The 72,089-nt window shown below is 40.5% G+C and overlaps 1 protein-coding gene and 2 pseudogenes across 1 annotated transcript; all 3 read left to right on the plus strand.

Annotated features, from left to right (window-relative positions):
• The first annotated feature begins 19,363 nt into the window (after positions 1–19,363).
• On the plus strand, positions 19,364–20,341 carry LOC116894332 (annotated as a pseudogene).
• A 7,397-nt stretch (positions 20,342–27,738) lies between these two features.
• Positions 27,739–28,725, plus strand: LOC116894333 (mas-related G-protein coupled receptor member B8). The gene has a single exon (XM_032896026.1). The coding sequence runs from the start codon at positions 27,739–27,741 to the stop codon at positions 28,723–28,725; it is 987 nt and encodes a 328-aa protein (XP_032751917.1).
• A 7,433-nt stretch (positions 28,726–36,158) lies between these two features.
• On the plus strand, positions 36,159–37,143 carry LOC116894334 (annotated as a pseudogene).
• The last annotated feature ends 34,946 nt before the right edge of the window (positions 37,144–72,089 follow it).

Below are 72,089 nucleotides of genomic sequence, written 5' to 3' on the forward strand. Positions count from 1 at the left end.
AGATTATTTTCTTTGCCCTTCTGAGTCGGACTGAAGCATACAAACTTGGGCCTTCCTTATTCTTGGGTTTCATATGGTCCATGAGTTGTATTGGTTACTCTGAGTTTTGTAGGCTACTATGCACTTAATAATGAGTACATACCATGTGTTTTCTTTTGTGACTGAGTTATCTCCCTCAGGATGATACTTTCAAGTTTCATCCATCTGTCAGAATTTGAATGATTGACTGAAATATTTAACAAAAAATGATCCACTGAAATCTAGCTGGAGATGCCTAATATCCTTCAGCTTAGTGTTGATGTAAGGATTTTAAGGCTCAGGGAAATCACAATGCTAGAGTCAATATGCTGTGTAAAACCTAATGCTTCACAAAGGAAAGTCCCAGAGTACATGTCCTTCATAAATCCTATAAACATAAAATGTTGAGAGGGGCAACATCACATTAGAAAAGTTTTGTTCTATCCCTTTGCCTTGTGCCAAACCTTAGGGTTGGAGATTCTCCTGCTCAATTGGATGAATTAAATGCAATAGGTTTAAATAATCCCAATTTAGCAAGTTCCAGGTGGCAGCACTGAATCACCAAAGACAAGGGAATCATAGTTATTATAATTTGCAGTGTAGATTAAAAAAAAATGGTTCCTCCACTCCTCCATTGTTGGTGGGATTGCAGACTGGTACAACCATTCTGGAAATCAGTCTGGAGGTTCCTCAGAAAATTGGATATTGAACTCCCTGAGGATCCAGCTATACCTCTCTTGGGCATATACCCAAAAGATGCCCCAACATATAAAAAAGACACGTGCTCCACTATGTTCATCGCAGCCTTATTTATAATAGCCAGAAGCTGGAAAAGAACCCAGATGCCCTTCAACAGAGGAATGGATACAGAAAATGTGGTACATCTACACAATGGAATACTACTCAGCTATCAAAAATAATGACTTTATGAAATTCATAGGCAAATGGTTGGAACTGGAAAATATCATCCTGAGTGAGGTAACCAATCACAGAAAAACACACATGGTATGCACTCATTGATAAGTGGCTATTAGCCCAAATGCTTGAATTACCCTAGATGCCTAGAACAAATGAAACTCAAGACGGATGATCAAAATGTGAATGCTTCACTCCTTCTTTAAAGGGAACAAGAATACCCTTGGCAGGGAATAGAGCGGCAAAGATTTAAACAGACACAGAAGGAACACCCATTCAGAGCCTGCCCCACATGTGGCCCATACATATACAGCCATCCAATTAGACAAGATGGATGAAGCAAAGAAGTGCAGGCCGACAGGAGCGGATGTAGATCGCTCCTGAGAGACACAGCCAGAATACAGCAAATACAGAGCAATGCCAGCAGCAAACCACTGAACTGAGAACAGGACCCCGTTGAAGGAATCAGAAAAAGAACTCGAAGAGCTTGAAGGGGCTCGAGACCCCTTATGAACAACAATGCCAAGCAACCAGAGCTTCCAGGGACTAAGCCACTACCTAAAGACTATACATGGACTGACCCTGGACTCTGACCTCATAGGTAACAATGAATATCCTAGTAAGATCACCAGTGGAAGGGAAGCCCTTTGTCCATAAGACTGAACCCCAGTGAACGTGATTGTTGGGGGAGGGCGGCAATGGGGGAGAGGATGGGTGGGGAACACCCATAAAGAAGGGGAGGGGAGGGACTAGGGGAAGTTTGCCCGAAACCGGGAAAGGGAATAACATTGAAATGTAAATAAGAAATACTCAAGTTAATAAAAAAAAAGGTTCCTCATGAGCAAACCCATAATGATCACGACAGATGTGAATTTTATAATGTCATAATTTGTATGGACCTTTGGTAATGGTTAACTAATCAATCATGATTTTTCTAGGAAAGAAATGGATAAGAAGACTACAGAACTTCTATTCTATCTGTAAAAGTAAGCAGAAAATTTTTCAAAAAAATGAAAGTAAGACTACCTTCTGGTTTGTACCTGTGTGGGAGCAGAGCCTCTGCTCTGGATCCCCACCCACTAAGCACACACTCAAATCACGGTTCTATTCCCCTGCTGTTCTGCATTATCCAGGATCACAGGTGAGACTCCAAATACCACCCCAATACCTGGCTTAACACCGACTCCCACAGCCCCGAGACACAGACAACCCACCAAGCCAGAGACCAGAGTCCCCTCTAGTTTGCACATATACCAGGAGCACAGCCTCTGCTCTGAATCCCCACCCACTTAGCATACGCCATAGAACACCACAGGTGTTCTAACATATCCAGGATCAGAGTTGTAGCTCCACCCCCCAGGGGTTCTGACATGTCCAGGATCAGAGAATCACAGAATTAAAGGATCACAGGGGTGCCAAGCTCCAGTTAGAGACAACAAATCCAGTTAATACCAGGGATAACCAGATGATGAGAAGCAAACATAAGAATATAAGCAATAGAAACCAATACTACTTGACAACAAAACAATCCAGTTCTCCCACCACAGCAGGCCTTGGATACGAAAACAAACCAGAAAAGCAAGATTTGGATTTAAAATCACATCTCATGAAGATGATAGAGGACTTTAAGAAGGACATAAATAACTCACTTAAAAAAATACAGGACAACACAGGTAAACAAGTAGAAGCCCTTAAAGAGGAAACACATAAAGAAATACACATGAGGAAATATGCATAAAGAAAAAAACTCAAAGAAATACAGGACAACAAATACAGGTGAAGGAATTGAATAACACTATTCAGGATCTAAAAATGGAAATAAAACCAGTAAAGAAAATACAAAGAGAGACAATCCTGGAGATGGAAAACCTACGAAAGACAGCAGCAGTCACAGATGCAAGGATACCAACAGAATACAAAAGATAGAAGAGAGAAAGTCAGGTGTAGAAGATACCATAGAAAGTATCAACACAACAGTCAAAGAAAATACAAAAAAAAGAAAAAGCTCCTAACTCAAAACATTCAAGATATCCTAGACACAGAGAAGGGACAGAAACTAAAAATAATAGGTATAGAAGACAGGGAAGCTTCTGAATTAAAGGGCAAGCAAATATCTTCAACAAATTTATAGAAGAAAACATTTCTAACCAAAAGAAAGAGATGCAAATAAACATACAAGATACCTACCAAACTCCAAACAGATAGAAGCAGAAAAAAATTCTTCCTGTCACATAATAATTAGAACACCAAATGCACAAAACAAAGAAAGAATATTAAAAGTAGTAAGGGGAAAAGCTCAAGTAACATATAAAGGGAGACCTCCCACAGTTATTCCAGAGTTCTCAAAGAGACGATAAAAGTCAGATAATCTTGGGCAGATGTCAGACAGACCCTAGGAGAATAAAACTGCCTGCCCAGGATACTATATCCAGAAAAACTCTCAGTTAATATAGATAAAGAAACAAAGGGATTTCAAGACAAAAATCAAATGTAAACAATATCTTTTCACTAATCCAGTCCTACAGGGGATAATAAAAAGAACACAAGGAGGGAAACTACACCCAAAAAAAAGCAAGAAATTAATTTTCTCACAAGAAACACAAAAGAAGAGAAACACATACAATTCCAACTACCACAACAACAACAAAACAGGAAGTAACAATCATTGCTCCTTAAAATCTCTCAATATCAAATGATTCAGTTCCCCAATAACAAGACATAGACTAACAGACTAGATGTGTAAACAGGACCCAGTGTTTTGCTGCATACAGAAAACACACCTCAATGACAAAGACAGACTTCCTCAAAGGAAAAGCCAAGGGATAAAATTTCCACACAAATGGTAACAAGAAACAAGCTGGAGTAGCCATTCTAATAACCAATAAAAGAGACAAAAGTTATCAAAAAAGATGAAGAAGGACACTACATACCCCCCAAATGAAAAATCCACCAAAAGGGACTCTTAATTCTGAAATCTATGCCCCAAATGCAAGTGTACTTACATTTTTAAAAGAAACATTACTAAGGTTGAAAACACATATTGAACCTCACACAAAAATAGTAGGATATTTCAACACCACATTCTCACTAATGGGCAGATCATGGAAACAGGAACTAAACAGAGACACAGTGAAACCAACAGAAGTTATGAATCAAATTAGTTTAACTGATATCTACAGAACATTTTACCCTAAAACAAAACAACATATCTTTTTGTCAGCACCTCATTGTATTTTCTCAATAAATGATTATATAATCAGACACAAAACATGCTTAAACACATACAAGGAAAGTATTCTTTCAGCCCACCAAGGCCTAAGCCTGGTCTTCAATAACAACAAAAACCACAAAAAGTCCACATACACATGGAAGACAAACTACATGATAACTTGGTCAGGGAAGAAATGAAGATAGAAAGAAAAGAATTTTAAGAATTTAAGGAAAGTGGAGAAGCAACATATTCAAACTTATAAGACACAATAAAGGCAGTGCTAAGTGGAAAACTCATAGCCCTGAGTGCCTCCGTAAAGAAATTGGAAAGATTTTACCCTGGCAGCTTAACAGCACATCTGAATGCTCTAGAACAAATGGAAGCAAATACACCCAAGAAGAGTAGATGGAAAAAATAATAAAACTCAGGGCTGAAGTCAACCAAGTAGAAACAGTGAGAAATATCCAATGAATCAACAAAACCAAGAGATGGTCTTTGAGAAAATCAGTAAGATAAATAAACTAGTTAGTTAAACTAACTAGAGCTCACAGAAAGAGTGTCCAAATTTACAAAATTAGGAAGGAAAATGGAGACATAACAGAAACTGAGGAAATTCAGAAAATAGTGACATCACAGTACAAGAGTCTATATTCAACAAACTTGTAAAACTTAGATGAAATGAATGAGTTAAATCAGTGTCAGAGAACCGTCTAACCATACCACTAAGGAAATAGAATTCATTAGAAGTCTCTGAAAAAAAAAAGCTTAGTTTCAGTTGGTTTTAGTGCAGAATACCTGACCCACACCAAGATCCAATAAAGACAGAGAACTTCAGAACAATTTTCCTTATGAATGTTGATGCCAAAGTACTCAATAAATTTCATGCAAACCAAATGCATGAGCACATCAAAACTATCATTCGCTGTAGTCAAATAGGCTTCATTTTAGTGATGCACAGGTGGTTCAATATACAGAAATGCATCGATGTAATCCACTATGTAATCAAATTTAAAGAAAAAAATACACATGATCACCTCATTAGATGCTGAAAAGTCTTTGACAAAAATAGAACACACATTCCTGTTAAAAGAATTGGAGAGATCAGGAATTCAAGGTCCAAACCTAAACATGATAAAAAGTAAGATACAGCAAACCAATAACTAACATCAAACTTAATGAAGGGAAACTCGAAGCAATCTGAATAAAATCAGGGACAAGACAGGGCTGCCCAATATCTCCCTACCTATCAATGCAGTACTCAAAATTCTAACCAGAGCAATTAGATAAGAAAAGGACATCAAAGGGATAGAATTTCAGAAGGAGGAAGTCAAAATATCACTATTTGTACATGATATGATCATATACACAAGTGACCCCAAAAATTCTACCAGAGACTGGCTACAGCTGATAAACAACTTCAGCAAAGTGCATGGATATAAAATTAACTGTAACACGTCAGGAGCCTTACTTTACTCAAAGGATAAATAGCCTGAGTGAGAAATTAGGGGAAAACATCCTTCAAAATAGTCACAAATAATATAAAATACCTTGGGGCAAATCTAACAAAGCAAATGAAAGATCTGTATGACAAGAACTTCAAATCCCTCAAGAAAGAAATTAAAGAAGACTGCAGAAGATAAAAAGATCTTCCATGATCATAGATTGGCAAAATTAATATAGCGAAAATGGCCTTCATGCCTAAAGAAATCTACAGATTCAAAGCGATCCCCATCAAAATTCCAAATCAATGATTCATAGAGGTAGAATGAGCAATTCTCAATTTCATTTGGAATAACAAAAACAAACAAACAAACAAACAGGATGGGGAAAAGTATTTGGAATGATAAAAGACATTCTAGGGAAAACACCATCCCCCACATCAAGTTATACGATAGAGCAATAATAATAAAAACTTTATGGTATTGGTATGGAGTCAGGCAGGTAGATCAGTGGAATAGAATGGAAGACCAGAAATGAACCCAAGAGTCTATGGTCACTTGATCTTTGACAAAGATCAAAGTTCCAGTTGGAACAACAACCTCCACACACAACCAGATACATTGAATGTAATAAAAGAGAAAGTGGAGAAGAGCCTCAAACACATGGGCCCAAAGGATATTTTCCTGAAAGAGTAGCGATAGCATATGCTCGAGGATCAGCAATCAACAAGTTGGACCTCATAAAATTGTAAAGCTTCTGTAAGGCAAAGTACACTGTCAATATGACAAAATATAATCCCACAGAAAAGGCCTTTACCAACTCTTCATCTGACAGTGGGTTAACATCCTGTTTTAAGACCCCATAGAGGCCTTACCTCAGGAGCTCAACCAACAGAGCACAGATTGACAAAGTGACTGCTGCAATAGCATGAGGGTTTAACGTGGGGTTGCTCATCCATGCAGGGAGAGGCAACCCTGAACACAAAATCACACAACTTTTATTCGTTACACAGGGCAGACTTCAGCAACAGGGTTAGCTGACTTTTTCTCATTGATGGTACACAGGACAAAGGATCTGGTCAGGTATTGGCTGGCCTGCTCAAGGGGCTGTTCTTGGCTCAATTAGATACTTTCCTCATCCAGCCCTACACCTGGCCTTGGTGAATCACTATGAAAGGGCTAAGTTGGCATGTCCCTTGCGGGGGGGGGGGGTGAGGTGGTTGGTCGGGCAGGGTCAGGATGACATCTTGCAGCTGTTCTCAGAACTTACCACAGGGAGGGGTAGGGGGATCTTTCTGAGAACAGTTGTTATTGTTTTGTCTTAATTAGCTTAGTCAGAATCTTAATCAACAAAACTTATTTCATATCACTGGGCATCCTGAGTCAGGTGTATCTCTCAGAAAGGTCACAAGTTTGTCATAGGAATCCTGACCACCAGATGTATTTTTCAAAACCCTGGGGGGGTTTTGTTTGTTTGTTTGTTTGTTTTTAAGAGCTTTACATTATATATATTTTTCATCTTTATTAACTTGGGTATTTCTTATTTACATTTTGATTGTTTTTCCCTTTCCCGGTTTCTAGGCCAACATCACCCTAACCCCTCCTGCTCCCCTTCTCTATGGGTGTTCCCCTCCCCATCCTCCCCCCATTACTGCCCTCCCCGCAACAATCACGTTCACTGGGGGTTCAGTTTTGGCAGGACCAAGGGCTTCCCCTTCTACTGGTGCTCTTACTAGGCTATTCATTGCTACCTCTGAGTTTGGAGTCCAGGGTCAGTCTATGTATAGTCTTTGGGTAGTGGCTTAGTCCCTGAAAGCTCTGGTTGGTTGGCATTGTTGTTCATATGGGGTCTCGAGCCCCTCCAAGCTCTTTCAGTCCTTTCTAAGATTCCTTCAACGGGGGTCCTGTTCTCATTTCAGTGAAAATCTTGTTTTTATAACTTTGTTTCTCATATCTATGAAACTTTGAAACTTTATTTCTTCAATCCAAAATATGCAAAGAACTCAAGAAGGTAGACTCCAGAGAATCACATGGAGTCCAGAACTACATAGAGAATGCTCAACTGAGTTATCTCATAATATTTGAGAAGTACTTAATGAAATGTTCAATGTCTTTACTCATTAGGGAAATGCAAATCAAAATGACCCTGAGTTTCCACCTCACACCAATCAGAATGGCTAAGATCAGTAACACAAAGACAGCAAATGCTGGCAAGGATGTGAAAAGACAGCAACACTCTTCCATTGCTGGTGAGACTGTAAGCTAGTAATACCACTTTGCAAATCAATCTGGCAGTTCCTCAGAAAATTGGAAATAGTTTTACCATAGAACCCAGTTATATGATTCCTGGTCATATACTCAAAGGTGATCCAATATAGAACAAGGACACATGCTCTACTATGTTTATAGCAGCCTTAATTATAATAGCAGGAAGCTGGGAAGAACCCACATGTCCTTCAACAGAGGAATGGATACAAATATATGGTACATCTACAGAATGGAGTACTACTCAGCTATTAAAAACAATGACATCATGAAATTTTTAGGTAAATGAACAGAACTTGGAAATAACATCCTGAGTGAGGTAACCCAATCACAAAAGAACACATATGGTATGCACTCACTGACATACCCAAGATCCAAACCAAAGTGTGGATGCTTCAAACCTTCTTAGAAGGGGCAACAAACATACTCACAGGAGGAAATATGGAGACAAACATACTCACAGGAGGAAATAAGTGCAGAGCAGAGAATGAAAGGCCATCCAGGGACTGCCCCACATGGGGATGTATCTCATATACAGCCAGCAAACCTAGACAATATTGAGGATGCCAAGAAGTGCATGCAGACAGGAGCCAGATGTATCTCTCTGCTGAAGGTTCTGACAGAGCCTTAAAAATGCAGAGGTTGATGGTCACAGTCAACCATTGAACTGAGAACTGGGTCATCAAGTGAGGAGTTAGAGAAAAGAATGAAGGAGGTGAAGGGGTTTGCATATCCAGAAGAACACAGTATCAACCAACAAGATACCCCAGAGCTCCCAGAAACAAAACCACTATCGAAGAGAACATAGAATTTGACCTATAGTTGCATCCACATATGTAGCAGAGGACGGACCTGTCGGGCATCAGTGGAAGGAGAATTCCTGGGGTCTGTCAAGGTTTGATGTCCCAGTGTAGGGGATTGTCAGGGTGGGGATTTGGGAGGGAGTGGGTGGGAGGGTGGGTGAGGGAGCACCCTCATAGAAGCAGGGGTTGGGCCTGGGATAGTGGGTTTCCAGAGGTGAACCAGGTAATGGAATAACATTTAATCTGTAAATAAAAAAATAATTAAAGAAAGAGAAATTAAGCATCTTCAATAAATGGTGCTTGTCTATTGGGCCTAAGCTTTTCATGCCCAGAATGCCTCAAGATCTCCAAGTCAACAAACATCCAGTCAAAAGCCTGTGCCTTCCAGCCTCAAGATCTGGATCATTTTACCTTCATGGCCATGTCTTTCTTTAGGTTAGGGAAATTTTCTTCCGTGATTTTTGTTGAAGAGGTTTTCTGGCCCTTCGAACTGGGATTCTTCACCCTCTTTTATTACAATTATTCTTAGGTGTGTTCTGTTCATCCAAATATCCTGGATATTTTGGTTAGGACCTTTTATAATTGGCATTTTCTTTTACCTATATATCCATACCTTCTATGATATTCTTTCTTCTATCTCTTCTGTTGCTAAAACCCGCATTTGTACTTCTTGTTCTCTTTCTTAGGTTTTCCATCTCCAGGGCTGCCTACTTTTGTCGTTTATTTACTGTTTCTATTTCTATTTTGAGGTCTTAGATCTTTTTATTCAAATCCTTCACCTGTTTGATTGTATTTTCCTGTACTTCTTTAAGAGATTTACTCATGTCCTGTTTAAGGACCTCCATGTGTTCTACTGTATATCTTTAAGGGAATTATTTGTGTCTTAATTAAAGGTCTTTATCATCTTCATGAGATGGAATTTAATGTAGGAGGGTCTCCTCCGGTGTGTTAGCTTATCCAGGGCTTGCTGTGATAGGAGAACTGAGTTCTGAGGATGCCACATTGCATAGGCTTCTGTTGATTATATTCTTGCCTTTGGCTTTTAGCATTTGACTGTCTCTGATGAGAACTTAGCTGAGCATCTTGGATTGGAATGTGAAGCTCAAGTTGATCCTCTTCCAGGACCTCTTAAATGAGACTCATTGAGGTGGTGATCAATGCAAAAGCAAGAGGAGTTTAACCATTCTGACATGTCAGGGCCATCCCACTTTAAGGGGAAACAACCTTAAGCAGTCTCTAACAGGGAGTTATATACCTTGCAAACAATCGAGGCACAATTTTTCATTTGGGGCAGAATTTGCAAATGGTAACTAGGCATAGTATTATGCTCATTTGGTGAAGCAAAACAATTTTCAGATACAAGACATTCACAGTGAGGGATGAGTTGGAAGCCACAGGTGGGTTTGTGTGACAGTTTGACTTGCAGCTGTTCCAGAAATTAAACCTGCCTCTTTTTTCTTTTTTTCTTCTTGGAATGGAGGGGTTCTTGTGCTGCGAGTTTTGTGGTGTAAATTTTACCACTGGTCCCTGATTGGCCCCATCTCTGGCTCTTTCAGGAGCAATCCTTTTTGGAGGCAGTTGGAGCTGTGTCCCAGACTAAAGTCGGCCTTCCAGGAGGAAGTTAATGCAGTCTCAAGTTAAAACAGTCCTGAGAATATGGAAGGCCTGTGGTGGAAACTGTATTACAAACTTAAAGAACAAAATGGCTTGGATTGTTTTGATCCATCAATTGTGACTGACAATTAATTAGGTGTCCCAGTACTCAAAACTGTTCTACATATTAGGAGAAAATACAGAAAATGGTTGTGCTGCCCTGATTTCTTAGTATCTTTGGAGAAATTGATAAAAGAAATGTATGAGCTGTGTGATAATACTAGACATTTCCAGATGCAAATAAAGCAATCTAAACATTTGAAGAGAATCTTCTCTCTAGCCGCCATTAAACTCCAGCTGCAGAAAATCAAAATGAAGCTCTTATTATAAACCATATTGGATTACAGTGAAAATTCAAGTCTCATACTCAGAGGAAGTCAGAAATTAATTGACAAGGAATTACATCCTAGAACTTGGGATGGGGATTGAGGAAGAACCCTATTTAAGCTGAAAACTTTGAATGCTTATAGTCTCAAAGGTCTACTTCACCTGATATATTACTCTCAATGTCACCTCTTGAAATAATGCCTTTTTCACTAGAGGATATTAACCCTTTATTACCTGATAAACCAGTTGTGATTTTCTCTGAAGGAAATGCCAGACAAAACAATACTGATGTTTCTCAAGACCCATCAACAGATTTTTCTAGACCGATAACCAAGCACAAGGCAAAGAATGTCCCTAGAGGGGAAGTAGAAAGTGTACTCCATGAGGACATGTGCAACCCCACTGTGGAGCTTTATGAGTTTGCTAGTTCATTCAAGCAGAAGTCTATGGTTTTGTATGAGATTGAATTTGAAAGGTATGAGATAACGGTAGAAGGAAAATAAAACTAGATCAGGCTGAGTTTTTGACATGGGCCCTCAGTTGAAATTCTGGACTTCATATAGAAACTGCCATAGTTGAAAACTGTATTAGAGGTTGAATGGTTGGCTGAAGCATTTATCAAAAGATTGCCTACTGTAAATGTATTGGAATTGCCTGATATTCCTTGCTTAGTATTGATGAAGGGAATTTAAGGCTCAGGAAAAAGGCAAAGGTAAAGTGGATATACTGTGTAAAGCCAACTTCTTCACAAGGGCCAATAATACATGTCCTTCACAAATCCTATAACCTAAAAAAATGGTAAAAGGGCTACAAGCATATTTGAAGAATTTTGTTCTTGCCCTTTTCCTTGTGCCCAGCCTTAGTGTCAGAGATTCTCCTGCTCAATTGGATGAATTAAATGCAGTGGATATAATTGAGCACCAAGGTAGCAAGGGCCAGGTGGCAGCACTGAATCACCAGAAACAAGGTGATATAGTTGTTATAATGAGCAGTGTAGATAAAACAATGTTCATGTGGACCAAGCTCACAATGCTCAAGCACAGGAAAAGTGAATTTTACAGTGGCATGACTTGTATGGACAGTTAGTATTGGCTAATCAAGCATGAAGTTTCCAGGAATGACATACATAAGAAAGATACAACATCTATGTTTGATCTGTATAAGCAAGATGAAATTTTTTTTAAGAAATAAAAGATTTTTTTATTGGATATATTTCTTTATTTACATTTCAAATCCCTTTCCCGATTTCCTGTCCATAAGCTCACTCCATCTCCCCCTCAATCATAATGGCATTCTCCCCCCATCCATCCCCCGTTGTGACACTCCTGGACTTTTCCCTGCACTGGGGCTCCAACCTTGGCAGGACCAAAGTCTTCCCCTTCCACTAGTGCACCAACAAAACTATTCTCTGCTACCTGTGCAGTTGGAGTCCTGGGTCAGGAGATTCTGGAGTCTATTGGGCACTGGGTTTGAATTGATGGTAATCCCAGGACTTCCCAAGAAATATCGTGGCCCTCCAGTTAAAGTAGGGGCTTATGAAGGTCAGGTGATTATTGGAGTTTTAGATGATATGTAATTCACAGTAGGTGGAGTAGGCTTGCAAACACATCCAGCAGTCATTTTGCAAGTTCTAGAATATATAATTGCAAAAGGTATACTTAGAAGTTGACAGAATTCTCACATTACTTCCCTGACTTGTGGAGTTAAAGCCTTTATGGATAAAAAGGCTAAATGGAAGTCTTTAGAGTTTGTTAGCCAAAAAAAAAAATAGTAACTCGAAGATACTATTATAGTCCTTCAGGAAATGCACAAATTAGTTCTACCATCAAGGGCTTGATAGTTCAGCGGTGGTGCTTTCCACCACATCTCTATTTGGTCAGTTCAAAAGACAGATGGATTGTGGAGAATGACAGTTGACTATTGAAAACTAAACAAGGTAGTAACTACAATTGTAGCTGCTGTATCAGATTTAATTGCATTACTTGAGCAAATAAAGCATCTTCTGGTACTCTTTGTGCAACTATTGATCTAGCAAATTCCTTCTTCTCAGAACCTGTCCAAAAGGACCACCAGTTTTCTTTCATTTGGCAAGAACATTAATATACCTTTACAGTATTACATCACAGATATATTATGGTGTTGCTTCTGTCTCCATTCCGCAGAAAGGAGTGACACCACAACGTTCTTCTCAAAGCAGTTTATTCAGGAACCTTTCTTTCTGCATGCAAGCAGCAACCTCTCTTTTCTTTTCTACTCTCTCTCTCTCTTTTCTTCTCTCCCTCTCCCAGTCCCCGAACACACTCCCTTATATCCTCCCTCAACTCTCCCTCCTCAGTCCAGACTGCGTAACCTCAGTTCATAGGTCCACGTCACATGGCCTGATCTTGCGTCCTGGTGCGCCTGCGCAGCTCTCACATGGACGTGGCTAGTTTCAGGTGTGTGAGGAAGTCAGGTGCTAGTCATGAGACCCAGCTGCAGTCCCGGGCGCCATCTTGGGACTGCCGCCACACCCGCTCCCCACATTATGAAGTGGAACAGTGTTACCAGATAGAAAAACTGGTAAGGTCAAGGAGTTTAAGTGACTCTGGCAATTCTCCTAATTAAAAATAAAAGTCAGGCATTGAATTTGCTCCTGCCCACATTCCTGTCCTGGAGTATGTGGCCACAATAACCCACTAAGGATGCATGGACTACAGTTTGGGTAGAATATAACCCAGAGTTCTCCTTGCTAATGCGGTATCAAGATGGGCCCTGGAAGGGCATCCAATAAGCCTCCCTTTCTGGATATTTCTTCCTGCAAAAGATTCTTAATTTCTGGTCTACCCTTAGTATGCTGCAAGTTTCTTTTTTTAATCATGAATGAACAGTTTGGACATGCAAGAACTTTCACTTTCCACTAAGACTGCAGTCCGGGAAGCCTTTGTCAATACTGAGTTTCACCAATGTCTCTTGCAGAAGTTTCCACCACACTCTTGGCACTCATATTGAGAACAACTGGATTTCAGAGAGCCAGGGGAAAATCTGAGGACTGCTGGCATGGGATCTGGAATCCTCACAGTTCCCAGAGGTTTTGGGGTGTCCAAGAGCTTGAGAACCAGACCATTTGCCCCAGCCAGCTCCATTTCTCACTTGGAGAACATATGCTAGGGATCTTACCTTAGGCTAAATTTCATCTCCTCCAAAGCATGTCAGCAGGATGTACCATGAGACTGGCACCCCATGGCAACAAGGAAGGAACGTAGCATAGGACCTCAGTGTGTCACTTCCCTGAGCTGTGCTCACACACCCAAGCAGTGAGGCAGAAGCACAGAACCACAATATATTAACACTTCTGCCCTGCATTATAACACAACAGAAATCTTGATCATGTATTTCTTCCTCAGAATATCACATTGGTGCCCTGTATTGATGACATTAGGCTGACTGGCCCAAGTGTGCAGGAATTAGCAATCACTTTTGATTCACTGGTAACACATATGCAGATCAGAGAATGGGGAAAATAATCCAACCCAAATTCAAGGACAGCCTACCTCAGTGAAATTCTTAGGAGTCCAGTGCTGTGGGGCATGGAAAGATATTCCTGATAAGACGAAGGATGAGGTATTGCACCTGGCGTCTCTCAAAAACAACAGGAAGCACAACAGTTAATGGGTCTCTTTAGATTTGGGAGACAGGACATTTCTCATTTTGGTGTGATACTCAGGTCCATTTACCAAGTGATTCAGAACCCTGCTGACTGGGTATGGGGCCTGGAACAGGAGAAGGATCTTCAAAAGGTCTAGGCTGCTTTGTTGGTTGATTTACCATACAAACATATGACCCAGCTGACCCAATGGTACTTGAGTTGTCAGTGGCACATAGAAATGCTGTTTGGAGCCTTTGAGGGGCCCTTATAGGTGAATCACAGAAGAGCCCTTTGGGATTTTGGAGAAAAGCTACACTATCAACTGCAGACAATTATTCTCCCCTTGAAAAACTGTTCTTGGCTTGCTATGGGGCCTTAGTCAAAACTGAACATATGACAATAGGACACCAAAGTTATGAAGTAACCTGAATTGCACCTTATAAGCTGGGTGGTATAACACACAGCAAGTCATAAAGCATGAGATGCATGGCAGCAGGCTTTCAGAAAAATGGAAGTGGCATATATGAGATTGAACTTGAATTAATCATGAAAGCACAAATAAGTTACATGAAGAAATCGCCCAAATTCTTTGGTTTCTACTTCTGTGAATATTTCATATGATTGGTATGCTGATAAAGAGAAATAGACTTTACCCCAAAAGCTTGACTACCTAAGAAAAAGTTCACAGATCATATGAAGGTCATGAAGAAGGAAGAATAAAATGTAGTAGATGCATCATTTCTTCCTGGAAGGTAGAACAAAATACTCACAAGAGAAAATGCAGAAACAAAGAGTGGAGCAGAAAGTGATTAAAAGATCATCCCGAGGCTTCCCCACCTACCAAGCCATCACAAGTGGAGTCCCCCAAAACCCAATCATTATTGCTTATGCCAAGAAGTGCTTGCTGAAAGATATGGGTGTCTCCTAAGAGTCTCTGCCAGAGCACTACTAATACAGAGGAGCATGCTTGCAACTAACCATTGGACTGAATAAGGGGACTCCAATGGAGGAGTTAGAGAAAAGCCTGAAGGAGCTGAGGGGTTTGCAATACCATAGGAAAAACAACAGGATCAACCAACAAGGCCACACCAGAACTTCCAGGGACTAAACCTCCAAACAGTGGGCACACATTGAGGGACCCAAGACTCTAGCCACATTTGTAGCAGACGATGTCATTGTCCTGCAACAAGTGCAGGAAAAGCCATTGGTCCTGGGAATGCTCATTTCCCCAATGTTGGGGCATGCCAGGGTGTTGAGTTGGGAGTGGGAGCATACTCACAGAAGCAGGTGGGGGGATGAGATAGAGAGGTGGGGAGAAAGGGGATAACATTTGACATGTAAATACATAAAATATCCAAGAAAAATAAAATTTCAAAAACAAGAACATACTTGTGTAGATATTTGTGCTTTATTCCATTTTTGTTAGCATCAATTGAACAGGATACAAATCAGTATTTAGGTGGATATACTGAAATGATGTTCCCAAGGGACATTGATCTATGATAAATTTACAATGCATTTGTGATTGTACAAGGTAGGATTAAATCATGTTCGTTGTATTTATGACATGGTTACTGATTCATTTGGATGTGAGGAATGTTTTTGTCATGTTGGCAAGGGGTGGATTATGATGGCTGTTCTTGGTTATCAACCTGACTACATCTGGAATGATCTATACTACAGAATTGGAGAGCATAGCTGTGATCCAGATCTTGAAGCTGGTAAACACAGCCTTCTGTCCAGGACCTAGACCTAAAGCCATAGTAGTGTAGTGGCCATGAAAAACTTAGCCCCAGGCCAGATAGAACTCACCTTTAATCCCAGGAGACTGAGTCAATCAGATCTCTGAGGTCAAGGCCAGCCAGATCTAGGTCCAGTGGCCCGCCTTTAATCTTGGCCACACCTTATGCTGGAGGCCTATATAAGGACATTGGAATAAGGAAGACTCACTCATTTTCACCTGCCAGAGCATCTGTTGGAACCTGCTTCCTCAGGATTGCAGGCTTTTCACCAGAAGACCAGGTGAAACAACTAGCCTCGTGGGACTGAGCAACTACTAGATTTTTGGACTTCCCATCCACAGCTGCCCATTGCTGGATTAATTGGACTACAAACTGTAAGTCATTGCAATAAATCCCCCTAATATAGATAGCCATTCCACAATGACTCTATAGAACCCTGACTACTTACAGTGCTCTCAGTGTGTGTTTATGTGTGTTTATCTTGCTTTTGCTCATTTGAATTACTTAATTACTGTGTTTAGTTGGAGGTAGTCATCCCCAGCTTTGGCTAAGAGTTTCATTCTAGTATTTTCTCTAGGCTCTAGATTTATGGATAGATATTGTTTAAATTTGAATCTCGCTTTCAACATCTCCTTATCTCCATCTATGTTGATCGAACGTTTTGCTGGGTATAGTAGTCTAGGTTGGCATCTGTTCTTTTCAGAGACGGCAAGGTATCTGTAGGTCCTTCTGGCTCTTACAATCTCTGTCGAGAAGTCAGGTGTAGTTCAGATTCTTCACCTTTGCTTGTGTTAGAATATCCAGGTCATGGAATGTTATCTTACCTTTTCCCCTTGCACCTTTTCATGTTACTTCTTTTGGTTCGTATATTTTGTGTTTTGATTATTGTGTGATATGAGGACTTTCTTTTCTTCTCTGTGACATTTCATAAAGCACAGCATATCTATTTCCATGCTTGTTATTGTTGGATACTACAGCAGTCTATCACTGGTTTGGGAAGAATCACCAGACTGATTTTCATAATGGTGGGCAGTTTGCATTCCCACCACCAACAGAGAATTAACATTTCTCTTTTTCATTTCCTCTCCACCATTTCTTGTCATTTCATACCTTGATGTCAGGATTCTGGCTGAGATAAGACAGAGTCTCAAAGAAGATATACTTTTCATTTTTTTTTTTTTTTGATTGCTAAGGACATCGAGCACTTTTCCAAGTACTGGCACATACTCATATATCTTCACTGGATATCTACAGTCCCATTATGGATCAGATTTCCTCCTTTCTAAATGTTTAGCTATTATTGTGTTCACAAGTTGTCTGCTGTATACATAGCTGGTCATTTGAGTTATTCTCACTTTAGTCTGGTGCTTATTCCTCTCTTACATAGGTTCATTCCGTGATTATACCAATCCTCTTTGAATTGCTTGAGATCCTGAATGAGTTTTCATTAGGTCTCAGGGTGCAGTTATATCTAGAAATTAAACTGCATTATTCAGTGTGGTTTTTGTTGTTTGTTTGTTTGTTTGTTAGGTACTTTTGCAGCAGTTGTTTGTTTTTTGGTTTTGTGGTTTTGTTTGATATTAGATAGAAGCCAGCATTCCTTAGAAACTTGCAAAACAGATTATTCCTTGTCTCTGCTAGAAAAAACACAGTGGTTCACCAGTTAATATAAACCTGTGGTGCTTATTAGCCTAACACAGCCCATCTTGGGCTCATGACTCCATCAGAGTCACAAGTACTTACAGGTTTATAAACAGCAAAGTCCAGCCTTCCCTTCCACAAGTTACTGATCCTTATAATCCCCATGATAGTCAGCCTCTCTCTGTCTCTGTCTCTGTCTCTGTCTCTGTCTCTGTCTCTGTCTCTCTCTCTCTCTCTCTCTCTCTCTCTCTCTCCCCCCCCCCCTCTCCTTGCTATCTCTGCTGTGATTTCTACCACTATGCTGTACCTTCTAATTCTTAACTCACTCTCCTACTTCCTTTTCATTGGCCATGTCCTGCCTGATTTCTTTTCTTTCTGATCTGGTCTCTTCCACAATCCTCTGGATGCTTTTTCTATCTCATTCACCTTAAAAGTAATGCTTCCCAGTGCAAGTTACTTATGCTTACAACATGCTCCTTTTCTTGCTTTTCTCTGATATCTTTAAAATTACAAGGATTAATTAAGGATACTTGGCTCTAAAAATACTCTCCATTCTTTTTATATCTTTAAAAAGTATGCAAAAATACAAATTTTATCTCAGGAGCTGTGAGGGACTGTGTAAATTCTCTTTTTTTCAGAATTTGTAAGTACCTTAGGGATGGTTTAAAAGAAGGTTCATCAAAATATGTACCACAAAGCTACCTTTAAATCTTTTAACAATATGATTCATAATTATCATTAATTAGCAACGATATTTCTATGTATTTTATGGTACTGTTTGCCCTAAAATATTTGCAGAATACTCACTCAATATTTGCAGACAATCTTGTCCTAGTGATTCACTTATCCATTAGTGAATATTTTACATTCTCTTTCTGTCAGTATAGACAGAAGGACACTTCTGATATAGCAACATACAACAGAAAATTGCTTAATGATCTCAAGGACTTATTATTCGGTTTCAAATTAGAAATCCAAGTGACCTGCTCATGGTAGCATAAAAATGTGGTTGTTTTCACACTAATCTTAATAACCCTTCCTATTTCTAATTCATTATTTCCCTATTTTAAAAATTGATAGACTCACTTATACTTGAACCAAGAGCATATTTGGTCATGCTTCTGGCTTCAAAGATACTGTAGGTGAGACAGTGTGACTTGTGACAGAACTTGAGGTTCTGTCTTGCTTATTATTCTATTGCTGTGAACAGACACCATGAAGATGGAAATTAATAACCAAAAACATGTACTATGGGCCTCACTTGCTGTCTCAAAGATGAATCTATGACCGCATACACTGAGAGCAAATCAGCAAGCTGACAGGTGTTTTTCTGTTGCAGTAATTAAGAGCTTAGAACATTTCCAAAACTTACACATAGAGATAGAAGAGGAGACTGAGTGTGGTGTGAGCTTTTCTGAAAGCAAAGTCTTCCCCCGACACCTCCACACACCAGTGATCACACTTGCAAATATGGATTCATGGAGACCATTCTATTCAAACCCCTACAGATTGTTCATACTCCAAATAAATTCACACTACATTTAAAAGAATTCTCCAGGAATACTGGTTTTGATAAATTTCTTAAGCTCTGTAAACCTGTTTTCTGTCCTTATGAACCAGGTCAGCTTTTAGGTACATATGTAGATATCAGGGAGTTCCTGAGAATCAGAGAGTGCAAAGCATGAGCTTATGTCCTGTGTTTCCTTCCAGGAGTGTTCCCAAGCATGGACTCAAGCATCCCAGACTCGGGGGCTGACCTCAGCCAACTGAATGGAAGCTACCACACAGAAACTTCACCTTGTGTCATCGAGTCCCGCGTCATGACTTTGCTTTCCATCATCGTTGCCTTCTTTGGCCTGGCGGAAATGCCATGGTGCTGTGGCTTCTGGCCTTCATGCAGGAATGTCTTCTCTGTCTACATCCTCAACCTGGCTGGGGCAAACTTCCTCTTCCTCTGCACTCACACTGCATTTTCCCTGGAAAAGATCATTGTCCTTTTCACTCCGTTCATCCACATCCCACTGTTGTTCTACCTCTGTCCACACTCGCTTACCTTGCAGGTGTGAGCATGGTCACAGCCATTAGTGCCGAGCACTGGTTGTCTGGCATTTGGCCCTATTGGTATCAGGGCCAGCGCCTAAAACACACAACAACTGTCATTTGTACTGTGCTCTGGGGTTTGGCCCTGCTCTTGAGCCTCCTGGAAGGAAAAAAGTTGTGGATTCCTGGGTAGTACTTATAACCAAGATGTGTGTTGGAAACTTGATTTCATCATAGTTGCATGGTTGCTTGTTTTATTTGCGGTTCTTTTCTCGATCCATTCAAGTCCTACTGGTCAGGACCTTCTGCGGTTCTGGCGGACTCCTGCGACCAAGCTGCATGTAACCATTGTGCTCACGGCACTGGTCTTGGTCATCTGTGGCTTTCCCTTCGGAATTATCTTCTACCTCTTGTACTGGACTACTGAAGTTTATTATAGTATGCCTTGTAATTCTTTCCATGAGACAATTCTCCTCCTGTCCTACATTAACAGCTGTGCCAACCCCATCATTTGCTTACTTGTTGGCTCAATTAGGCACTGTAGATTCCGGTGTGGGACTCTCAGGCTGCTACTGCACAGAGCCATGCAAGATATCCCTGAGGAAGAAGGTGAAGAACTTGAAGAAGTTGTAGGAGAACGAGTACAGAGCAGTACACCCTAGTGCAATAGCTCCGAATGGCTTTAAACAGACACAAGCGACTTTACAAGACAAATTTGCCCTGATCCCTGTGGTGCATTTCACCAAGCCTGTTGAACTGATGACCCGGGGTTGAGTCAGTTGGGAAGTTAACCATTCCCATGAAATTCGATTAATACAACCCCAATTTTTATAGAAATACTGCCTGGAACTCTCCTACTGTCCTTCTAATGAAGCTTCGCTGCATCCCCTTGATATGTGACCCACTGGAAGAGGTGTGGGTCAAGGACTGTTCCCACTTTTGACAAGCCCCTTCTTCTGCAGAAGATCAGGACACTTGAAGACATAACCGCTTTTCATGGGTCACTGAACTTGATAGTGATTAAATGAAAATTATGTTTTATACCTATTTATCTTCTCTACAGATTTTGTCTTCATATTATAAGGATATAATAGATCCACTTTTGTAGTGTACTTTCCCATGTATATACCTTAGACTATGTCTCTGAATTAATAAATATCTCTTAATTTGTATAATGTTCTGGTTTCCTTTTCTGTTGCGAGGGAAACATTCTCCCCCACAAACAACGAAGGAGAGAAATTTTTCTACCTGGATTATATTCTCAGTATAGAGGCCATCACTGAGGAAGGTCATGACAGGAACTCGAGCATCACACAGATCAGTAACTACTGCAAACACTGCTTCTGGCTCCCTCTGCATTGACTGCAGGTCCTACTCAGCTAGCTTTCTGGTGCAACCTACTGTGGGCTATGCTTTCTTGAATTAACTCATATTCAAAATAATTCCCCCAAACCACTTCCAGAGGCCAAGGTAATCTATGCTATTCTTCATTTGTGATTTCTCCTCTCACATGAATTTCAGCTGTGTCACGGTTGGAACTCGAGCTAGCCAGAACATTCCAACCTCTTCTATTTGAAGGACACAGCACTATTGAACCATAAACTTTTCTTCCTTTTTCCTCAAAATAGCATACTATAAAACACAATCTAACTTTAGAAGTCCAATGCTCTTTAAAAATTCCAGTTATTTAAATATCATGTCAATGTATAGCTTCATCATCCAGCTATACAGGAAATTTGAAATGGACTTTTGTCCATTGTTCCCTATACACTACCTTGGTTATTCGCCCAAAGACATGTGTTTTTTCCACTTTCCCTTTGTCCTGATGATCTCTTTCTAGGGATTATTTAATAATCGTTGAACATTTTAAGTGATTATAACAGTTCTCTTTATTCTTGTGACAAAACTTTTGTCCTATTCACATTATTTTTTGTAACTCATAGACTTTGTACCAGACATTCCAATTATATTCTTTTGTAAATTGACATTTCAACTTTAGATGCTATAGTATTTTATTATGTGAACCAAAGATTATCAGAAATCGACATGCACAGGTCTAAGGAAATATTTCAACAATGTGCTGAAATGAGTATGTCTAATGACTCCAAACCCAATTGAGATACTGTTTCTTCATACCTCTATAGGTATGTTGGTCATTCCCAAATCATTTTTTGTTGCCTCAAATATCTCTGCTATTAATGCGTCTTTAAAAATAAAGGTTTAGATGGGGCTAGAGAGATGTCTTCCTTGTTAGGAATACTTGCTGCCATTACTGAAGACTGGAGTTTGTTTCACAGAATGAGTGGAGGGCAGTTCTCAACTACCTGTATCCCTAGTTTCAGAACACCTTCCACTCTCTTCTATCCTCTGCAGGTGCCACAGGTGCCGGTGAATACTCCCTTACAGTCGCACACTTAATACAGATAACAGTTTAAAATTACTTTATCTATTTACATTTCAGCCATTACACCCCTCTCCATGCCCAAGGAAAGTTCCTCATCCCATTACTACTCCCAGTTGTTTCTTAGAGGGTGCTGCCCCTGTCCCTGCCCCAACCTGCATCCCCCTTCCCTGGGACCTCAAGTCTCTGGAGGATTAGGCACATCTCCCACTGAAGCCAACCCAGGCAGTCCTCTGCTATGTATGTTCCAAAAGACTTTGGATTAGCCCTTGTGTGTAGGAATCTTGATCATGTATTTCTTCCACAAAATATCACAATGGTGACCTATATTGATGACATTAGGCTGACTGGCCCAAGTCAGCAGGCATTAGCAATAACTTTGGTCTCACTGGTAACACATGTGCACGTCAGAGAATGGGGAAAATATTCCAACCCAAATTCAAGGACAGCTTACCTCAGCCAAATTCTTAGGAGTCCAGTGGTGTGGGGCATGGAAAGATACTCCTTTTTAGGTGAAGGCTGAGTTAATGCACCTGGCCTGTCTCAACAAAAACCAAGAAGCACAACATTTAATGGGTCTATTTGGATTTGGGAGAGAGCACATTCCTCATTTTGGTGTGTTATGCAGGTCCATTTACCAAGTGATTCAGAAAGTTGCTCACTTTGTTTGGGGCCTGGAACATTGGATGGCTCTTCAAAAGGTCTAGCCTGTTGTGTAGGCTGATCTACCATTGGAACCTATGATTCTGCTGACCCAGTACTTGAGGTGTAGGTGGCACATAGAGATACTGTTTGGAGTCCTTGGTGGGCCCCTATAGGTGAATCACAGAGGAGCCCTTCAGAATTTTGTAGAAAGGCACTACTAGTACCTGCAGACAATTATTATCCTTTTGAAAAACTGTTCTTGGCTTGTTACGGGGCCTTAGTTGAAACTAAACATTTGACAATAGTACACCAAAGTTACCAAGTGACCTTAATTGCACCTCATAAGCTGTGTGTTATAGGTCTCTCCATGTGATAAAGCATGAGATGCAGAGCAGTAGGCTCTTATAAAAATGGAAGTGGCATACATGAAATTGGACATGAGCATGTCATGAAGCACAAGCAAATTACAGGAAGAAATTGCCCATATTCTTTGGTTTCTACTTCTGTCACAATGGAATCTGCTGCCATGCATGCACCTATAGCCTCAGGGGGTATTCCCTATAATGGATATGCTGATGAAAAGAAAGGGACTGTACCCCAAAAGCCTGACTACCTAAGAAAGAGTTCACAGATCATATGAAACCCATTGTGTAGGAGGACAGAATTGTAGATGCATCGTTTCTTCCTAGAAGGGAGAACAAAATACTCACAGGAGGAAACTCATGGACAAAGTATGGAGCAAGAAGTGAAGAAAAGGTCATCCAGAGACTGCCCATCTAATCAGCAGCACGACCAGACCCAGTCCCTATTGCTTATGCCAAGAAGTACTTGCTGACAGGAGCCAGATATGGGTGTCTCTTGAGAGTCTCTGCCAGAGCCCTCCTGACACAGAAGAGCATGCTTAAGCTACCCATTGGAATGAATAAGGGGACTCCATTGGAGGAGTTAGAGAAAAGCCTGAAGGAGCTCTTAGGGTTTACAATACCATAGGGAGAACAGCAGGATCAACCAACAAGGCCACACCAGAGCTTCCAGGGTCTAAACCTCCAACCAGTGGGCACACATTGAGGGACCCACGACTCTAGCCACATTTGTAGCAGACAATATCATTGTCCTGAATCAATAGCAGGAAAAGCCATTGGTCCTATGAAGGCTCATTTCCCCAATGTTGGGGCATGCCAGGGTTTTGAGTTGGGAGTGGGAGCATACTCATAGAAGCAGGTGGGGAGGGGATGAGGTAGAGAGGCGGGGAGAAAGGGGATAACATTTGACATGTAAATACATAAAATATCCAAGAAAAATAAAATTTCAAAAACAAGAACATACTTGTGTAGATATTTGTGCTTTATTCCATTTTTGTTAGTATCAATTGAACAGGATATGAATCGGTATTTAGGTGGATATACTAAAATGATGTTCCCAAGAGACAATGATCTATGATAAATTTACAATGCATTTCTGATTGTACAAGGTAGGATTAAATCATGTTTGTTGTATTTATGACATGGTCACTGATTCATTTGGATTTGAGGAATGATTTTGTCATGTTGGCAAGGGGTGGATTTTGATGGCTGTTCTTGGTTATCAACCTGACTACATCTGGAATGATCAATAGTACAGAATTGGAGAGCATAGCTGTGATCCAGATCTTGAAGCTGGTAAACACAGCCTTCTGTCCAGGACCTAGACCTAAAGCCATAGTAGTGTAGTGGCCATGAAAAACTTAGCCCCAGGCCAGATAGTACTCACCTTTAATCCCAGGAGACTGAGTCAATCAGATCTCTGAGGTCAAGGCCAGCCCAGATCTAGGTCCAGTGGCCCCGCCTTTAATCTTGGCCACACCTTATGCTGGAGGCCTATATAAGGACATTGGAATAAGGAAGACTCACTCATTTTCACCTGCCAGAGCATCTGTTGGAACCTGCTTCCTCAGGATTGCAGGATTTTCACCAGAAGACCAGGTGAAACAACTAGCCTCGTGGGACTGAGCAACTACTAGATTTTTGGACTTCCCATCCACAGCTGCCCATTGTTGGATTAATTGGACTACAAACTGTAAGTCATTGCAATAAATCCCCCTAATATAGATAGCCATTCCACAATGACTCTATAGAACCCTGACTACTTACAGTGCTCTCAGTGTGTGTTTATGTGTGTTTATCTTGCTTTTGCTCATTTGAATTACTTAATTACTGTGTTTAGTTGGAGGTAGTCATCCCCAGCTTTGGCTAAGAGTTTCATTCTAGTATTTTCTCTAGGCTCTAGATTTCTGGATAGATATTGTTTAAATTTGAATCTCGCTTTCAACATCTCCTTATCTCCATCTATGTTGATCGAACGTTTTGCTGGGTATAGTAGTCTAGGTTGGCATCTGTTCTTTTCAGAGACGGCAAGATATCTGTAGGTCCTTCTGGCTCTTACATTCTCTGTCGAGAAGTCAGGTGTAGTTCAGATTCTTCACCTTTGCTTGTGTTAGAATATCCAGGTCATGGTATGTTTCTTACCTTTTCCCCTTGCAGCTTTTCATGTTTCTTCTTTTGGTCCGTATATTTTGTTTTTTGATTATTGTGTGATATGAGGATTTTCTTTTCTTCTCTGTGACATTTCATAAAGCACAGCATATCTATTTCCATGCTTGTTATTGTTGGATACTACAGCAGTCTATCACTGGTTTGGGAAGAATCACCACACTGATTTTCATAATGGTGGGCAGTTTGCATTCCCACCACCAACAGAGAATTAACATTTCTCTTTTTCATTTCCTCTCCACCATTTCTTGTCATTTCATACCTTGATGTCAGGATTCTGGCTGAGATAAGACAGAGTCTCAAAGAAGATATAATTTTCATTTTTTTTTTTTTGATTGCTAAGGACATCGAGCACTTTTCCAAGTACTGGCACATACTCATATATCTTCATTGGATATCTACAGGCCCATCATGGATCAGATTTCCTCCTTTCTAAATGTTTAGCTATTATTGTGTTCACAAGTTGCCTGATGTATACATAGTTTGTCATTTGAGTTATTCTCACTTTAGTCTGGTGCTTATTCCTCTCTTACGTAGGTTCATTCTGTGACTATACCAATCCTCTTTGAATTGCTTGAGATCCTGAATGAGTTTTCATTAGGTCTCAGGTTGCAGTTATATCTAGAAATTAAACTGCACTATGAGTGTGTTTTTTCTTGTTTGTTTGTTTGTTTGTTAGGTACTTTTGCAGCAGTTGTTTGTTTTTCGGTTTTGTGTTTTTGTTTGATATTAGATAGAAGCCAGCATTCCTTAGACACTTGCAAAACAGATCATTCCTTGTCTCTGCTAGAAGAAACACAGTGGTTCACCAGTTGATATGAACCTGTGGTGCTTATTAGCCTAACACAGCCCATCTTGGGCTCATGACTCCGTCAGAGTCACAAGTACTTACAGGTTTATAAACAGCAAAGTCCAGCCTTGCATCCATGGCCTTCCCTTCCACAAGTTACTGATCCTTATAATCCCCATGGTAGTCAGTCTCTCTCTCTCTCTCTCTCTCTCTCTCTCTCTCTCTCTCTCTCCCTCTCTCCTTGCTATCTCTGCTATGATTTCTACCACTATGCTGTATCTTCTAATTCTTCCTCACTCTCCTACTTCCTTTTCATTGGCCATGTCCTGCCTGATTTCTTTTCTTTCTGCTCTGGTCTCTTCCACAATCCTCTGGATGCTTTTGCTTTCTCATTCACCTTAAAAGAAATGCTTCCCAGTGCAAGTTAGTAATGCTTACAACATGCTCCTTTTCTTGCTTTTCTCTGATATCTTTAAAATTACAAGGGCTAATTAAGGATACTTTGCTCTAAAAATACTCTCCATTCTTTTTATATCTTTAAAATGTTTCCCAAAATAAAAGTTTTATCTCAGGAGCTGTGAGGAACTGTGTAAATTCTGTTTTTTTCAGAATTTGTAAGTACCTTAGGGATGGTTTAAAAGGAGGTTCATCAAAATATGTACCACAAAGCTACCTTTAAATCTTTTAACAATATGATTCATAATTATCATTAATTAGCAACGATATTTCTATGTATTTTATGGTACTGTTTGCCCTAAAATATTTGCAGAATACTCACTCAATATTTGCAGACAATCTTGTCCTAGTGATTCACTTATCCATTAGTGAATATTTTACATTCTCTTTCTGTCAGTATAGACAGAAGGACACTTCTGATATAGCAACATACAACAGGAAATTGCTTAATGATCTCAAGGACTTATTATTCTGGTTTCAAATTAGAAATCCAAGTGACCTGCTCATGGTAGCATAAAAATGTGGTTGTTTTCACACTAATCTTAATAACCCTTCCTATTTCTAATTCATTATTTCCCTATTTTAAGAATTGATAGACTCCCTTATACTTGAACCGAGAGCATATTTGGTCATGCTTCTGGCTTCAAAGATACTGTAGGTGAGACAGTGTGACTTGTGACAGAACTTGAGGTTCTGTCTTGCTTATTATTCTATTGCTGTGAACAGACACCATGAAGATGGAAATTAATAACCAAAAACATGTACTATGGGCCTCACTTGCTGTCTCAAAGATGAATCTATGACCGCATACACTGAGAGCAAAGCAGCAAGCTGACAGGTGTATTTCTGTTGCAGTAATTAAGAGCTTAGAACATTTCCAAAAGTTACACATAGAGATAGAAGAGGAGACTGAGTGTGGTGTGAGCTTTTCTGAAAGCAAAGTCTTCTCCGACACCTCCACAAACCAGTGATCACACTTGCAAATATGGATTCATGGAGACCATTCTATTCAAACCCCTACAGATTGTTCACACTCCAAATAAATTCACACTACATTTCAAAGAATTCTCCAGGAATACTGGTTTTGATAAATTTCTTGAGCTCTGTAAACCTGTTTTCTGTCCTTATGAACCAGGTCAGCCTTTAGGTACATATGTAGATATCAGGGAGTTCCTGAGAATCAGAGAGTGCAAAGCATGAGCTTATGTCCTGTGTTTCCTTCCAGGAGTGTTCCCAAGCATGGACTCAAGCATCCCAGACTCGGGGGCTGACCTCATCCAACTGAATGGAAGCTACCACACAGAAACTTCACCTTGTGTCATCGAGTCCCGAGTCATGACTTTGCTTTCCATCATCGTTGCCTTCTTTGGCCTGGCCGGAAATGCCATGGTGCTGTGGCTTCTGGCCTTCCGCATGCGCAGGAATGTCTTCTCTGTCTACATCCTCAACCTGGCTGGGGCAAACTTCCTCTTCCTCTGCACTCACACTGCATTTTCCCTGGAAAAGATCATTGTCCTTTTTCACTCCGTTCACATCCACATCCCACTGTTGTTCTACACTCTGTCCACACTCGCTTACCTTGCAGGTGTGAGCATGGTCACAGCCATTAGTGCCGAGCACTGGTTGTCTGGCATTTGGCCCTATTGGTATCAGGGCCAGCGCCTAAAACACACAACAACTGTCATTTGTACTGTGCTCTGGGGTTTGGCCCTGCTCTTGAGCCTCCTGGAAGGAAAAAGTTGTGGATTCCTGGGTAGTACTTATAACCAAGATGTGTGTTGGAAACTTGATTTCATCATAGTTGCATGGTTGCTTGTTTTATTTGCGGTTCTTTCTCGATCCATTCAAGTCCTACTGGTCAGGACCTTCTGCGGTTCACAGCGGACTCCTGCGACCAAGCTGCATGTAACCATTGTGCTCACGGCACTGGTCTTGGTCATCTGTGGCTTTCCCTTCGGAATTATCTTCTACCTCTTGTACTGGACTACTGAAGTTTATTATAGTATGCCTTGTAATTCTTTCCATGAGACAATTCTCCTCCTGTCCTACATTAACAGCTGTGCCAACCCCATCATTTGCTTACTTGTTGGCTCAATTAGGCACTGTAGATTCCGGTGTGGGACTCTCAGGCTGCTACTGCACAGAGCCATGCAAGATATCCCTGAGGAAGAAGGTGAAGAACTTGAAGAAGTTGTAGGAGAACGAGTACAGAGCAGTACACCCTAGTGCAATAGCTCGAATGGTTTTAAACAGACACAAGCGACTTTACAAGACAAATTTGCCCTGATCCCTGTGGTGCATTTCACCAAGCCTGTTGAACTGATGACCCGGGGTTGAGTCAGTTGGGAAGTTAACCATTCCCATGAAATTCGATTAATACAACCCCAATTTTTATAGAAATACTGCCTGGAACTCTCCTACTGTCCTTCTAATGAAGCTTGCTGCATCCCCTTGATATGTGACCCACTGGAAGAGGTGTGGGTCAAGGACTGTTCCCACTTTTGACAAGCCCCTTCTTCTGCAGAAGATCAGGACACTTGAAGACATAACCGCTTTTCATGGGTCACTGAACTTGATAGTGATTACATGAAAATTATGTTTTATACCTATTTATCTTCTCTACAGATTTTGTCTTCATATTATAAGGATATAATAGATCCACTTTTGTAGTGTACTTTCTCATGTATATACCTTAGACTATGTCTCTGAATTAATAAATATCTCTTAATTTGTATAATGTTCTGGTTTCCTTTTCTGTTGCGAGGGAAAACATTCTCCCCCACAAACAACGAAGGAGAGAAATTTTTCTACCTGGATTATATTCTCAGTATAGAAGCCATCACTGAGGAAGGTCATGTCAGGAACTCGAGCATCACATAGATCAGTAACTACTGCAAACACTGCTTCTGGCTCCCTGTGCATTGACTGCAGGTCCTACTCAGCTAGCTTTCTGGTGCAACCTACTGTGGGCTATGCTTTCTTGAATTAACTCATATTCAAAATAATTCCCCCAAACCACTTCCAGAGGCCAAGGTAATCTATGCTATTCTTCATTTGTGATTTCTCCTCTCACATGAATTTCAGCTGTGTCACGGTTGGAACTCGAAGCTAGCCAGAACATTCCAACCTCTTCTATTTGAAGGACACAGCACTATTGAACCATAAACTTTTCTTCCTTTTTCCTCAAAATAGCATACTATAAAACACAATCTGACTTTAAAAGTCCAATGCTCTTTAAAAATTCCAGTTATTTAAATATCATGTCAATGTATAGCTTCATCATCCAGCTATACAGGAAATTTGAAATGGACTTTTGTCCATTGTTCCCTATACACTACCTTGGTTATTCGCCCAAAGACATGTGTTTTTTCCACTTTCCCTTTGTCCTGATGATCTCTTCCTAGGGATTATTTAATAATTGTTGAACATTTTAAGTGATTTGAACAGTTCTCTTTATTCTTGTGACAAAACTTTTGTCATATTCACATTATTTTTTGTAACTCATAGACTTTGTACCAGACATTCCAATTATATTCTTTTGTAAATTGACATTTCAACTTTAGATGCTATAGTATTTTATCATGTGAACCAAAGATTATCAGAAATCGACATGCACAGGTCTAAGGAAATATTTCAACAATGTGCTGAAATGAGTATGTCTAATGACTCCAAACCCAATTGAGATACTGTTTCTTTATACCTCTATAGGTATGTTGGTCATTCCCAAATCATTTTTTGTTGCCTCAAATATCTCTGCTATTAATGCGTCTTTAAAAATAAAGGTTTAGATGGGGCTAGAGAGATGTCTTCCTTGTTAGGAACACTTGCTGCCATTACTGAAGACTGGAGTTTGTTTCACAGAATGAGTGGAGGGCAGTTCTCAACTACCTGTATCCCTAGTTTCAGAACACCTTCCACTCTCTTCTATCCTCTGCAGGTGCCACAGGTGCCAGTGAATACTCCCCTACAGTCGCACACTTAATACAGATAACAGTTTAAAATTACTTTATCTATTTACATTTCAGCCATTACACCCCTCTCCATGCCCAAGGAAAGTTCCTCATCCCATTACTACTCCCAGTTGTTTCTTAGAGGGTGCTGCCCCTGTCCCTGCCCCAACCTGCATCCCCCTTCCCTGGGACCTCAAGTCTCTGGAGGATTAGGCACATCTCCCACTGAAGCCAACCCAGGCAGTCCTCTGCTATGTATGTTCCAAAAGACTTTGGATTAGCCCTTGTGTGTAGGAATCTTGATCATGTATTTCTTCCACAAAATATCACAATGGTGACCTATATTGATGACATTAGGCTGACTGGCCCAAGTCAGCAGGCATTAGCAATAACTTTGGTCTCACTGGTAACACATGTGCACGTCAGAGAATGGGGAAAATATTCCAACCCAAATTCAAGGACAGCTTACCTCAGCCAAATTCTTAGGAGTCCAGTGGTGTGGGGCATGGAAAGATACTCCTTTTTAGGTGAAGGCTGAGTTAATGCACCTGGCCTGTCCCCGCACCAACAAAGAAGCACAACATATAATGGGTCTATTTGGATTTGGGAGACAGCACATTCCTCATTTTGGTGTGTTATGCAGGTCCATTTACCAAGTGATTCAGAAAGTTGCTCACTTTGTTTGGGGCCTGGAACAGTAGATGGCTCTTCAAAAGGTCTAGCCTGTTGTGTAGGCTGATCTACCATTGGAACCTATGATTCAGCTGACCCAGTACTTGAGGTGTAGGTGGCACATAGAGATACTGTTTGGAGTCCTTGGTGGGCCCCTATAGGTGAATCACAGTGGAGCCCTTCGGAATTTTGTTGAAAGGCACTACTAGTACCTGCAGACAATTATTATCCTTTTGAAAAACTGTTCTTGGCTTGTTACGGGGCCTTAGTTGAAACTAAACATTTGACAATAGTACACCAAAGTTACCAAGTGACCTTAATTGCACCTCATAAGCTGTGTGTTATAGGTCTCTCCATGTGATAAAGCATGAGATGCAGAGCAGTAGGCTCTTATAAAAATGGAAGTGGCATACATGAAATTGGACATGAGCATGTCATGAAGCACAAGCAAATTACAGGAAGAAATTGCCCATATTCTTTGGTTTCTACTTCTGTCACAATGGAATCTGCTGCCATGCATGCACCTATAGCCTCAGGGGTATTCCTATAATGGATATGCTGATGAAAAGAAAGGGACTGTACCCCAAAAGCCTGACTACCTAAGAAAGAGTTCACAGATCATATGAAACCCATTGTGTAGGAGGACAGAATTGTAGATGCATCGTTTCTTCCTAGAAGGGAGAACAAAATACTCACAGGAGGAAACTCATGGACAAAGTATGGAGCAAGAAGTGAAGCAAAGGTCATCCAGAGACTGCCCATCTAATCAGCAGCACGACCAGACCCAGTCCCTATTGCTTATGCCAAGAAGTACTTGCTGACAGGAGCCAGATATGGGTGTCTCTTGGGAGTCTCTGCCAGAGCCCTCCTGACACAGAAGAGCATGCTTGAGCTACCCATTGGAATGAATAAGGGGACTCCATTGGAGGAGTTAGAGAAAAGCCTGAAGGAGCTCTTAGGGTTTACAATTCCATAGGAAAAACAACAGGATCAACCAACAAGGCCACACCAGAGCTTCCAGGGTCTAAACCTCCAACCAGTGGGCACACATTGAGGGACCCACGACTCTAGCCACATTTGTAGCAGACAATATCATTGTCCTGCAACAATAGCAGGAAAAGCCATTGGTCCTATGAAGGCTCATTTCCCCAATGTTGGGGCATGCCAGGGTTTTGAGTTGGGAGTGGGAGCATACTCATAGAAGCAGGTGGGGAGGGGATGAGGTAGAGAGGCGGGGAGAAAGGGGATAACATTTGACATGTAAATACATAAAATATCCAAGAAAAATAAAATTTCAAAAACAAGAACATACTTGTGTAGATATTTGTGCTTTATTCCATTTTTGTTAGCATCAATTGAACAGGATACGAATCGGTATTTAGGTGGATATACTAAAATGATGTTCCCAAGAGACAATGATCTATGATAAATTTACAATGCATTTGTGATTGTACAAGGTAGGATTAAATCATGTTTGTTGTATTTATGACATGGTCACTGATTCATTTGGATTTGAGGAATGATTTTGTCATGTTGGCAAGGGGTGGATTTTGATGGCTGTTCTTGGTTATCAACCTGACTACATCTGGAATGATCAATAGTACAGAATTGGAGAGCATAGCTGTGATCCAGATCTTGAAGCTGGTAAACACAGCCTTCTGTCCAGGACCTAGACCTAAAGCCATAGTAGTGTAGTGGCCATGAAAAACTTAGCCCCAGGCCAGATAGTACTCACCTTTAATCCCAGGAGACTGAGTCAATCAGATCTCTGAGGTCAAGGCCAGCCCAGATCTAGGTCCAGTGGCCCCGCCTTTAATCTTGGCCACACCTTATGCTGGAGGCCTATATAAGGACATTGGAATAAGGAAGACTCACTCATTTTCACCTGCCAGAGCATCTGTTGGAACCTGCTTCCTCAGGATTGCAGGATTTTCACCAGAAGACCAGGTGAAACAACTAGCCTCGTGGGACTGAGCAACTACTAGATTTTTGGACTTCCCATCCACAGCTGCCCATTGTTGGATTAATTGGACTACAAACTGTAAGTCATTGCAATAAATCCCCCTAATATAGATAGCCATTCCACAATGACTCTATAGAACCCTGACTACTTACAGTGCTCTCAGTGTGTGTTTATGTGTGTTTATCTTGCTTTTGCTCATTTGAATTACTTAATTACTGTGTTTAGTTGGAGGCAGTCATCCCCAGCTTTGGCTAAGAGTTTCATTCTAGTATTTTCTCTAGGTTCTAGATTTATGGATAGATATTGTTTAAATTTGAATCTCGCTTTCAACATCTCCTTATCTCCATCTATGTTGATTGAACGTTTTGCTGGGTATAGTTGTCTAGGTTGGCATCTGTTCTTTTCAGAGACGGCAAGGTATCTGTACAGGTCCTTCCGGCTTTTACAATCTCTGTCGAGAAGTCAGGTGTAGTTCAGATTCTTCACCTTTGCTTGTGTTAGAATATTCAGGTCATGGTATGTTATCTTACCTTTTCCCCTTGCAGCTTTTCATGTTTCTTCTTTTGGTCCGTACATTTTGTGTTTTGATTATTGTGTGATATGAGGATTTTCTTTTCTTCTCTGTGACATTTCATAAAGCACAGCATATCTATTTCCATGGTTGTTATTGTTGGATACTACAGCAGTCTATCACTGGTTTGGGAAGAATCACCACACTGATTATCATAATGGTGGGCAGTTTGCATTCCCACCACCAACAGGGAATTAACATTTCTCGTTTTCATTTCCTCACCATCATTTCTTGTCATTTTCATACCTTGATGTCAGGATTCTGACTGAGAAAAGTCAGAGCCTCAAAGAAGATGTACTTTTCTTTTCTTTTCTTTTCTTTTTTGAGTGCTAAGGACATCGAGCACTTTTCCAAGTACTGGCACATACTCCTATATCTTCATTGGATATCTACAGTCCCATTATGGATCAGATTTCCTCCTTTCTAAATGTTTAGCTATTATTGTGTTCACAAGTTGCCTGATGTATACATAGTTTGTCATTTGAGTTATTCTCACTTTAGTCTGGTGCTTATTCCTCTCTTACGTAGGTTCATTCTGTGATTATACCAATCCTCTTTGAATTGCTTGAGATCCTGAATGAGTTTTCATTAGGTCTCAGGTTGCAGTTATATCTAGAAATTAAACTGCACTATTGCGTGTGGTTTTTGTTGTTTGTCCGTCTGTCTGTTAGGTACTTTTGCGGCAGTTGTTTATTTTTCAGTTTTGTGTTTTTGTTTGATATTAGATAGATGCCAGCATTCCTTAGAAACTTGCAAAACAGATTTTTCCTTGTCTCTGCTAGAAGAAACACAGTGGTTCACCAATTGATATAAACCTGTGGTGCTTATTAGCCTAACACAGCCCATCTTGGGCTCATGACTCCTGTCAGAGTCACAAGTACTTACAGGTTTATAAACAGCAAAGTCCAGCCTTGCATCCATGGCCTTCCCTTGCACAAGTTACTGATCCATATAATCCCCATGATAGTCAGTCTCTCTCTCTCTCTCTCTCTCTCTCTCTCTCTCTCTCTCTCTCTCTCTCTCTCTCTCTCTCTCTCTCTCTCTCCCTCTCCTTGCTTTCTCTGCTATGATTTCTACCACTATGCTGTATCTTCTAATTCTTCCTCACTCTCCTACTTCCTTTTCATTGGCCATGTCCTGCCTGATTTCTTTTCTTTCTGCTCTGGTCTCTTTCACAATCCTCTGGATGCTTTTTCTTTCTCATTCACCTTAAAAGTAATGCTTCCCAGTGCAAGTTACTTATGCTTACAACATGCTCCTTTTCTTGGTTTTCTCTGATATCTTTAAAATTACAAGGGCTTATTAAGGATACTTTGCTCTAAAAATACTCTCCATTCTTTTCATATCTTTAAAAACTTTGCCAAAATACAAATTTTATCTCAGGAGCTGTGAGGGACTGTGTAAATTCTCTTTTTTTCAGAATTTGTAAGTACCTTAGGGATGGTTTAAAAGAAGGTTCATCAAAATATGTACCACAAAGCTACCTTTAAATCTTTTAACAATACGATTCATTATCATTAATTAGCAACGATATTTCTATGTATTTTATGGTACTGTTTGTCCTAAAATATTTGCAGAATACTCACTCATATTTGCAGACAATCTTGTCCTAGTGATTCACTTATCCATTAGTGAATATTTTACATTCTCTTTCTGTGAGTATAGACAGAAGGACACTTCTGATATAGCAACATACAACAGGAAATTGCTTAATGATCTCAAGGACTTATTATTCCGGTTTCAAATTAGAAATCCAAGTGACCTGCTCATGGTAGCATAAAAATGTGGTTGTTTTCACACTAATCTTAATAACCCTTCCTATTTCTAATTCATTATTTCCCTATTTTAAAAATTGATAGACTCCCTTATACTTGAACCAAGAGCATATTTGGTCATGCTTCTGGCTTCAAAGATACTGTAGGTGAGACAGTGTGACTTGTGACAGAACTTGAGGTTCTGTCTTGCTTACTGTTCTATTGCCGTGAACAGACACCATGACGATGGAAATTAATAACCAAAAACATGTACTATGGGCCTCGCTTGCTGTTTCAAAGGATGAATCTATGACCGCATACACTGAGAGCAAAGCAGCAAGCTGACAGGTGTATTTCTGTTGCAGTAATTAAGAGCTTAGAACATTTCCAAAAGTTACACATAGAGATAGAAGAGGCAACTGAGTGTGGTGTGAGCTTTTCTGAAAGCAAAATCTTCTCCGACACCTCCACAAACCAGTGATCACACTTGCAAATATGGATTCATGGAGACCATTCTATTCAAACCCCTACAGATTGTTCACACTCCAAATAAATTCACACTACATTTCAAAGAATTCTCCAGGAATACTGGTTTTGATAAATTTCTTGAGCTCTGTAAACCTGTTTTCTGTCCTTATGAACCAGGTCAGCCTTTAGGTACATATGTAGATATCAGGGAGTTCCTGAGAATCAGAGAGTGCAAAGCATGAGCTTATGTCCTGTGTTTCCTTCCAGGAGTGTTCCCAAGCATGGACTCAAGCATCCCAGACTCGGGGGCTGACCTCATCCAACTGAATGGAAGCTACCACACAGAAACTTCACCTTGTGTCATCGAGTCCAGCGTCATGACTTTGCTTTCCATCATCGTTGCCTTCTTTGGCCTGGCCGAAATGCCATGGTGCTGTGGCTTTGGCCTTCCGCATGCAGCAGGAATGTCTTCTCTGTCTACATCCTCAACCTGGCTGGGGCAAACTTCCTCTTCCTCTGCACTCACACTGCATTTTCCCTGGAAAAGATCATTGTCCTTTTTCACTCCGTTCACATCCACATCCCACTGTTGTTCTACACTCTGTCCACACTCGCTTACCTTGCAGGTGTGAGCATGGTCACAGCCATTAGTGCCGAGCACTGGTTGTCTGGCATTTGGCCCTATTGGTATCAGGGCCAGCGCCTAAAACACACAACAACTGTCATTTGTACTGTGCTCTGGGGTTTGGCCCTGCTCTTGAGCCTCCTGGAAGGAAAAAGTTGTGGATTCCTGGGTAGTACTTATAACCAAGATGTGTGTTGGAAACTTGATTTCATCATAGTTGCATGGTTGCTTGTTTTATTTGCGGTTCTTTTCTCGATCCATTCAAGTCCTACTGGTCAGGACCTTCTGCGGTTCAGCGGACTCCTGCGACCAAGCTGCATGTAACCATTGTGCTCACGGCACTGGTCTTGGTCATCTGTGGCTTTCCTTCGGAATTATCTTCTACCTCTTTGTACTGGACTACTGAAGTTTATTATAGTATGCCTTGTAATTCTTTCCATGAGACAATTCTCCTCCTGTCCTACATTAACAGCTGTGCCAACCCCATCATTTGCTTACTTGTTGGCTCAATTAGGCACTGTAGATTCCAGTGTGGGACTCTCAGGCTGCTACTGCACAGAGCCATGCAAGATATCCCTGAGGAAGAAGGTGAAGAACTTGAAGAAGTTGTAGGAGAACGAGTACAGAGCAGTACACCCTAGTGCAATAGCTCCGAATGGCTTTAAACAGACACAAGCGACTTTACAAGACAAATTTGCCCTGATCCCTGTGGTGCATTTCACCAAGCCTGTTGAACTGATGACCCGGGGTTGAGTCAGTTGGGAAGTTAACCATTCCCATGAAATTCGATTAATACAACCCCAATTTTTATAGAAATACTGCCTGGAACTCTCCTACTGTCCTTCCAATGAAGCTTCACTGCATCCCCTTGATATGTGACCCACTGGAAGAGGTGTGGGTCAAGGACTGTTCCCACTTTTGACAAGCCCCTTCTTCTGCAGAAGATCAGGACACTTGAAGACATAACCGCTTTTCATGGGTCACTGAACTTGATAGTGATTAAATGAAAATTATGTTTTATACCTATTTATCTTCTCTACAGATTTTGTCTTCATATTATAAGGATATAATAGATGCACTTTTGTAGTGTACTTTCCCTTGTATATATCATAGACTATGTCTCTGAATTAATAAATATCTCTTAATTTGTATAATGTTCGAGTTTCCTTTTCTGTTGCGAGGGAAAACACATTCCCCCACAAACAATGAAGGAGAGAAATTTTGCTACCTGGCTTATATTCTCAGTATAGAGGCCATCACTGAGGAAGGTCATGTCAGGAACTAGAGCACCACATAGATCAGTAACTACTGCAAACACAGCTTCTGGCTCCCTCTGCATTGACTGCAGGTCCTACTCAGCTAGCTTTCTGGTGCAACCTACCGTGGGCTATGCTTTCTTGAATTTCATATTCAAAATAATTCCCCCAAACCACTTCCAGAGGCCAAGGTAATCTATGCTATTCTTCATTTGTGATTTCTCCTCTCACATGAATTTCAGCTGTGTCACGGTTGGAACTCGAAGCTAGCCAGAACATTCCAACCTCTTCTATTTGAAGGACACAGCACTATTGAACCATAAACTTTTCTTCCTTTTTCCTCAAAATAGCATACTATAAAACACAATCTGACTTTAAAAGTCCAATGCTCTTTAAAAATTCCAGTTATTTAAATATCATGTCAATGTATAGCTTCATCATCCAGCTATACAGGAAATTTGAAATTGACTTTTGTCCATTGTTCCCTATACACTACCTTGGTTATTCACCCAAAGACATGTGTTTTTTCCACTTTCCCTTTGTCCTGATGATCTCTTCCTAGGGATTATTTAATAATCGTTGAACATTTTAAGTGATTTCAACAGTTCTCTTTATTCTTGTGACAAAACTTTTGTCATATTCATATTATTTTCTGTAACTCATAGACTTTGTACCAGACATTCCAATTATATTCTTTTATAAATTGACATTTCAACTTTAGATGCTATAGTATTTTATCATGTGAACCAAAGATTATCAGAAATCGACATGCACAGGTCTAAGGAAATATTTCAACAATGTGCTGAAATGAGTATGTCTAATGACTCCAAACCCAATTGAGATACTGTTTCTTCATACCTCTATAGGTATGTTGGTCATTCCCAAATCATTTTTTGTTGCCTCAAATATCTCTGCTATTAATGCGTCTTTAAAAATAAAGGTTTAGATGGGGCTAGAGAGATGTCTTCCTTGTTAGGAACACTTGCTGCCATTACTGAAGACTGGAGTTTGTTTCACAGAATGAGTGGAGGGCACTTCTCAACTACCTGTATCTCTAGTTTCAGAACACCTTCCACTTTGTTCTATCCTCTGTAGGTGCCACAGGTGCCGGTGAATACTCCCTTACAGTCGCACACTTAATACAGATAACAGTTTAAAATTACTTTATCTATTTACATTTCAGCCATTACACCCCTCTCCATGCCCAAGGAAAGTTCCTCATCCCATTACTACTCCCAGTTGTTTCTTAGAGGGTGCTGCCCCTGTCCCTGCCTCAACCTGCATCCCCCTTCCCTGGGACCTCAAGTCTCTGGAGGATTAGGCACATCTCCCACTGAAGCCAACCCAGGCAGTCTTCTGCTATGTATGTTCCAAAAGACTTTGTACTAGCCCTTGTGTGTAGGAATCTTGATCATGTATTTCTTCCACAAAATGTCACATTGGTGCCCTATATTGATGACATTAGGCTCACTGGCCCAAGTCAGCAGGCATTAGCAACAACTTTGGTCTCACTGGTAACACATATGCACGTCAGAGAATGGGGAAAATATTCCAACCCAAATTCAAGGACAGCTTACCTCAGCCAAATTCTTAGGAGTCCAGTGGTGTGGGGCATGGAAAGATATTCCTTTTTAGGTGAAGGCTGAGTTAATGCACCTGGCCTGTCCCCGCACCAACAAAGAAGCACAACATATAATGTGTCTATTTGGATTTGGGAGAGAGCACATTCCTCATTTTGGTGTGTTATGCAGGTCCATTTACCAAGTGATTCAGAAAGTTGCTCACTTTGTTTAGGGGCCTGGAACAGTAGATGTCTCTTCAAAAGGTCTAACCTGTTATGTAGGCTGATCTACCATTGGAACCTATGATTCAGCTGACCCAGTACTTGAGGTGTAGGTGGCACATAGAGATACTGTTTGGAGTCCTTGGTGGGCCCCTATAGGTGAATCACAGAGGAGCCCTTCGGAATTTTGTAGAAAGGCACTACTAGTACCTGCAGACAATTATTATCCTTTTGAAAAACTGTTCTTGGCTTGTTACGGGGCCTTAGTTGAAACTAAACATTTGACAATAGTACACCAAAGTTACCAAGTGACCTTAATTGCACCTCATAAGCTGTGTGTTATAGGCCTCTCCATGTGATAAAGCATGAGATGCAGAGCAGTAGGCTCTTATAAAAGTGGAAGTGGCATATATGAAATTGGACATGAGCATGTCATGAAGCACAAGCAAGTTACAGGAAGAAATTTCCCATATTCTTTGGTTTATACTTCTGTTACAATGGAATCTGCTGCCATGCATGCACCTATAGCCTCAGGGGGTATTCCCCATAATGGATATGCTGATGAAAAGAAAGGGACTGTACTGCAAAAGCTTGACTACCTAAGAAAGAATTCACAGATCATATGAAACCCATGTAGTAGGAGGACGGAATTGTAGATGCATCGTTTCTTCCTAGAAGGAAAAACAAAATACTCACAGGAGGAAACTCATGGACAAAGTATGGAGCAAGAAGTGAAGAAAGGTCATCCAGAGACTGTCCATCTCATCAGCAGCACCACCAGACCCAGTCCCTATTGCTTATGCCAAGAAGTGCTTGCTGACAGGAGCCAGATATGGGTGCCTCCTGAGAGTCTCTGACAGAGCCCTCCTGACACAGATGAGCATGCTTGCAGCTACCCATTGGAGTGAATAAGGGAACTCCATTGGAGGAGTTAGAGAAAAGCCTGAAGGAGCTCTTAGGGTTTACAATACCATAGGAAAAACAGCAGGATCAACCAACAAGGCCACACCAGAACTTCCACGGACTCAACCTCTAACCAGTGGGTACACATTGAGGGACCCATGACTCTAGTCACATTTGTAGCAGACAATATCATTGTACTGCATCAATAACAGGAAAAGCCATTGGTCCTGTTAAGGCTCATTTCCCCAGTGTTGCGTCATGCCAGGGTGTTGAGTTGGGAGTGGGAGCATACTTACTAATAGAAGCAGGTGGAGGGGATGAGGTTGAGAGGCGGGGAGAAAGGGGATAACATTTGACATGTAAATACATAAAATATCCAAGAAAAATAAAATTTCAAAAACAAGAACATACTTGTGTAGATATTTGTGCTTTATTCCATTTTTGTTAGCATCAATTGAACAGGATACAAATCAGTATTTAGGTGGATATACTAAAATGATGTTCCCAAGAGACATTGATCTATGATAAATTTACAATGCATTTGTGATTGTACAAGGTAGGATTAAATCATCTTTGTTGTATTTATGACATGGTCACTAATTCATTTGGATTTGAGGAAAGATTTTGTCATGTTGGCAAGGGGTGGATTTTGATGACTGTTCTTGGTTATCAACCTGACTACATCTGGAATGATCTATAGTACAGAATTGGAGAGCATAGCTGTGATCCAGATCTTGAAGCCGGTAAACACAGCCTTATGTCAAGGACCTAGACCTAAAGACATAGGGGTGTAGTGGCCATGAAAAACTTAGCCCCAGGCCAAATAGTACTCACCTTTAATCCCAGCAGACTGAGTCAATCAGATCTCTGAGGTCAAGACCAGCCCAGATCTAGGTCCAGTGGCCCCGCCTTTAATCTTGGCCACACCTTATGCTGGAGGCCTATATAAGGACATTGGGATAAGGAAGACTCACTCATTTTCACCTGTCAGAGCATCTGTTGGAACCTGCTTCCTCAGGATTGCAGGCTTTTCACCAGAAGACCAGGTGAAACAACTAGCCTTGTGGGACTGAGCAACTACTAGATTTTTGGACTTCCCATCCACAGCTGCCCATTGTTGGATTAATTGGACTACAAACTGTAAGTCATTGCACTAAATCCCCCTAATATAGATAGCCATTCCACAATGACTCTATAGAACCCTGACTACTTACAGTGCTCTCAGTGTGTGTTTATGTGTGTTTATCTTGCTTTTGCTCATTTGAATTACTTAATTACTGTGTTTTGTTGAAGGCAGTCATCCCCAGCTTTGGCTAAGAGTTTCATTCTAGTATTTTCTCTAGGCTCTAGATTTATGGATAGATATTGTTTAAATTTGAATCTCGCTTTCAATATCTCATTTTCTCCATCTGTGTTGATTGAACGTTTTGCTGGGTATAGTAGTCTAGGTTCGCATCTGTTCTTTTCAGAGAGGGCAAGATATCTGTACAGATCCTTCAGGCTTTTACAATCTCTGTCGAGAAGTCAGGTGTAGTTCAGATTCTTCAACTTCGCTTCTGTTAAAATATCCAGGTCGTGGTATGTTATCTTACCTTTTCCCCTTGCAGCTTTTCATGTTTCTTCTTTTGGTCCGTATATTTTGTGTTTTGATTATTGTGTGATATGAGGGTTTTCTTTTCTTTTCTGTGACATTTCATAAAGCACAGCATATCTATTTCCATACTTGTTATTGTTGGATACTACAGCAGTCTATCACTGGTTTGGGAAGAATCACCACACTGATTTTCATAATGGTGGGCAGTTTGCATTCCCACCACCAACAGTGAATTAACATTTCTCTTTTTCATTACCTCACCACCATTTCCTGTTATTTCTTACCTTGATGTCAGGATTCTGGCTGAGATAAGATAGAGTCTCAAAGAAGATATGTTGCCTGTTTTGGGTTGTCAACCTGACACAGCTGGAACTGCCTCCAAAAAGGATTGCTCCTGAAAGAGCCAGAGATGGGGCCAATAGGGACCAGTGGTAAAATTTACACCACAGAACTCCAAGCACAGAACCCCTCCATTCCAAGAAGAAAAAAAGCAGGTTTAGTTTCTAGAACAGCTGCAAGTCAAATGTCACACAAACCTACTTGTGGCTTCCAACTCATCCCTCACTGTGAATGTCTTATATCTGAAAATTGTTTTGCTTCACCAAATGAGCATAACACTGTGCCTAGTTACCATTGTCCAAACTCTGCCCCAAATGAAAAATTGCGCCTCGATTGTTTGCAAGGTATATAACTCCCTGTTAGAGACTGCTTAAGGTTGTTTCCCCTTGAAGTGGAATGGCCCTGACATGTCAGAATGGTTAAACTCCTCTTGCTTTTGCCTTGATCACCACCTCAATGAGTCTCATTTAAGAGGTCCTGGAAGAGGATAAACTTGAGCTTCACACTCCAATCCAAGATGATCAGCTAAGTTCTCATAAGAGTCAGCCAAATGCTAAAAGCCCAATGCAAGAATATAATCAACAGAAGCCTATGCAATTTGGCATCCTCAGAACCCAGTTCTCCTATCACAGCAAGCCCTGGATAAGCTAACACACCAGAGGAGACCCTGCTACATTAAATTCCATCTCATGAAGATGATAAGAACCTTTAATTAAGACACAAATAATTCCCTTAAAGATATGCAGGAGAACACATATAGGTCTTTAAAGAGGACATGAGTAAATCTCTTAAAGAAGTACAAGAAAAGAGAATCAAACAGGTGAAGGATTTGAATAAAAAGATCTAAGACCTCAAAATAGAAATAGAAACAGTAAATAAACCACAAAAGTAGGCAGCCCTGGAGATGGAAAACCTGGGAAAGAGAACAGGAAGTACAAATGCAGGTTTTAGCAACAGAAGAGATGGGAGAGAGAATATCATAGTAGGTATGGATATACAGGTAAAAGAAAATGCCAATTATAAAAGGCCCTAACCAAAATATCCAGGATATTTCGATGAACAGAACACACCTAAGAATAATTGTAATAAAAGAGGGTGAAGAATCCCAGTTCGAAGGGCCAGAAAACCTCTTCAACCAAAATCACGGAAGAAAATTTCCCTAACCTAAAGAAAGACATGGCCATGAAGGTAAAATGATCCAGACCTTGAGGCTGGAAGGCACAGGCTTTTGACTGGATCTTGACTTGGAGATCTTGAGACATTCTGGGCATGAAAAGCTTAAGCCCAATAGACAAGCACCATTTATTGAAGATGCTTAATTTCTTTTTCTTTAATTGAATTTTTTATTTACAGATTAAATGTTATTCCATTACCTGGTTCACTTCTGGAAACCCACTATCCCAGGCCCAACCCCTGCTTCTATGAGGGTGCTCCCTCACCCACCCTCCCACCAACTCCCTCCCAAATCCCCACCCTGACAGTCCCCTACACTGGGACATCAAGCCTTGACAGACCCCAGGAATTCTCCTTCCATTGATGCCCGACAGGTCCATCCTCTGCTACATATGTGGATGCAACAATAGGTCCAATTTCATGTTCTCTTGGGATGGTGGTTTTGTTCCTGTGAGCTCTGGGGGATCTTGTTGGTTGATACTGTGTTCTTCTGGAGATACAAACCCCTTCAGCTCCTTCATTCTTTTCTCTAACTCCTCCCTTGGAGACCCAGTTCTCAGTTCAATGGTTGCCTGTGACCATCCACCTCTATATTTTTAAGGCTCTGTCAGAGCCTTCAGCAGAGAGCTACATCTGGCTCCTGTCTGCACGCACTTCTTGGCATCCTCAATATTGTCTAGGTTTGCTGGCTGTATATGAGATACATCCCCATGTGGGGCAGTCTCTGGATGGTCTTTCATTCTCTGCTATGCACTTATTTCCTCCTGTGAGTGTGTTGGTCTCCATATTCCCTCCTGTGAGTGCGTTTGTCTCCATATTTCCTCCTGTGAGTATGTTTATTGCCTCTTCTAAGAAGGTCTGAAGCATCCACACTTTGGTTTGGATCTTGGGTATGTCAGTGAGTGCATACCATATGTGTTCTTTTGTGATTGGGTTACCTCACTCAGGATATTATTTCCAAGTTCTGTTCATTTACCTAATAATTTCATGATGTCATTGTTTTTAATAGCAGAGTAGTACTCCATTCTGTAGATGTACCACATTTTTTTAATCCATTCCTCTGTTGAAGGACATCTGTGTTCTTTCCTGCTATTATAAAGAAGGCTGGTATGAACATAGTAGAGCATGTCTCCTTGTTGTATATTGGATCATCTTTGAGTATATGCTCAGGAATCATATAACCATGTCCTCTGGTAAAACTATTTCCAATTTTCTGAGGAACTGACAGATTGATTTGCAAAGTGGTATTACTAGCATTCCACCAGCAATGTATGAGTGTTGCTCTCTTTTCACATCCTTGCCAGCATTTAGTTTTCTGTGTTACTGCTCTTAGCCATTCTGAGTGGTTTGAGGTGGAAACTCAGTGTCATTCTGATTTGCATTTCCCTAATGAGTAAAGACATTGAACATTTCATTAAGTACTTCTCAGCCATTCTGAGATACCTCACTTGAGACTTCTCTATTTAGCTCTGGACTCCATGTGATTCTCTGGAGTCTACCTTTCTGAATTCTTTCCATATTTTGGATTGATGAAATAAAGTTTCAAAGTTTCATAGATATGTGAAACAAAGTTATAAAAACAAGGTTTTGAGAAATACATCTGGTGATCAGGATGCCTATGACAAACTTGTGACCTTTCTGAGAGATACATCTGACTCAGGATGCCCAGTGATATGAAATCAGTTTTGGTGATCAAGATTCTGACTAAGCTAATTAAGACAAAACAATAACAACTGTTCTCAGGAAGACCCCCTACCCTTCCCTGTGGTAAATTCCGAGAACAACCTCAAGATGTCATCCTGACCCTGCCCAACCACCCAGTTCACTCCCCCTCTAAGGGACGTGCCAAATTAGCCCTTTCCCATTGGTTCACCAAGGCCAGGTGTAGGGCTGGATGAGGAAAGTATCTAATTGAGCCAAGAACAGCCCCTTGAGCAGGCCAGTCAATACCTGACCAGATCCTTTGTCCTGTGTACCACCAATGAGAAAAAGTCAGCTAACCCTGTTGCTGAAGTCTGCCATCTGTAACGCATAAAAGTTGTGTGATTTTGGGTTCAGGGTTGCCTCTCCCCGAGCGGATGAGCAGCCCCATGTATGTGGATTAAAAATCTTAAATCCTCAAGCTATTGCAGCGGTCACTTTGTCAATCTGTGCTCTGTAGGGTTGAGCTCCTGAGGTAAGGCCGCTATGGGGTCTTAAAACAGGATGTTAGCCCACTGACAGATGAAGAGTTGGTAAAAGGCCTTTTCTGTGGGATTATATTTTGTCATATTGACAGTGTACTTTGCCTTACAGAAGCTTTACAATTTTATGAGGTCCAACTTGTTGATTGCTGATCCTCGAGCATATGCTATTGCTACTCTTTCAGGAAAATATCCTTTGGGCCCATGTGTTTGAGGCTCTTCTCCACTTTCTCTTTATTACATTCAATGTATCTGGTTGTGTGTGGAGGTTGTTGTTCCAACTGGACTGGCCTTTTTACAAGGAGATAAGAATGGATCAATTTGCATCCTTCTGCATGCTGACTGCCAGTTGAGATAGCACTATTTGTTGAAAATGCTGTCATTTTTGCACTGGATGCTTTTTATCTTCTTTGTCAAAGATCAAGTGATCATAGACTCTTGGGTTCATTTCTGGGTCTTCCATTCTATTCCACTGATCTACCTGCCTGACTCCATACCAATACCATGAAGGTTTTATTATTATTGCTCTATAGTGCAGCTTGATGTCAGGGATGGTGATTCCCCTAGAAGGTCTTTTATCATTGTGAATACTTTTCCCTATCCTGTTTGTTTGTTTTTGTTATTCCAAATGAAATTGAGAATTGCTCATTCTACCTCTATGAAGCATTGATTTGGAATTTTAATGGGGATCGCTTTGAATCTGTAGATTTTTTTAGGCATGAAGGCCATTTTCACTATAATAATTTTGCCAATCTATGATCATGGAAGATCTTTTTATCTTCTGCAGTCTTCTTTAATTTCTTTCTTGAAGGATTTGAAATTCTTGTCATACAGATCTTTCATTTGCTTTGTTAGATTTGCACCAAGTTATTGTATATTATTTGTGATTATTTTGAAGGATGTTTTCCCCAAATTTCTCACTCAGGCTATTTATCCTTTGAGTAAAGTAAGGCTCCTGACATGTTACAGTTAATTTTATATCCATCCACTTTGCTGAAGTTGTTTATCAGCTGTAGCCAGTCTCTGGTAGAATTTTTGGGGTCACTTGTGTATATGATCATATCGTGTGCAGGTAGTGATATTTTGACTTCCTCCTTCTGAAATTGTATCCCTTTGATGTCCTTTTCTTATCTAATTGCTCTGGCTAGAATTTTGAGTACTGCATTGATAGGTAGGGAGATATTAGGCAGCCCTGTCTTGTCCCTGATTTTATTCAGATTGCTTTGAGTTTCCCTCCATTAAGTTTGATGTTAGCTATTGGTTTGCTGTATCTTACTTTTTTATCATGTTTAGGTTTGGACATTGAATTCCTGATCTCTCCAATTCTTTTAACAGAAATGTGTGTTCTATTTTTGTCAAAGACTTTTCAGCATCTAATGAGGTGATCATGTGGATTTTTTCTTTAAGTTTGATTATATAATGGATTACATCGATGCATTTCTGTATATTGAACCATCTCTGCATCACTGGAATGAAGCCTATTTGAATAATCATTTTGATATGCTCATGCATTTGGTTTGCAAGGAATTTATTGAATACTTTGGCATCAAAATTCATAAGGGAAATTGTTCTGAAGTTCTCTTTCTTTATTGGATCTTGCTGTGGGTCAGGTATTCTGCACTAAAACCATCTGAAACTAAGCTTCTTTTTCAGACTTCTAATGAATTCTATTTCCTTAGTGGTTGTGGTTAGATGGTTCTCTGATACTGATTTAACTTTGGTACCTGCTATCTGTCTAGAAAATCATTCATTTCCCCTAAGTTTTACAAGTTTCTTGAATATAGACTCTTGAACTGTGATGTCACTATTTTGTGATTTCCTCAGTTTCTGTTATGTCTCCATTTACCTTCCCAATTTTGTAAATTTGGACACTCTTTCTGTGCGCTCTAGTTAGTTTGACTAACTAGTTAATTTACCTTACTGATTTTCTCAAAGACCATCCCCTGGTTGTGTTGATTCATTGGATATTTCTCATTGTTCCTACTTGGTTCATTTCAGCCCTGAGATTTATTTTCTTCCCTCTACTCCTTTTGAGTGTATTTGCTTCCTTTTGTTCTAGAGCTTTGAGACGTGCTGTAAAGCTGCTAGGGTAAGGTCTTTCCAGTTTCTTTATGGAGGCACTCAGGGCTATGAGTTTTCCTCTTAGCACTGCCTTCATTGTGTCCCATAAGTTTGAATATGTTGTTTCTCCACTCTCATTAAATTCTTAAAAGTCTTCCATTTCTATCTTCATTTCTTCTCTGACCAAGTTATCATTGAGTAGTGTAGTTGTCTTCCGTGTGTATGTGGGCTTTCTGTTGTTTGTGTTGTTATTGAAGACCAGGCTTAGGCCTTGTGGTCTGAAGGAAGACTTCAGAATAATTCAATGTCCTTGTATCTGTTTAAGCTTGTTTTGTGTCTGATCATATGATCATTTTTTGAGAAAGTACCATGAGGTGCTGACAAAAAGGTATATTGTTTTGTTTTAGGGTGAAATGTTCTGTAGATATCTGTTAAATTAATTTGATGTATAACTTCTGTTGGTTTCACTGTGTCTCTGTTTAGTTTCTGTTTCCATAATCTGTCCATTAGTGAGAATGTGGTGTTGAAATATCCTACTATTATTGTGTGAGGTTCAATGTGTGTTTTGAACCTTAGTAATGTTTCTTTTAAAAATGTAAGTACACTTGCATATGGGGCATAGATTTCAGAATTAAGAGTCCCTTTTGGTGGATTTTTCATTTGAGGAGTATGTAGTGTCCTTCCCCATCTTTTTTGGTAACTTTTGTTTGAAAGTCTCTTTTATTGGCTATTAGAATGGCAACTCCAGCTTGTTTCTTGGGACCGTTTGTGTGGAAATTTTTTTCCTGGCTTTTACTTTGAGGTAGTGTCTGTCTTTGTCATTAAGGTTTCATGTATGCAGTAAAATGCTGGGTCCTTTTACATATCTAGTTTGTTAGCCTATGTCTTGTTATTGGGGAACCAAATCCTTTGATGTTGAGAGGATTTAAGGAGCAATGATTGCTACTTCCTTTTTTGTTGTTGTTGTTCCAGTTGGAATTATGTGTGTTTCTCTTCTTTTGTGTTCCTTGTGAGAAAATTAATTTCATGCTTTTTTGGGTGTAGTTTCCCTTCTTTTGTTGGAGTTTTCTGTTTATTATCCTCTGTAGCAGTAGATTAGTGGAAATATATTGCTTAAGTTTGGTTTTGTCTTGAAATGCCTTTGTTTCTTTATCTATGTTAACTGAGAGTTTTTCTGGAAATAGTATCCTGATCAGGCAGTTTTATTCTCCTAGGATCTGTATGACATCTGCCCAGATTATCTGGCTTTTATAGTGTCTTTGAGAACTCTGGTGTAATGAGAGGTCTCCCTTTATATATTACTTCAACTTTTCCCCTTACTGCTTTTAATATTCTTTCTTTGTTTTGTGCATTTGGTGTTTTGACTATTATGTGACAGGAGGAATTTCTTTTCTGCTTCCATCTATTTGGAGTTTGGTAGGCTTCTTGTATGTTTGTTTCCATCTCTTTCTTTAGGTTAGAAATGTTTCCTTCTATAAATTTGTTGAAGATATATGCTTGCCCTTGAATTCAGAAACTTCCCTGTCTTCTTTACCTATTATTTTTATTTTCTGTCTTTTCACCGTGTCTGGGATTTCTTGAATGTTTTGAGTTAGGAACTTTTTCTTTTTTTTGTATTTTCCTTGACTGTTGTGTTGATACTTTCTATGGTATCTTCTACTCCTGACATTCTCTCTTCTATCTCTTGTATTCTGTTGGTGATCCTTGCATCTGTGACTCCTGCTGTCTTTCCTAGGTTTTCCATCTCCAGGATTATCTCTCTTTGTATTTTCTTTACTGTTTCTATTTCCATTTTTGATCCTGAATAGTGTTGTTCAATTCCTTCACCTGTTTGATCTTGTTTTCCTGAATTTCTTTAAGAGTTTTTTCTTTATTCATATTTCTTCTTTATGTGTTTCCTCTTTAAGGGCTTCTATTTGTTTACCTGTGTTGTCCTATATTTCTTTAAGGGAGTTATCTGTGTCCTTGTTAAAATCCTCTATCATCTTCATGAGATGTGATTTTTTAAATCTAAATCTTGGTTTTCCAGAGATTGGGTATCCAGGGCATGCTGTGGTGGGAGAACTGGATTTTCTTGTTGCCAAGTAGTATTGGATTCTGTTGCGTATGTTCTTGTGCTTGTTTCTCATCATCTTTTATCTCTGGTGTTAACTGGACTTGTTGTCTCAGACTGGAGCTTGACACCCTTGTCATCCTTTGATTCTATGATCCTGTGACCCTGGAAATGTCAGAACCCCTGGGGGTTGGAGCTACAATTCTGATCCTGGATGTATTAGAACACCTGTGGTGTTCTATGGTGTATGCTAAGTGGGTGGGGATTCAGAGTAGAACCTCTGCTCTTGGTATAGGTTCAAACTGGAGGGGACTCTGGTCTCCAGCTTGGTGGGTTATCTGTCTTGGGGCTGTGGGGGTCCCTGTTATGCCAGACATTGGGGTGGTATTTGGAGCCTCACCTGTGATCCTGGATAATGCAGAACACCTAGAGAATAGAGCTGTGATTGGAATGTGTGTTTAGTGTGTGGGGATCCAGAGCAGAAGCTGTACTCCCACACAGATGCAAACCAGAAGGTAACCTTACTTTCGTTCATTTGAAAATTTTTCTGGGTACTTTTACAGATAAAACAGAAGTGCTATAGGCTTCTTATCTATTTCTTTCCTAGAAAAATCATGATCGATTAGCTATTCATTACCAAAGGTCCATACATTATAAAACTCAAATCTCCTGTCATGGTCATTATGAGTTTGGTCATGATGAATTTTTTCAATCTACACTGCCCACTATAATAACTAAGATTCCCTTGTCTCTGGGGATTCAGTGCTGCCACCTGGAACTTGCTAAATCAGGGATTATTTAAACCTATTGCATTTAATTCATCCAATTGAGCAGCAGAATATCCAACCCTAAGGTCTGGCACAAGGAAAAGGAATAGAACAAAACTCTTCTAATGTGATGTTGCCCCTCTCAACATTTTATGTTTATAGGATTTGTGAACGGCATGTACTCTGGGACTTTCCTTTGTGAAGCATTAGGTTTTACACAGCATATTGACTCTAGCATTGTGATTTCTCTGAGCTTTAAAATCCTTACATCAACACTAAACTAAGGAATATCAGATATCTCCAGCTAGTTTTCAGTAGGTCATCTTTTGATAAATGCTCAGCCAACCATTCAAGTTCTGAAATAGATGGAACTTGAAAATATCATCCTGAGGGTGATAACTCAGTCACAAAAGAATACACTTGGTATGTACTCATTATTAAGTGCATATTAGCAGAAAAAGCTCAGAGTAACCACAATATAACTCACAGACCATATGAAATACATGAATAAGGAAGTCCAAAGTTTGTATGCTACAGTCCTATTCAGAAGGGCAAAGAAAATAATTTCAGGATCTGGGGAAGACAGAGGGCGGGAGACAAAGGGGGTGGTTCAGATACAGGAGGAGATTGGGAAGAAGTACAGAGGGTCAGAAATTTGAAAGAAGGTATGAAGCAGTGGGGTGGAGAAGTGGGTGTAGCTACTAGAAAGTTATAGGTGTGAGAGACCCAAGAGGTTTCCAGGAACCAACAGTGAGGACTTTAGTCAAATAGCCAACAAAGCAGCAGTAGAACCTGTAGAGAACATATCCAGTGAATAGTCATGACCCACAGACAAAGAACAAGGCCACCCACTTATCTCAAATATATAAATCCAGAATTCCTCGTGTAAAAATGAAATGCAGGAACAAACAGTTGAGCAAAGGTTGAAGGAAAGGCTATCCAGAGACCTAGGGATTCATCCCATGTGCAGAAACACAACCCAGACCCTATTACTGATGCCAAGAAGCAATTTGTGAAAGGAACATGGTATAGCTGACCCCTGAGATGCTCTGCTGGAGCCTGACCAATACAGAAGCACATGCCTGAAGCCAACCATCAGACTGAGTATAAGACCCCATGGAGAAGTTTGGGCAAGAACTGAAAGAGGTGAAAGCATTTGCAACACCATACAAAGAATAAGAATATCAACCAACCAGACCCTCCAGATCTCCCAAGGGCTAAACCACTAAACAGTACACATGGGGGCACCCATAGTTTCAACTGGATATCTTATAGTGCATGGCTTTATTTGGCATCAATGGGAGGGAAGCAACTTGGTTCTGTGTAGGCTCCATGATAAGGAATAGGGGAATACTTGGTTACTTAGGGGGTCGTGTGTGGGTGAATGGGTGGGGGAGCACCGTCATAGAGGCAAGGGGGAAGGAATAGGACATTTGTGGAGGGTAAACTGGGAAGGGTTATAACATTTCTAATGTAAATAAATAAAATAACCTATTAAAATAAAGAAAAAATGTGGTCTTGTTGGAGTTGGTGTGGCTTTGTTGCAGGAACTGTGTCTACTGATACAAATGTAAAACTCTCAGCTATCTCTGCAGTGCCATGCATACTGGCATGTTAATATCCTTCCCAGCATTACAACAATGAACTAAACTTCTGAACTGTAAGTCAGTCCCAAGTAAATGTTTCTCCTCATAAGAGATGACAAGGTCATGTTTTCTCTTCACAGCAATAGAGACACTAACTGAGACATTTGGGAAAGTTTTAAAAGATATGTTCCTAAACCTAATATAAAATAATGACCAATCACCTTACACACCGATTCTGTTAAAAAAAAAAAAAATCCGGGGTTGGGGATTTAGCTCAGTGGTAGAGCGCTTGCCTAGCAAGCACAAGGCCCTGGGTTCGGTCCCCAGCTCCGGAAAAAAAAAAAAAAAAGAAAAGAAAAAAAAAAAAAAAAAAAGAAAAAATCCACTTTCCTTGGTCCAACACCATCAGGACTACCCAAGCTACCAAGCTAGTTCTCCCTTCTTAGTTCTTTCTATAGTTACTCATAGATGGCCGATAAAGGCATCTTTCTCCCAGTCTTCATCCCTGTGGAATTTCCACAAACTATATGGTTGGTCACCCTACAGGAATGAAGAGCAAAAAACTCACACAAAAAGATATAACCAAGAACTGAACTGCAAATGTTCAGATCCCATCACAAAATCAAAATGAATATGACAAAACAATGCTTTATTTCTCCTATCATGAGTTTCATACTTTGTAGCCCTAGTGAGTACAATTTAGATTCACCTTGAAACACTATATTCAAAAGAACAATTACAAACTATTCAATTTCAGAATGTATTTAGAAATAACCTCCACCTGAATTATAGAAGGAGTTGTGGATGTTAGAGAAAATCCATTGTGACACTGGAACTCAGAAAAATGGTTTCCAGCTATCAATAGAAAAATTTCCCATGCTGTTGACAAAAGAGACACATGGCTGACTGTGCTGTCCATCAGTACATATAAGCATCATTATCACCAGTACATTTTGAATATTTTAAAGTCCATGCTATGATCCAGTCCCTTCTTTCTGAACTCACATAAATCTGGAGCAACACCTTGGAGAGGCGCAAATGGACCCTGTTCCAAGGTTTCCAGGCGGTACCAAAAGAACCAAGTGTCTGTTTTGAGTATTAAGATATAGAATCATGTTTCTGCTGGCTTCTGGCTACCACCATATTTGACTCTAAATTCTATAGTCCAGCTCATTAACCACTTCCCCTCTACCAGATTGCACTACTTTTCTCTTTTTTCATAGGTAAGTATACTTTCAATCTTTCAGGCTTCTGGATATTGTTATGCCTTCCTGGGTATTTATCACATGTAATAGGATCTGTACCTTCTTGGTTCATGGGAATCTGTTGTATCCTTCTCTGTTGATTGTTGTGTGTATTCAGGTGAGATCAAGTAAAATATAAGGCTAGAGTCTGTTATTGGGCAATGGAACAAGTACAAGGGGCTAAAAGTTTTAGAGAGGAGACAGAGAGATAGACAAAGGAGAGATGGAGATGAGGAGAGAAGACGGAACCTATAGGAGAGGGATGAACCAGAACCACGTGGTCCTGGGAGCCAATAATTAATTGGGGACATATTAGATAAATGGTTAAATAATGTGGGACACATCTGTACATTCCAAGTTTGCAGCTTGTATCTATATCAATTGAGTTTTGAGTTTTTGTGTGGGGATTTTGGACGTTGAATATTTACCATTACAAATCTTGTTGATAAATTATAAATCTTCAGGAGTCTTCATTTAATGAAGCTAGGGGTTTAGAACCAGAGGCCGCAAATCCCACAGGGGCTAGCAGGCAGCAGATGGCCTGGAAAGTAACAAATTTTTCAGCAACACTGAACCACAGAAACTTTGTTAGACCACCACTTGGGGATAGGATTTGGGAAAAGGAGATTGAGTTTCTAACATGTAGCCACAATTGTTGTGGATTGCCTTTTTAATAATTACATGCTACAGATGGCTTTAGCATGATTAGGCAAGAATCCACTAGAAAGGGGTTGGGATTTAGCTCAGTGGTAGAGCGCTTGCCTAGGAAGCGCAAGGCCCTGGGTTCAGTCCCCAGCTCCAAAAAAGAACCAAAAAAAAAAAAAAAAAAAAAAAAAAAAAAGAATCCACTAGAAATTTAAAATTTGTCACCTGAGAAATTGATATGTAGTTCTTCATGAGGAAGCCAAGAGGGGTCACATGACTCCAGCCCTTGAGAGATTCTAAACAAAGAAGCAGGCAAAACTACACTGGCTCCAGGCAGAGAGCAGTGGAAACTGCCTACTTATAAGCAGGTGTTAGTAGAAGTATGTTTTAATTGTTTAAAGATGGTATAAACATAAAATACTCTTGAAAAGTTAAAAAGAAAGTACTACTGCAGGATAACTTATATTCTTTGAATGTGTGCTCCATGGAAATTTTGGGTTAGGAAATAGGCCTGAGAATAGATTTACACAGTCAACAAAAGGTTTTTAAGAACAGTAGTGAGATTGTATGATAACAATGTTTTAGGAAGCATTGAAGTCTTGCAGGATAACTCATATTCTTTGAACTTGGCTCCACAGGAATCTGGGTCAAATATCCTGATTACAGTTTAGAAAAAAAACTAAGAATTAGCTTATACTTTATTTGTTTAGTATACTTCATTTGTTTTGAATTGTTTTAATTATCAAAATGGGTGTGATTTTTGAATTGTGTAGTTATTTTATTATTCCTCTTGTAGAGAGGTCAAGCTAAATGTTTTCCTGCTTACTATCCAAAGGACATACTTATTTGAGTAAAAGGCAATGTCTTTGTGCTTTTAGAAAATGTGATTAGACACATTTCACAGTTACACTGACCAGAAAAGAGAAAGGGAGACCTTTGGAAAAGTAGATTCAAAAGAGTCAAACAAAAAGGTTAAAGATTCTTTGTGCCATCTCTCACACGGCAGGAATTTGTTAATTACTTAAATTGGCTCTAAAAAAAAACTTTCTTTCACATTCTCAAACGAAGAGCAGAATTCCATCCTAACTAGTCTGTAAACCCTACACAGATAAAACATTTTTTTTTTGAGATTTGTATATTGCAGAGTATACAGCTTTGGTGAGATTCATCATCAGACATGCTGAACTGGTCAGACTCCTGATGTCAGGAATTTTCAGATAAATCTAGTCAGTACTCAGACATCTGAGACTAATACCAATTGTTGCTATGGTCTTCTTAAGGCCTATCCAACTCTACCATTTTTTTATCTTTCACCCCTTCAAAGATACCTCAACACCCATATTCAGCAGGAAGAATTTATGAAGAGTCACTGTTAGAACATTTTACTCTTGGCATTTTCTTTGTCCTATGTATTAATACCTCTACGATATTCTCTCTTCCATCTCTGTTGGTAAAACTTGAATTTTTAGTTCCTGTTCTCTTTCTTAGGTTTTCCATCTCCAGAGTTGCCTCCATTTGTTGTTATTTATTATTTCCATTTCCATTTTGAGGTCTAGGACACTTTTGTTCAATTACTTCACTTATTTGGTTATATTTTCCTATACTTCCTTAAGATATTTATTCATTTACTATTCAAGGATGTCTATGTGTTCTCCTGTATTGCTTTAAGGGAATTATTTGTAACTTACTTAAAGGTCCTTGTCATCATCATGAGATTGAATTTAAAGTAGAAAGGTTCTTCAGGTGTGTTAGTTTATTCAGGGATTGCTGTGGTAGGAGAACTGGTTTCTGAGGATGCCAAATTTCATAGGCTTGATTATGTTCTTGCCCTTGACTTTTAGCATCTGGTTGTCTCTGATGTTATCTTATCTGGGTATCTTGGATTAGAGCAATCCTTTCTGTAGGCAGTTCAAGCTGTGTGTCCCAGACTAGAGCAGGTCTTTGGAAAGGCAGTTAATGCTGTCTCAAATTAGAACAGGTCTCAGGGGACAAAGGCAAAGATGTGAGATTGGGAGGCAATCACAACAAACTACCAATGGTGCCACGGGAGGTACAGACAAGAAGGGCAATGGCTGCATGTTTCTTTTTATTGGGGAATTGAATCCATTGATATTGAGGGATATAAATGACCACTGCTTCTTACTTCCTTTTATTTTGTTGTTAGTGTTTCTGGTGGTAATTCCTGCATTTAGAATGAACTACAAGCCCAAATTTAGGGCATACCTATGATCCGTGTCTTGAGGCTGGAAGACACAAGCTTCTGACCTGGATCTTTACATGGAGATATTGAGGCATAATGGTTATGCAAAGCTTAGTCCCAATGAAGTAGTACAAACCTTCAGTCCTAGAATACTGAGACATGCATATCTCTGAGTTCAAAGCCAGCCTAGAACAAAGCAAGTTACAGATCCAGGTGTGATCGTACACACCTTTGATCTTGTCCACACCTTCTGCTGGAGGCCTACAAAAAGACATCAAAATAACGAAGACTGACTTTTCTTTGCCTGATTGCATTTACTTGCCAGCATATCTCTTGGTATCTTTTTTTTTTTTTTTTTTTGAATTTTTAAGAGTAAATTTTAACTTCTTTTTTTTTTTTCCTTTTTTTTATTAACTTGAGTATTTCTTATGTACATTTCAGTGTTATTCCCTTTCCGGTTTCGGGCAAACATCCTCCCTCCCCCCTTCCTTATGGGGTGTTCCCTCCCACCCCTCCCCCATTGCCGCCCTCCCCCGACAGTCTAGTTCTTAAGGATACCAGCATGTACAGAAGACCAGGTGAAATAACTAGCCTTGTGTGACTGAGTAACTACTAAATTTTTTGATTTCTAATTCACAGCTTCTACTTACTGGTTTAGACTACAGACATTACAATAAATTTCCTTAATATACAGAGACATCCCATAAGCTCTGTAACCCTAGAGAACCTTGACTTATACAGAAGTTGGTACAAGGAATGGTTCTAGAAGAGCAAAAGTATAGGGATCAATCTTTTAAGTATGTGGATTGGCTTAATACATTTCCAGCATCTTCTAATTAACAAGCACCTTCAACTACTGAAAACTCTCCAGACAGTCTTTCTCCTGGGAGCTCTGAGAATATGGATAGCCTATGGTGCAAACTGTATTACAAACTTAAATAAGAAAATGTCTTTGAGTGTTTTGATCCATTAATTGCAACTGGCAATGAATTAGGTGTCACAATACACAAAACTGATCTACATATTAGGGGAAAATACAGAAAATGATTCTGCTCCCTTGCTGTTCTTAGTATCTCTGGACAACTTAATAAAAGAAAGAAATGAGCTGTGTGAAAATACTAGACAGCTCCAGATGCAAATAAAGCAATCTAAACATTTCTTAGTGTGAATTTGAAGAGATTCTCTCCAGCTGGCATTAAGTCTAGAGTTGCAGAAAATCATAATGAAGCCCTCACTATAAAATTGACTGAATTACAGTGAAAATTCAAGTCTCAGCATCAGAGGATGTCAGCGAAGAAATAAAGTTTCATAGATGTGAAAAACAAAGTTGTTAAAACAAGGTTCTGGGAAATACATCTGACGTCAGGATGCCTAGTGATATGACAAACTTGTGACCATTCTGAGAAACCAACATCTGACGTCAGGTTGCCTAATGCTATGACAAAGTTTTGGTAATCAAGATGTCAGTCAGAATAATCAGGCTAAGTTAAGACAAAGCAAAAATAACTGTTCTCAGAAAAAAAAAAAAAACCCTACTTCTCCCTGTGATAAATCCCGAGAACAATCACAAGATATCATCCTGACCCTGTCCAACCACCCAGTTCCATGCCCCCCCAAGGAACTTTCCAACTTATCCCTTTCCCAGTGATTTTCCAAGGCCAGGTGCAGGGCTAGATGAGGAAAGTGACTAACTAAACTAAGAACAGTCCCTTGAGCAGGCCAGCCAATACCTGAAAAGATCCTGTGTCCTGAGTTCCACCAATGATAATAGGTCAGCTAACCCTGTTGCTGAAGTCTGCCCTCTGTAAAGAATAAAAGTTGTGTGTTTTTTGAGTTCGGGGTTGCCTCTCCCAGTGAGGCTGTGCAACCCCAAGTACATGGACCATTAAACTTCTTCCCATTGCATCGCTCTCTTCATCAAGCTGTGTTCTGTGGGTTACTCACCTGAGATAAGACCACGTTGTGAGTCTTACAACAGCAGCCTTGACATAGAGTAATAGCATTATTTGACAAGGAATGGGATCCTACAACTTGGGAAGGAGATGTGTGAGAGAACCCTAATAAGGCTGAAAACTTTGAATGCTCAGATCTCAAAGTCTACCTCACCTGATGAATAGTACTCTCAGTCCTATCTCTTGAAATAATGCCTTTTTCACAAAAGAAAATTAATCCTTTATTACCTGATAAATGAGCCATGACTTTCTCTGAAGAAAATGCCAGAAAAGACAATACTGATGTTCTTCAAGGCCTATCAATAGTTTCTTCTAAACCTGTACAAGGCACAAAGGCCTCTAGAGGGGAAGTAGAAAGTGCACTCTATAAGGACATACGTTACCATACTAAGGAGCTTTAGGGGTTTGCTAGTTCATTCAAGCAGAAGTCTATGGATTTAGTGTGAAAATGGATTTTAAGGATGTGGGATAATGGTAGAAGGAAAATAAAATTAGATCAGGCTGAGTTTTTGATATGGGCACTCTGAGTGGAAATTCTGGACTTCATATGGAAATTCACACCGTTAAAAACATTGTCAGAGGTTGAATGGTTGGTTGAAGCATTTATCAAAAGATTGCCTACTGTAAATGTGGTAGAATTGCCTGATATTCCTTGCTTAGTGCTGATGAAGGGATTTTAAGGCTCAGGGAAATGGCAATGATAGAGTGGACACACTGTGCAAAACTTGCTCCTTCATAAAGGGAAGGCCCAGAATACATGCCCTTCACAAATCCTATAAGACACAAAATGGTTAGAGGGGCACCAGCACATTTGAAGAGTTTTGTTCTTGCCCTTTTCCTTGTGCCCGACCTTAGGGTTGGAGATTCTGCTGCTCCATTGGATGAATTAAATGCAATGGATATAATTGAGCCCCAAGGTAGCAAGTGCCAGGTGGCAGCACTGAATCACCAGAAACAAGGTGATTGATATTATAATTAGCAGTGTAGATAAAACAATGTTCTTGTGGACCAAGCCCACAATGGCCAAGCACAGGAAGGTGAATTTTACAATGTCATGACTTGTATGGACATTTAGTATTGGCTAATCAATCATGATGTTTCCAGGAATGACATACATAAGATGGATACATCATTTATATTTGATCTGTAAAAGGAAACCAAAAATTTTTCAAACAAATGAAAGACATTGAATCATACCAAAAAGAGTCTTGATCAGTCAATCAATTTCCAAACGTGAGCCAATTTACAGACCCAGAACACCTTGAATGAAGGATTGGCCAGGTTCCCCTCAGGAAGGACCTTGGTAATACTTATAAAAGTATTGCTGTTACCCTTTCTCCAATTCTTCTCCAGAGCTACCTTTGGCCTTTTACAAGGGTAACTACACTATTGGAAAGTAAATAAAAAGAGATTCTGGAATCTATTGGGAACTGGTTTTGTATTGATGCTTATCCCAGGAAATTACAAGACACATTGGGGCCTTCCAGGTAAAGTAAGGCTTTATGTAGGCCAGTTGATTAATGGACTTTCACTGATATCTAATACACAGTAGTTTCAGTAGGTTCCCAAACACATTCTATGGTCATTTCCTGAGTTCTAGATTGTATAGTTGTGACAAATACACTTAGTCATTGGTTTGTAGTCCTGGGTGCTGTAGGAAATCCCACTGAGTAAACTCTGAGGAGCAAGCCAGCTAGCAGCCTCAGCATCCGCTGCCTCTTCGAGTTCTTACCCTGGCTTCTCTGGACAGTGGGCTTTATATGCAATGAAGTCAACCCTTTCCTCCCGGGGTTGGCTTTAGTCATAGTACAGTAGAAACCTTAACTAAGATAGGGCACACGATAGTTCTAAGGAATTCAGAGTCGTTTGTGTTGTTGGTATGGAGGCTGCTTTCTTTAAAAGCTGGGGAGCGAAGCAAATCCGTGGAATAGAGATAGACGAGCTGTGGAGCCAGAGGTGCAGAATTCTCACATAAGTCTGCTGATCTGTGGAATGAGGCTATTATGGTTGGAAAAGCTAAATGGAAGCCTTTATCATTCTCTTTGCCAAAGAAAATAGTGACTCAAAACAGTATCATAATCCTGGAGGAATTGCAGAAATTAGTGCCACCATCAAGGGCTTGATAGATGCAGGGGTGGTGATTCCCACCACATCTCCCTTTAACTCTCCTATCTGGCCAGTTCAGAAGACAGATGGATCACAGAGAACGACAGTTGACTACTGAAAACTAAATCAGGTAGTAACTACAACTGCAGCTGCTGCACCAGATGTAGTTTCATTTCTTGAGCAAATAAACACATCTCCTGGTAAGTGTTGTGCAGCTATTGATCTAGCAAATGCCTTCTTCTCAGTGCCTGTCCATAAGGTCTACCAGTAACAATTTTCTTTTAATTGGCAAGGACAGCAATACACTTTTACAGTTTTACCTCAAAGATATATTTTAGGACAAGATAAACAGAGTCACCAGACAGAAAAACTGGAAAGGTCAAGCAGATTAAAGTACTCTAGCAATTCTCATAATCAAGAATGGAAGACAGGGATTTGTATCTGCTCCCAGCCAGATTCTTGTCCTGGGGCATTTGACCAAAACACCCAACTAAGTGAGCCATGAGACTTGGTCGGGGAGCCTAGAACCCAGAGTTCTCCCTGGTAATGAAGTATATAGATGTGCCCTGGGAGTGCATCTGATAAGCTTTCCTTCCTGGACATCCTTCCCTGCAAAAAGTACTTTATGTCTGATCCACTCTGAGTATGCTGTATGCCTTTTTTTCCACCATAAATAAACAGTTTGGGCAAGCAAGGACTGCCACTTTCCTCAAGGAGCACAGTTTCGGGAAGCCTTCATCAATACTGAGCTACACCTAAGTCTTCTACAAAGGGCCTCCCTACACTCCTGGCACTCACCCTGAGCAAAGTTGGATGTCCCCCAGCCCTGGACTCCTCTCAGGCCTAAGGGTTCAGGATCTCATCTCCTCATAGCTCCCAGCAGCATTGGGAATTCCAAGAGCTAGAGAACCACAGCCTCGGCCCCAGCCCAGCCCATTTCTCACCTGGAGAAACACATGATGGGGACCCTATCTTAGGCTACATTTCACCTCCTCCAAAGGCGTGTCAGCAGCATATCCCACGAACCTGGCACCCCAGGGCAGCAAGAATATAGCCTTAGGTCTCAGTGTTTCACCTCCTTGAGCTGTGTTCACATTCCCCAGCAGTGAGGCAGAAACACAGAACCACAATATATTAACTCTCCTGCCCTGTGTTAAAACATAACAGGAATCTTGTTCATGCATCACTTCCACAAAATGTCACTTTGGTGCCCTGTGTTGATGACATTAGCCTCACTGGACCAAGTGAGCAGGAGTTAGCAACCACTTGGACACATTGGTAACACATATGCATATCAGAGAATGGGAAATAAATCCAACAAAGTTCTGACTAGCTCAGTGAAATTCTTAGGAGTCCAGTGGTATGGGGCACGCAGAGATATTCCTGTAAGGTAAAGGATAAGTTATTGCACCTGGCCCCTCCCACCTCAAGAAAGAAGCACAACATTTAGTGAGTCTATTTGGATTTGGGAGATAGCACATTCCTTACTTGTGTGTGTTACTCAGGCCCATTTCCCAAATGACTTAGAAAGCTCCTCACTTTGTATGGGGCCTGGAACAGGAGAAGGCTCTTCAACAGGTTTAGGCTATTATGTAGGCTGTTCTACTACTTGGACCATGTGATCCAGCTGACCCACTGGTATTTGATAGAGATGCCGTTGGCAGGCCCCTGTAGGTGAATCACAGACCTTTGGGAGTTTAGAGCAATGTTCTACCATCATCAGCAGACAACTATCCTCCCTTTGAGAAATAGCTCTTAGCTTGGTATGGGGCCTTAGTTGAAACTGAACATTTGACAATAGAACACTAAAGTTACCATGTGACCAAATTGCCCATCATAAGCTGGGTGTTATAGAACCCACCAAGTAATAAAGTTTGACATACACAATAGCAGTCTATTATGAAGTTACATGAAGAAGTTGGGAGAAAGTTTTATTTTCCAAGTAAGAGGAGGTCATGGCCATGTTGAGTCACATGATGTCTCAAGCAAGGGAACTTTAAACACAGAAACACAAAAACAGCCTGGGCTGGCAGGCTGTAGGTCCCCTGCGGTGTGATAAGTAATAGCAACTTAGAGAGTTAGAGATTAAAAGCTGCTTTTTAAAGGAAGTTGTTTAGAAAGTCTTTCAGGATACTCTTATTCCTTCCAATGAGGTCTCCACAAGAATTTTGGGTTGAAATCCTAGTTAGACAAGCTACTTCTTAATGACAGGTATTATTAGAAGGTGATTCAGTTTGTTTTAAGGAGAGTAGAGAGATAACCTGAATCACATGTGATTTTCATCCATGTTTCAGAACTTAGATAGGGAAAAATTAGTCACTGACTCCAAGTAGAGAATTGTGATACTTACAATTTATTAAAGTTAAATAAAAATGTGTGGCTCCGGGTAGAGAACTTAACAGAAGGATATATTTTGGGCTAAAGTCCTGATTTCTTAAGTTGCTTATTGATATTAGAATTGATAGAAGGTATTTGGTTTGTTTTATGAATTACCCTGCTAAATGCCATGTGGCTTGTTGATGCTGGCTAGCAAGGGTTTATGGTGATTTTTGATATTTACCACAGCAGGAAGCTCAGATTCTCTTAACGTGGGCTCCACAGGAATTTTGGGTTAATTTCATGATAATACAGATTACAAAAGTTCATCAGGCCCATTGTTTAACACTATTGTTTAGCTTACTTCCTTTTTTAAAATTGTTTAATCTTCATAATAGTTGTGACTTTGAGTTTTATGGTTATATTATTACTCTGGGAGAGAGTGCAAGATACAAGCTTTTCTGGATACAGAATAAGGAATGCAGTATTTTGGGAGAAAGATTTTGTCATTGTGTTTTTTAAAACTGTGATTGAGCTCTGGAAATCTCACAGAGTCACACTGATCAGATTTGAGAGAGGGAGACTGCCTGAAAAACTAGATTCAGGAGATTCAAACAAAAAGATATCTCGATTCTAAACTTTGGTCTTGAAAGTTGTATTTTGCAGAGTGTGCTTACTTAGATTCTTGATCTCAAGGAATTTCAGCTGAGTCCAGCCAGGACATATCCGGCTACAGCATTTGCTTCATTCTTCCTATCCCCTAGCCCCAAGGGTATCTCGAACCGCATGTACAGCTTGAAGAAGTTATTGAAGAGTCATCGCCCCGATTTCCTGGACGTTTGGGGGGCTGAAAGTGGTTATTCTAAAGGTGTTTTTATGAGGAATTTAGAAATGGTTGTAATTTAACAGGTAGGAATTAGCTAGATTGAGTTATACAGTCATAATCTCATTTGGTAACTAAACTAAAATCATATCTTTGCTTTGGTATACAATTTATTTGTTAAAAAAAGTTTAAAAGTACAAGGTTTAGAGCCATCGCAAACTTCTGTGTTCGTTACACATGCAAGTTAAAGCCCAAATAGCAAATTCATGGCTCTCAGTTTGTGAGAGTACTTTCAAGATAATATTTAAGATATAAAGACAACAGTCCAGATTACCATATGTAGATGGTTTTCAAAAATGTCAGAAATCCACAAAATTTGAGATTTAAAGTTATTTATCTTTTGTTGATTCACATCTGCTCCAAACAGTTCCCCTTTGGCAGATTTAATGAAGAAATTGAACATCTCTACCTCCAGGTGAGGCAATACTTTGTGGCTAGGCAGCCTCTGGACAAAACTGCCTGTTTCATCTGCAGACTAATACTGTCCAGAAAGGGACAAATTATGCAGAATAATTGACTGATAAGCTCTGCCAAGACAGGTTTATCAGCCTTTCAAAAATTTGAATTTCAAGAGCCTGTCAGTTGATTTTAGGCAAGAAGGCTGAAGACTTGTGCTCACATGTTGCTAACAGAGGACTGTGCTAGTGGAGATTTGTCTCTACAACCTCTCAGTTCTGGAAGTCATGTTAGTTGAAGACTGATTATAGTCTCATAGCCTATTTAACTCTGAAAATGCGTATTTTATTAGATAGTTATCAGATAGTATACAAGCTAGCCAGAATATAACATAGATTTTAAGCCTTTCTTAAGCTGGAATGGATAACTAAATATTCTGTTTAACTGATAAAGTGTTGGACTGGGTGTTGGATATATTTTATGCTTTTAATTACAAAATGATAACAGAGACACCGCCGGAACCTGAAGGAAACAGACCGGATAAACAGTTCTCTGCACCCAAATCCCGTGGGAAGGAGAGCTAAACCTTCAGAGAGGCAGACATGTCTGCGAAACCAGAAGAGACTGCTCTCTATACACATTGCTGATTCCAGAGGAAAAACACCGAGGCCATCTGGAACCCTGGTGCACGGAGGCTCCCCGGAAGAGGCGGGCGAGATCTTCCTGGTCGCTGCCAATCGCAGAGCCCGTGGGCAGAACCCCGCGAGCGAACTCGAGCCTCGGGACCAAAGGTAAGACTAACTTATCTGCTGCAAGTGACTTGCCGGGTGGAATCGGGACAACAGAGGCAGAATCCCTCTAGGACCAGGCACGTCCTGTGTTTACCGGAAGTCCCACACCCACGGATCCCGGCCCTCAGCAGCTCTCTGCTCCCAGAACCCGTGGGAGAGATACATTACCGCCTGGTCAGGTGGGCACTCCTGAGGCTGCAGAGCAGAAGAGACCACCAACACTGCCCACCCCTGCCCACATCCCTGGCCCAAGAGGAAACTGTATAAGGCCTCTGGGCTCCCGTGGGAGAGGGCCCAGGTGAGGCAGGAGCCCTGCCTGAGACACCGCCGGAACCTGAAGGAAACAGACCAGATAAACAGTTCTCTGCACCCAAATCCCGTGGGAGGGAGAGCTAAACCTTCAGAGAGGCAGACACGCCTGCGAAAACCAGAAGAGACTGCTCTCACACATTGCTGATTCAGAGGAAAACACACGGAGGCCATCTGGAACCCTGGTGCACGGAGGCTCCCCGGAAGAGGCGGCGCAGATCTTCCCGGTTGCTGCCACATGAGAGAGAGCCCGTGGGCAGCACCCCTTGCGAGGGAACTTGAGCCTCGGGACCACAGGTAATACCAACTTTTCTGCTGCGAGTGACCTGCCTGGTGAACTCAAGACACAGGCCCACAGGAACAGCTGAAGACCTGTAGAGGGGCAAAACTACACACACGAAAGCAGAACACTCTGTCCCCATAACTGGCTGAAAGAAAACAGGAAAACAGGTCTACAGCACTCCTGACACACAGGCTTATAGGACAGTCTAGCCACTGTCAGAAATAGCAGAACAAAGTAACACTAGAGATAATCTGATGGCGAGAGGCACAGGAACACAAGCAACAGAAACCAAGACTACATGGCATCATCGAGCCCAATTCTCCCACCAAAACAAACATGGAATATCCAAACACACCAGAAAAAGCAAGATCTAGTTTCAAAATCAGATTTGATCATGATGCTGGAGGACTTCAAGAAAAGACGTGAAGAACTCCTTAGAGAACAAGTAGAAGCCTACAGAGAGGAATCGAAAAATCCCTGAAAGAATTCCAGGAAAACACAATCAAACAGTTGAAGGAATTAAAAATGGAAATAGAAGCAATCAAGAAAGAACACATGGAAATAACCCTGGATATAGAAAACCAAAAGAAGAGACAAGGAGCTGTAGATACAAGCTTCACCAACAGAATACAAGAGATGGAAGAGAGAATCTCAGGAGCAGAAGATTCCATAGAAATCATTGACTCAACTGTCAAAGATAATGTAAAGCGGAAAAAGCTACTGGTCCAAAACATACAGGAAATCCAGGACTCAATGAGAAGATCAAACCTAAGGATAATAGGTATAGAAGAGAATGAAGACTCCCAGCTCAAAGGACCAGTAAATATCTTCAACAAAATCATAGAAGAAAACTTCCCTAACCTAAAAAAAGAGATACCCATAAGCATACAAGAAGCCTACAGAACTCCAAATAGATTGGACCAGAAAAGAAACACCTCCCGTCACATAATAGTCAAAACACTAAACGCACAAAATAAAGAAAGAATATTAAAAGCAGTAAGAGAAAAAGGTCAAGTAACATATAAAGGCAGACCTATCAGAATCACACCTGACTTCTCGCCAGAAACTATGAAGGCCAGAAGATCCTGGACTGATGTCATACAGACCCTAAGAGAACACAAATGCCAGCCCAGGCTACTGTATCCTGCAAAACTCTCAATTAACATAGATGGAAAAACCAAGATATTCCATGACAAAACCAAATTTACACAATATCTTTCTACAAATCCAGCACTACAAAGGATAATAAATGGAAAAGCCCAACATAAGGAGGCAAGCTATACCCAAGAAGAGGCAAGAATCTAATCGTCTTGGCAACAAAACAAAGAGAAGAAAAGCACACAAACACAACCTCACATCCAAATATGAATATAACAGGAAGCAATAATCACTATTCCTTAATATCTCTCAACATCAATGGCCTCAACTCCCCAATAAAAAGACATAGATTAACAAACTGGATACATAACGAGGACCCTGCATTCTGCTGCCTACAGGAAACACACCTCAGAGACAAAGACAGACACTACCTCAGAGTGAAAGGCTGGGAAACAACTTTCCAAGCAAATGGTCAGAAGAAGCAAGCTGGAGTAGCCATTCTAATATCAAACAAAATCAATTTCCAACTAAAAGTCATCAAAAAAGATAAGGAAGGACACTTTATATTCATCAAAGGAAAAATCCACCAAGATGAACTCTCAATCCTAAATATCTATGCCCCAAATACAAGGGCACCTACATACATAAAAAGAAACCTTACTAAAGCTCAAAACACACATTGCACCTCACACAATAATAGTAGGAGATTTCAACACCCACTCTCATCAATGGACAGATCATGGAAACAGAAATTAAACAGAGACGTAGACAGACTAAGAGAAGTCATGAGCCGAATGGACTTAACGGATATTTATAGAACGATTTCTACCCTAAAAGCAAAAAAGGATATACCTTCTTCTCAGCTCCTCATGGTACTTTCTCCAAAATTGACCATATAATTGGTCAAAAACAGGCCTCAACAGATACAGAAAGATAGAAATAATCCCATGCGTGCTATCGGACCACCACGGCCTAAAGCTGGTCTTCAATAACAATAAGGGAAGAATGCCCACATATACGTGGAAACTGAACAATGCTCTACTCAATGATAACCTGGTCAAGGAAGAAATAAAGAAAGAAATTAAAAACTTTTTAGAATTTAATGAAAATGAAGGTACAACATACCCAAACTTATGGGACACAATGAAAGCTGTGCTAAGAGGAAACTCATAGCGCTGAGTGCCTGCAGAAAGAAACAGGAAAGAGCATATGTCAGCAGCTTGACAGCACACCTAAAAGCTCTAGAACAAAAAGAAGCAAATACACCCAGGAAGAGTAGAAGGCAGGAAATAATCAAACTCAGAGCTGAAATCAACCAAGTAGAAACAAAAAGGACCATAGAAAGAATCAACAGAACCAAAAGTTGGTTCTTTGAGAAAATCAACAAGATAGATAAACCCTAGCCAGACTAACGAGAGGACACAGAGAGTGTGTCCAAATTAACAAAATCAGAAATGAAAAGGGAGACATAACTACAGATTCAGAGGAAATTCAAAAAATCATCAGATCTTACTATAAAAGCCTATATTCAACAAAACTTGAAAATCTACAGGAAATGGACAATTTCCTAGACAGATACCAGGTACCGAAGTTAAATCAGGAACAGATAAACCAGTTAAACAACCCCATAACTCCTAAGGAAATAGAAGCAGTCATTAAAGGCCTCCCAACCAAAAAAAGAGCCCAGGTCCAGACAGGTTTAGTGCAGAATTCTATCAGACCTTCATAGAAGACCTCATACCAATATTATCCAAACTATTCCACAAAATTGAAACAGATGGAGCACTAATAAATTCCTTCTATGAAGCCACAATTACTCTTATACCTAAACCACACAAAGACCCAACAAAGAAAGAGAACTTCAGACCAATTTCCCTTATGAACATTGACGCAAAAATACTCAACAAAATTCTGGCAAACCGAATCCAAGAGCACATCAAAACAATCATCCACCATGATCAAGTAGGCTTCATCCCAGGCAGGCAGGGATGGTTTAATATATGGAAAACCATCAACGTGATCCATTATATAAACAAACTGAAAGAACAAAACCACATGATCATTTCATTAGATGCTGAGAAAGCATTTGACAAAATTCAACACCCCTTCATGATAAAAGTCCTGGAAAGAATAGGAATACAAGGCCCATACCTAAACATAATAAAAGCCATATACAGCAAACCAGTTGCTAACATTAAACTAAATGGAGAGAAACTTGAAGCAATCCCACTAAAATCAGGGACTAGACAAGGCTGCCCACTCTCTCCCTACTTATTCAATATAGTTCTTGAAGTTCTAGCCAGAGCAATCAGACAACAAAAGGAGATCAAGGGGATACAGATCGGGAAAGAAGAAGTCAAAATATCACTATTTGCAGATGATATGATAGTATATTTAAGTGATCGCAAAAGTTCCACCAGAGAACTACTAAAGCTGATAAACAACTTCAGCAAAGTGGCTGGGTATAAAACTAACTCAAATAAATCAGTAGCCTTCCTCTACACAAAAGAGAAACAAGCCGAGAAAGAAATTAGGGAAACGACACCCTTCATAATAGACCCAAATAATATAAAATACCTCGGTGTGACTTTAACCAAGCAAGTAAAAGATCTGTACAATAAGAACTTCAAGACACTGAAGAAAGAAATTGAAGAAGACCTCAGAAGGTGGAAAGATCTCCCATGCTCATGGATTGGCAGGATTAATATAGTAAAAATGGCCATTTTACCAAAAGCGATCTACAGATTCAATGCAATCCCCATCAAAATACCAATCCAATTCTTCAAAGAGTTAGACAGAACAATTTGCAAATTCATCTGGAATAACAAAAAACCCAGGATAGCTAAAACTATCCTCAACAATAAAAGGACTTCAGGGGGAATCACTATCCCTGAACTGCAGTATTACAGAGCAACAGTGATAAAACTGCATGGTATTGGTACAGAGACAGACAGATAGACCAATGGAACAGAATTGAAGACCCAGAAATGAACCCACACACCTATGGTCACTTGATTTTTTGACAAAGGAGCCAAAACCATCCAATGGAAAAAAGATAACATTTTCAGCAAATGGTGCTGGTTCAACTGGAGGTCAACATGTAGAAGAATGCAGATCGATCCATGCTTATCACCCTGTACAAAGCTTAAGTCCAAGTGGATCAAGGACCTCCACATCAAACCAGATACACTCAAACTAATAGAAGAAAAACTAGGGAAGCATTTGGAACACATGGGCACTGGAAAAAATTTCCTGAACAAAACACCAATGGCTTATGCTCTAAGATCAAGAATCGACAAATGGGATCTCATAAAACTGCAAAGCTTCTGTAAGGCAAAGGACACTGTGGTTAGGACAAAACAGCAACCAACAGATTGGGAAAAGATCTTTACCAATCCTACAACAGATAGAGGCCTTATATCCAAAATATACAAAGAACTCAAAAAGTTAGACTGCAGGGAGACAAATAACCCTATTAAAAATGGGGTTCAGAGCTAAACAAAGAATTCACATGAGGAATGCCGAATGGCTGAGAAACACCTAAAGAAATGTTCAACATCTTTTAGTCATCAGAAATGCAAATCAAAACAACCCTGAGATTTCACCTCACACCAGTGAGAATGGCTAAGATCAAAAACTCAGGTGACAGCAAATGCTGGCGAGGATGTGGAGAAGAGGAACACTCCTCCATTGTTGGTGGGATTGCAGACTGGTACAACCATTCTGAAATCAGTCTGAGGTTCCTCAGAAAATTGACATTAAACTGCCTGAGGATCCAGCTATCCCTCTCTTGGGCATATACCCAAAAGATGCCCCAACATACAAAAAAGACACGTGCTCCACTATGTTCATAGCAGCCTTATTTATAATAGCCAGAAGCTGGAAAGAACCCAGATGCCCTTCAACAGAGGAATGGATACAGAAAATGTGGTACATCTACACAATGGAATATTACTCAGCTATCAAAAACAACGAGTTTATGAAATTTGTAGGCAAATGGTTGGAACTGGAAAATATCATCCTGAGTGAGCTAACCCAATCACAGAAAGACATACATGGTATGCACTCATTGATAAGTGGCTATTAGCACAAATGCCTGAATTACCCTAGATGTCTAGAACAAATGAAACTCAAGACGGATGATCAAAATGTGAATGCTTCACTCCTTCTTTAAAAGGGGAATAAGAATACCCTTGGCAGGCGAGAGAGGCAAAAGACTGAAAAACAGAGACTGAAGGAACATCCACAGAGCCTGCCCCACAGTGGCCCATATATATACAGCCACCCAATTAGACAAGATGGATGAAGCAAAGAAGTGCAGAAGTGTAGATCGCTCCTGAGAGACACAGCCAGAATACAGCAAATACAGAGGCGAATGTCAGCAGCAAACCTCTGAACTGAGAATAGGACCCCCGTTGAAGGAATCAGAGAAAGAACTGGAAGAGCTTGAAGGGGCTCGAGACCCTATATGTACAACAATGCCAAGCCACCAGAGCTTTGGGGGACCAAGCCACTACCTAAAGACTATACATGGACTGACCCTGGACTCTGACCTCATAGGTAGCAATGAATATCCAAAGTAAGAGCACCAGTGGAAATAAAAGCCCTGGGTAAATAATACTGAACCCCAGTGAACTAGACTGTTGAGATGGAGGGCGGCAATGGGGGAGGGTCAGGAGGGAACACCCTGGCAAGGAAGGGGAGGGGAGGGGATGTTTACTAAAAAAGGAAAGGGAATAATACCAAAATATCCAAAAATGTATATAAGAAATATTCAAGTTGACCGGAAGTCCCACACCCGCAGATCCCGGCCTGCAGCAGCTCTCTGCTCCCAAAACCCGTGGGAGAGAGACCTCACCGCCTGGTCAGGTGGGCACTCCTGAGGCTGCAGAGCGGAAGAGACCACCAACACTGCCCACCCCTGCCCACATCCCTGGCCCAAGAGGAAACTGTATAAGGCCTCTGGGCTCCCGTGGGAGAGGGCCCAGGAGAGGCAGGAGCCCTGCCTGAGACACCGCCGGAAACTGAAGGAAACAGACCGGATAAACAGTTCTCTGCACCCAAATCCCGTGGGAGGGAGAGCTAAACCTTCAGAGAGGCAGACACGCCTGGGAAACCAGAAGAGACTGCTCTCTGCACACATTACTGATTCCAGAGGAAAACACCGAGGCCATCTGGAACCCTGGTGCACAGGAGGCTCCCGGAAGAGGCGCGCAGATCTTCCTGGTTGTTGCCACAGGAGAGAGAGCCCGTGGGCAGCACCTCAAGAGGAACTTGAGCCTCGGGACCACAGGTAATACCAACTTTTCTGCTAAAAAAGTGACCTGCCTGGTGAACTCCAAGACACAGGCCCACAGGAACAGCTGAAGACCTGAAGGCAAAACTACACACACGAAAGCAGAACACTTGTCCCCATAACTGGCTGAAAGAAACAGGAAAACAGGTCTACAGCACTCCTGACACACAGGCTTATAGGACAGTCTAGCCACTGTCAGAAATAGCAGAACAAAGTAACACTAGAGATAATCTGATGAAGAGAGGCAAGGAACACAAGCAACAGAAACCAAGACTACATGGCATCATCGGAGCCCAATTCTCCCACCAAAACAAGCATGGAATATCCAAACACACCAGAAAAGCAAGATCTAGATTCAAAATCATATTTG

Source organism: Rattus rattus, chromosome 2 (assembly GCF_011064425.1).
Source record: "Rattus rattus isolate New Zealand chromosome 2, Rrattus_CSIRO_v1, whole genome shotgun sequence".
Taxonomy (NCBI): Eukaryota; Metazoa; Chordata; class Mammalia; order Rodentia; family Muridae; genus Rattus; species Rattus rattus.

Bases quoted from the DNA above. Each gene is read 5' to 3' on its own strand.
- LOC116894333 (XM_032896026.1), top strand. From the start codon at position 27,739: ATGGACTCAAGCATCCCAGACTCGGGGGCTGACCTCATCCAACTGAAT.